The 72,089-nt window shown below is 38.9% G+C and overlaps 2 protein-coding genes across 2 annotated transcripts; one reads left to right on the forward strand and one right to left on the reverse strand.

Annotated features, from left to right (window-relative positions):
* Positions 1 to 3,361: 3,361 nt before the first annotated feature.
* On the reverse strand, positions 3,362 to 28,060 carry LOC145985389 (monocarboxylate transporter 12-like). Its single transcript, XM_083119362.1, has 7 exons — positions 27,989 to 28,060; positions 18,675 to 18,820; positions 15,717 to 15,843; positions 14,740 to 14,883; positions 11,288 to 11,998; positions 7,490 to 7,681; positions 3,362 to 3,501 (listed from the first exon to the last, which is right to left on the reverse strand). The coding sequence occupies exons 2-7, from the start codon at positions 18,780 to 18,782 to the stop codon at positions 3,362 to 3,364; spliced, it is 1,422 nt and encodes a 473-aa protein (XP_082975488.1). The 5' UTR covers positions 18,783 to 18,820; positions 27,989 to 28,060.
* Positions 28,061 to 59,108: 31,048 nt separating this feature from the next.
* Positions 59,109 to 62,938, forward strand: LOC145985661 (uncharacterized). Its single transcript, XM_083119731.1, has 2 exons — positions 59,109 to 59,646; positions 60,150 to 62,938. The coding sequence occupies exons 1-2, from the start codon at positions 59,109 to 59,111 to the stop codon at positions 62,936 to 62,938; spliced, it is 3,327 nt and encodes a 1,108-aa protein (XP_082975857.1).
* Positions 62,939 to 72,089: the final 9,151 nt, after the last annotated feature.

Here is a 72,089-nt window from a genome sequence, read left to right on the forward strand (position 1 = left end):
ATCCGCCGCTAGCTTACACTACATGTTGAAATTCCATACCTAGCTGCCCTTAATCCGCCATGGACCGTTTATGAGGGTACACTGGTCATACTGGACCTCAACTAATCCCTATCTATAACCAAAATACCCCAGGAGAATAGGAATATATATATATATATATATATATATATATATATATATGTGTGTGTGTGTGTGTGTGTGTGTGTGTGTGCCAGAGTCCTCCTTGACTGGATCACTTATACTCCAGAGAAGAATGCAAACTACACACGAAACACATACCAAAAAATAATATGTATATTATTATTGGGAAAAAAAGAAACTTGTGCTTGCTTCAGAATGACGTATAATGTACTCTAAACTATGATGTGTAGTACTCTCTCTCTCTCTGCAACTTTAATTTGGATCCTCAAAAACAAAAAAACATGTCCTGAATTATCTCTTCTAACATACCTAATATACCATCCCAGAAATTTTTTTTTGAAATTTTCTTTTATAATGAGTATTTTTAAAAAATTCGATAAAAGCAACAACGACAATGGTAGTTAATTTTTAAAATTAAGTACAAGTTTTAATTTCACGAAAAAAGTACTATTATGAAAGTCCAACTTACATGCGTAATGAGAAACTTAACGGAAGATAGATTTTTACGTTCTTACAATGAAAGCACCGTTGCAAACAAAAAGCAATAAATTATATTAAAACTAACCTAATTTTATGTTGTAACACTTACCTACTTTCATGAAAAGAAACATGCCAGTTCTCATTTCCAAGCTTATCTAAGCGTAATAGTCTTATCTGCAATATTGAATATCTCGTACAGATTTTGATTAAGCAAATAAAAATGAAAGATCGAGAGATATGGAAAGATAAGCAAGGTTTGCAACGGGTTTTTACAAATCTTGTTCATAACGATCTTGGCATATTAAAACTTCCTGTATTGCTCAGAACAGAATGATTGAAGCATAGGTATCACCAGCGAAGAGGGTCACGATCCAGGGGTGCAAGTGCCTTCTGAGATATCTGAGAAATACAATATAATTCCAATGTTGATATTTTATTATAAATGGTACTGTTTTCTGTGACTTACAGGCTGTAAGTTACAGAAAATACTGATACTGTTTCTAACAAAGTAAGGAGAGAACGTTTTTACCACAGGTATTAGAATCATCTGACTGCAGGAAGGAGAACTTTTATAATTCCTTCGTTCTGGACTGAGAAAATTCGAAATTTCCGGACCAGTTCCGGAACGGGAAACTTAAGATTTCTGAACGCGGTGAAAATATCGAATTCTACACTCAAATTCCCTCCCCCCCCTAAAGTGATTGTTTTTGCACTTCAGGAATAAAAACTGTTAATTTCAATATATTTTATACAGTTTTAGCGCCAAAAATATCAAGAATTAACCACTTTTAAAAACTACGACCCTTCGGAATTTCTTCACTGTTTCGGATCCCGAATAGTCGAAAATCATTTCCCAAAGTCGGCATCTGACCTAGATAATTCACGGGCTACAATTTTGAATTACTTTTTTCATACAGTACCCTTTGACGCGTAAAAACATGGACCTTTGGTGCAGATTAAGTGGTCTCTGTTTGATATCTATGCATCGTGAAAAACTGCAAAAAGATGATGAATTGTTCATCACCATGGTGACAGATGTTTATGGAAAGGAAGCAAGGTGAATCCAATTTCTATTCAAATAGTGGACTCAAGTCGGAATTTGTCAACAGCGCCAAGTTATTTTCACTCAATTTCAATTTTGTGATTTGTAAAATAATAATAATAATAATACAAATAAAATTAACAGTAAAAGGTAAAATACGAGTTTGTTTTTTGAGGTAGGTCTACTTTGGTGGTCTGGGAGTTAGGTTCTCTCACTCATTGTTTCTTGTTTCTCTCTCGACTCCTTCCTTAATCACTTTTTTCCTCCCTATATTTCTGTTTCATTCTTTTTTCTGTTGTATTAAATTTTTCCATCCGTCTTTGTTCCTTTACTTTCTCTCCCGATACTTATGCTTCTTTCTCTTTTTCTTATGTTTCTCTATCACTCTTGTTTTCTGTTTCTTTCTTACTGATTCTCTATATTTCTTATTTCTTTACCTCGTTCTTCATGTCTTTCTTTCTCTCTTCCAAACACTTTCCTCTTTTTCAGTTTTTCTTCCCTTCTTTATATCTCTCCTCTTATCTTATGCATCTTTCTGTTTCCCATGTGTTGCTTTATCACTCTTGTTTTCTGTTTCTTACTTACTGTTGTTTATCCACATATTTCTTTCTCGTTTTCCTTTTCTTCTCACGTTTCTATGTTTATCTTTCTCTCTCTTTCTTTCGTTGTCCATTTCTTCATATTTTTTTCTCTCTTTCTTCCTATGTTCCTACATCTCTTCCTTTCTGTTAACTGTTTTCACTTTTCTTCCTTTGTTCAATAAAAGTTAAATGCTTCTATTTGTCTATTGACAGTCACTTAAAATATATTCAAATATTTACTATGATATTGCAATAATTCCAATAGATAGGGCAAGAGTATACCGAGCAATATGTAGAGTTTTGTGTGAAATATAACAGCAGCATCTATGATATCAGTGTAGGCTTAATCAGATACATCAGAAATTTCCAGTTTGAGGGTAACCATGGTAACTACCAGCAATTGATAAATGACGTTGAAGATGCGTTTACTGTGTAACCGCGATAAATTCCATGGTTACTAATCAAAACCTGGCACATTTTGACGAATGAAACTATTATTTTAAATATGAGTTATTTATAAAAAAATATGCGTAAATTAAGTTGATATATCCTTGTAAAGCCTCAATTAAAAGAAACACTCTAGAATCGTCATTCATTTTGTGGACACTTCTGAGAGCTCCAAACCTATATCAACGAAAATTCTTGTACAGTGGGATCCACAAGTATTGCGAGATAAATTGTCCATAACTATTTTCTCTTGCATCTTATACCCAGTGGAGACACATAGTGGTTCTGAAGTCACTTTAAACTGTAGGCCCAGACTCGGTTAGCCTTACTATGCATAAAGTGGACTTAAATAAGAAAAAACTCCAACTCTTGTGTATGTAGGTACTTCCTCCAACTGTCCGCAGTAAGTGAATTGCATTTTTACCTTCCTGAAAAAGAACAGTTCTCCTTCTAACTCTCCGTCAACCTTAGCACATGAGCATCTATTTAGTACCCATTTTCGCTAAATGCGAAAGTAGCATAAAATAATTAGGACATTTCTTGTTTTTACTTTTATTCTATGGTTCTATACAAAATTTAAAACAAAATTTGATCTAAGACAAGTTATAAATTACCATAGCATGAGTACAAACAATGAAGTTTTGCAAACTTAAAAAGCAGGTCATGAGTATTATATCGGCGATTTGCTTCTTTCCTTTTTACAAGTCGTTACTATGTACTCCACCCCTCTTAAAAAGGGGGCAATAAGGGCCATTGCACATAAAGAGTAAATGCACGTTGGGTAACTTTCGCTCACGTCTCGAATCAAACCTGCGAATTAGAATATAAAACACGAATTAGTTACATAATAAATACCACGGGAGTCGTTAGTGGGGAGGACAGGGGGAACAGGTCCCTTCAATAATCCGGAAAAATGTATTGGAAGATATTGGTGTCTTATAATCATGTATCTCCTCCTCCGCAATAACTCGAAGTAATACCCATAATGCTCAACAACAGGAATGCAAAATTTTAATGCCTTTTTTATGTTTGTGGATATTTTTAGTGACGCTTGATTAAATGCTTTTGCATGATATTCAGTAAATGAGGCTTCATTTGTATAATATTAATTTATTGAGAACTTTTTATTCCCCTTAGGAGAATTAGGGCATGTACAGTCACCAGTAATAAAAATGGGACACATTCATCCTGAAAGCACGCTTCCCTGCAAGGCTGTTGTGTGTTGCCTAAATCCACGTTAATAAGTGCATTTTAGTAGCAAATTTTCAATGGCAACTTTTACCAACGCTATAGACTTAGGCAACACACATAACGTCTTGCAAGGAAGCAAATATTTTGGGATGTAGGTATCGATTTTTAATGCCGGTGACAGTATATTACAAATTATATGTTGACAGCAGCGTACAGGTATCCAGTTATACAATTTGTTACCAAATAGTTAGAAAAATATTGAGAGAATCGTGGCCTTTAAAAGTATAGTAAAAAATTACTGATGGAATATACTTTATATCAATTAAAGCATTGCAACAAGTAAATAATTTTGTAAAATCAATTTAGATACATTATACAATATTGTATCATTAGTGCACTATAGAATAAGAACATAGTGCCCAATTTATGTTTATATATACGAGGGTTATCTTTTAAGTAAGTTCCGTTTTGCAATAGAAACTAAGTAAGTAAATGTTCTTTTTAAAAAACATTTATTTTCTGAATTTACATGCATTTCTCTATTTTTCTATATACTTTCCTTGCCGTTTTAAACATTTATCTTAACGAACTACAAGTTTTTGCATACCCTCCTCATAGATTGACTGATTGATTGATTGAATTGCTTTATTTTACTTCTCTTCTTGTGCCACTTTTGGCTAATTTGTCAAGATGAGGATGAGTGATGATATGATGAAATTTATGAATGGACACTCACAAAGATCCATGCCCAGGTCTGGATTCGAACCCGGGCCCCTTGCGTCGTAGCGCGATGTGCTAACCACTCTACCACGGGGGCCGGCCCTCCTCATATAACTCTGCCGCCTGTGATGATAGCCAGTTACTCACGGAGTTAATTGTTGTTCCTTGCGGCAAAAAGTCCACTAACAAAACACCCTACCTATCCCAGAACACAGTTGGCATGATGCTGCTCAAATAATACCGGGAGCCTGCGCGCGCATTCATTGCCACGCTCACGCGCAATTTCAAACGGTATTCACAAACAGACCTTGAGCCTAGCGACTACCACCTACCTCTTCCGCCACCCGAAGACCTTCCTGGGCGGCAAGAGTTTAGACACTGATGAAGAAGTGAAAACGACGTGAGTAACTGCATATCATCACAGGCGGCAGAGTTCTATGAGGAGAGTATGCAAAAAGTCGTAGTTCGTTACTATAAATATTTAAACCAGCAAGGAAATTATGTAGAAAAATAGACAAGTGTAATGCAAATTCAGAAAATAAATGCTTTTCTGAAAAACATTTACTTACTTCGTTTTTATTGCACAGACCTTACTTAAAAAAATAACCGTCGTATTACACTGCGCAACACGAAATTTGTCCTTTAGATGAAAATTCTAATGTATTTGAGCATGACGAAAACGAATCTGCAATTTGTTTCTGTGTTTCACGTGCCATTTAGCCAAAAACACAAAGTTTGATAATTACATAAGAAACGTATGGTACAAAAAAAAACACGACAGCGTGTTTCTCCTGTCTTACAAAGAATGAATGAATGCTCTAAATTGTACATTGGTATGACAGGATAAGGTGCATGCAAAAACGTTACATGAAATACTGTTTTTCTTTGTGGGTGGGACAGAGCGCTAATTATTATGTCCGTAAGCACTGGCCGCCACGACAGGCATATATTCCTGGAACCAAGAACATGTCACGAGATCCAATTGAATAGCCCAAAAATGTGGGATGCGGCAACGAGGAAGAAGCTTCACGCGATTAAGCCCACCATAGGTGCATGGCGTTCTTCGCCCGTCTCTCTAGTGAAGAAGAAGTTATTCTTACTTGACTGTGTAGTGGACACAGTCTACACGACTGTGTCGTTGCTTGGTCACTTGCTGCAAGGATTGGATCCCCTGATGTGTCGAATTTGTAATATTGTAATATTCTACATATTATTGTTGAATGTGCCGATCTTGCTTGATTTCCTCCTGCAGACTTTTAATCTTCAAAGCTGTTTGTCAACCCTGTTGGAATATGATGACAGTGTTTTGGCAAATAAGTTTAGCTTTTGAGAAGAGCTGGTCTTGTAAAGGCTCCTCTACAACCTTGTGCTTTTTACACCCCTTATATTATAAGTAAGAATCTTAGATAATGGGATATTTCCCCGCATATATTGAAGGGTGCAAAACGGCCACACGTGCAGACGCAACCAAAAAAATTTAATTCAATCAATGGTTGGAGTGTTCTAGTTTCCTGGGCAATGTCAAAGCACACAATTATGGCAGTTCGTGACATGGTGCACTGATATTTATTTCTCATGCGGTGCCAGTTGTCCCTCAAATTACACTTTCTGGACTCACATGTGGGCTTTTCACCGTTAAACCTGGGAACAGTCAGTGATGTACATGGTGAAAGGTTCCGCCAGGACATTCCTGCGTTTGAAAAGCCTTTCAGAAGACGTTGGAACGGCAGTATGTTTGGTAACTCTTGTTGGTATATCATCAGGGAGACTGCTGCAGATATGTAGAAGCATTAATGCTACACAATGTCATTTTTGTAGGTATTATTACTGTGCCTTTTTACTGTACAGTGTATTGTAATATGCCTTTCACACATACTTGTAGCAATGCATCAGGTGGCTGTCCAATGAAAATGATGCGTGATAGAAGCATACGGTATTCACACTTCAATTCTGTATCCTTGGTTTAGTCCAAATCACATGATTTCATCTAAAGGACAGAAAATGTCTTCAAATTTGTTGTGCAGTGTTATTTGTGTCAACATACCGGCTGGTTAGAATTAAAGTTACCCAACTCAGAGCCCTCTGTAGCCTGTTTGAGGCATCGTAGAACTCTGAAATTTGGTGAATCCACTATGCACACCATGGGGAAGAGGATGGCGATAAAAATAGTTCAATTTTCCGCCACCAGGTTGAGATGTGGCGCTGTTCTTCCATGATGGGTTGTAATGATGACGTAAACTGCTCCAATTGGTTATGGATTTGCCTTTATCTTGCAATCTTGCAATAAACGAGAGATTATTTTCTCCCAACTTCAAGCCACTAACAAATGTCTTTCTAATTAATAACTCAGCTAAATAACTTAACGTGATTATTTGTACAACCCATCATGGAAGTACAGTGGCACATTTCAACCTGGTGGCGGAAAATTGAAATATTTTTTTATCGCCATCCTCTTCCCCATGGTCTGCATAGTGGATTCACCAAATTTCAGAGTTCTACGATGCTTCAAACAGGCTACAAAGGGCTCTGAGTTGGGTAACTTTAATTCTGGCCACCCCCTTTTATTTGTAATGTACAGTCACCAGCAATAAAAATGGGACACCTAGTGCTAGCTTCCCTGTTATGTGTGTTGCCTAACTCTACAACGATAAGTAGATTTTAATAGTAAATTTTGAATGGCAACTTCTAACACGTAACGCCTTGCAGTGAAGCGAGTATTTCAGGATCTAGGTGTACCATTTTCATTGGCGATGAGTGTACATTCATCAATGCTCCTTGTATAAGCCACATCACACTTGCCATTTTGATAGACACCTCACACCTGGCATTCTCCGTTCTTTGTCTTTGTTTTAGAATTCAATTGTTATCAACCCTGATTTTAACTTACCAAGAATCGGTCCCAGAGCTATGGTCACTATTCCGCTAATGACCATGTTGAGTCCTAGAGCACCGGGTAGCCTATCCAGAGGACATATTTCAGCAATCACCAGAGGAGGGTTTATGAGCACGGGACTTCTGAAGAAGCCGCAGAAGGCTGTTACCGCCAGCACCGCAGGGTAGCTTTGTACTTGCATCAGGGCTGTAAGAACAAACCATAGATTAAATACACAGGAAGAATGAAAACTATTTCGTATTAATAGGAAGACCATTGGGCCTCTACCGTTCGCATTTCTAGCTGGCGGTTGTGAACGAATCAGCGATCAGTTGAATTCTCTTCGACTGATGTCGAGCATTTTCGTGTCACGTAGCACCCGAATGTTGCGAGCGGGGGGGCTCCCTTATCGCACAACACTTGAGCAACCTTTCGTTCTGATGTCAGACGAGGAATGCCTACCTTGTTAGGTTAGGTCTGTTAGGCTTGGTTCTATTAGCATAAATACACTGATTTCTTTATTTATGCTAAGGAAACTAAAACTAGCTAGCCTAACCTAGGCATTTAGCCTAAAATTAAAAGCATTCTCCCGTGACGTCAAAACGCAAGGATGCTCAAATGTTGTGCGATAAGGGAGACTCAAATAAATGAGCGTCGGATACACAGCATGTTGCCAAACGTCCTGTAAAACGAGAAAGGGAGAGAGTTGAACAGCGCCGTTACTGGATACAAGTTGTACAATAGTAGCCTACACAAAGCACGGGACATTAGTACACGAAATACCCAAACACTGTATAAACAAGCTAATTAAAACAACGGACAGATACAGACGTACGCTTGGCAACGTTGCAACGGGAGAGCGATGTTACCCCTACAGCTTTTACTTCGCAACTGAGTTTGTTGACACTCATCGAGGCGCACACCCCCGAAGAAGATTGGCGTACACATAGAGCTATATAGAGCTAATTGTCCTGGATCCAAAAATCTATTACGTATATTATTCGTATGTGGTACAGTGGGATCCATGAGTATTACCGTGCAAATTGTCCATGACTATTTTCATTAATTTTTAACTTACATCCTGTGTGTTTTTAAGCGATGGATCTTTATGTATGCTGGTGCAGAAGTTATCAACAGCTTGTTTTGAGTTTTCTTTTAATTCTTGAAGCTCTTATTGGGTCAAATAAAGTGCACGAACATGGTGATGGACAATTTGCACGGTAATACTCATGGATCCCACTGTACATTCATATGCACTTAAATATGGACAAAATTTAAAAATTTCCCTCTGATATTTGCTTTATTGTACATCGACGGAATCTAGTTCATTGCTCTGATTTCGTTGCCATTAGGAAACGTGAGGTACTGTACGAGTATATCCGCGAGGGCCTCACGTTTTGAAAAGTGAAACATATAGACACTTTCCCTTGTAGTAGCAGTAAAACCAGCATTGTTATTGGCAGTACGTAATTATTACCTGTTGATATGTTTGAATCATTGTTTTAAGTCCACTTTCTGCACAGATTGGTTAATCGGGACTGGCCTACAGTGGAATCCGAACCATTATGTGTCTCCACGAGTATCGAACCCGGTACTCCTTGATTTCAAGGCAACGACTTTACTACTATTACCTCCGAGGTACATGTCGTCGACCTGTGCCGCGTAGCATGCCGATTCCAAACCGACTAATAGCGGTCTACTTGCAATGAAGCAGCGATGGGGAAGGGCCGAACGATGATTTTAGTTCCATAGTAAAGTTTCAAAGTCGTGGTGGTAAATTTTCTGAACCCACGTACCCATAACATCGGTGCAGTCTGCTTCCTCGATATCGTCTTCACCAGAAACCAACGGGGGTTATTGACACAGCTGCACACGTTGTCCTACACGACACCTTTCCTGGAAGCGCGTTTGCACACGTACCGTTCGTTTGTCGGGAAGGAAGGCACGAAAGCCTGATGGTTCCTGCCCTGCGTTGCCCACCTCTCGATAAGAAGAAGTAGTTTATTCTGTGAAGTTATGCTAAATACTGATACATTCTGCTAGGATCTAAATAATGATAACAATGAATTATTATTATTGATATAATTTGTAATTTTAAGTTATGCATCTATTTTTTCCGAGATGAGTTCAACATTAAACCAGAGAGAGTTTGAGATGATTCATCGACTACAAAGAGGAACATTTGTTTTATTTGTGCCCCGCAACTTTATACCGACTCTTGCCATAAAATATTAGGTAGCAAAGAAGGAAAGAAAGAAAGAAAAAAGGAAAGAAAGAAAGAAGGATCTCTCTCCTTTTTCCTACACCTCTCTCTCTTTTCTTTTTCTCTCTTTCCTTCATTCTCTCTTTCCTTCTCTCTCTCTCTCTTTCTTTCTTTTTGTTTCCTTCTTTCTTTCTTCTTTCTCTCTCTCTCTCTCTCGCTTCTTTCTTTCCTTCCTTCTTTTTCTTTCTTTCTTTCCTTATTTCTTTCTTTCATTCTTTCTCTTTTCCTTCTTTCTCTCCTTCTTTCTTCCTTTTCTTCCTGCCCCCTCTCTTTCTATCTCTCTCTCTATAGAGAGGGAGAGAGAGGGGAGAGAAAGAGAGAGAGAGAGAGAGAGAGAGAGAGAGAGAGAGAGAGAGACCTCGCAAGGTAAACGGGAGAATAAATAGAAGATGAAGAGGAGAGGGTGTGGTTGGAAAGGCATGTCCCTGGCCAGAAATAAGATCTGGATGTCGTTTTATTTTTAATTTGCAAAATATATTTTTTTGAAGCGAATTTCTCCCTCCCAGAGGAGTTTGTTTGCAAATCATGTTAGATTTTCCCATTATGTAAACACAGAGTGTTAGGTGTGAACGAAACTCATATTGTGCTAGGTTTAGCATCCTTATGCTAGGGTTGGCATCTCTGCCCTGCTTCAAAGCAACTTCCAGCTAAATTTTATGGTTTGGGTCTGTCTTATCTTTCATTATCCGAGGCGCAGGGGGCTGGTCGCGACTCGCGATGTGTCGAGGAGAGCTCCGAACGCATACCCACCATCCAAAGTTCCTTCCCGGAAAGTTGTCATGTCGGGCTACGTGTGCGCCTCTCCCATTTAGCCCCGTTGTTTCTTGGTGCACTCGATATAGAGGCAGGAAAAGCAGTCTATCTTATCGGTACGTGTGCAAACGTGCTTAGAGAAGTTGTCACTCACTACTGGCTGTGGTAAATGGATTGTATCCCCCAAAAGGTTCTACTGCACATAGTGAAGAATGAGTGATATACGAGGGTTACAGCAAAAGTCATGTCAACCATTTTTTCCCACGATAATGCAGGTCAGGCAAGAAATTTTAAAATATACTGTGGAGACCCCGTTACATTCAATGTATTGTGCCACCACTAGATGGTAGTGGCTGCCAAGACATTGAACAGACGGAAGTGGGAAGTCAGTGCTTGTTTAACAGTCGTGCAGGATGAATGTGACCCGGCATGAACAGCGTTCTTATGTGAAAGTAGCAGTTCTCCGTGGAAGGAATGCGAGAGAGTGTCATACTGAGCTTGTGGAAGCTTTAGGAAACTATGCTCTACCATACCGAACTGTTGCGAGGGGTAGCAGCATTCGGGCGTGGAAGAGAAGCAACTGCCGACATGCAACGTTCAGGACGACCTGTGACTGCGCGTATTTGTATTTTTCTCTATCCTGACACAGATCTCTATGTTGTTCAAAATTCATACATTAAACGTTATCATATATTGTGACCTTTCAATTGTATATTTTATAATTTCTTGCCTGACCCGCATTATCGTGGAAAAAATGGTTGCCATGACATTTGCTGTAACCCTCGTATGATACTTACTAATTTTGGAAATTACTCCTACCACAGTTGCAAACAGAAATACAGTCCTGTTAGTTAACTTGAATCGGTTTGTCATAATTGGGAAAACAAGCCTTGAAAACAAGTCTGCCCCCAAGTACGCTGTTAAACCCATAGCCGTCTTTGATTTGTCGAATCCTATCGAAGAGGCATGTAGAGGGTATATGGTTTGGAAGTTAACTTCGGCCATGAACGCCACTGCTAAACCAAGGACTGCACTAACGTAGTTGAAGTCTTTTAAGAAGTCCAGGTCAAACGTCTTTACAATTTTCAGCCACAAAGATTTTTTAGAAGTTATTGTAGACAGATACTTATTGTTAATCACTGTCTGTGTGATGTCTGAAGTCTGTTGTGATTGTTTCGATGTTGCGGAAATAGGCACAATTTCAATTTTCTTGTCTAGTTGAAGAACGAGTGGTTCATCTTGCTCACTAATTTTCAAAGTCTTTTTATGCCGCGTCACTGGTCGGTACAAGGAAGCTCCCACTAGAGTGTGAAGGCTGAAGGCAGCTATCAGGGCGACGGCCGGACGGAAGCCATAATGGTCGAGAAGAATCTCAGCTGCCATTGGTCCTCCTATATTCGCCAGTCCAATCCCGAACTGACATATTCCCATCACGGTGACACGTCTTCTCACGAAGTAGTTGCTTAAGGTTGTGAATCCAGAAGGAATCAGTAGACCTAATCCAGTTCCTGTAAAATAGAATTCCAGAATAAATATATTGAATTGATTGCTAAGCTGTGTTCTCTGTTTTGTTTATGGAAATCAAATGTACATTTAGGCCTCCCCGATGGCGCAGGTCGCGTCGTCGTCTTGAAATCAAGGGTTCCCGGGTTCGATACCCTGTGGAGTCACATAGTGGTTCGGATTCCACTTTCAACTGTAGGCCCAGTCCCGATTAGCCTTACTGTGCACAAAGTGGACTTAAAACACCAACTGAAACCAAACCAAACTCAAATGTACATTTAAATAAGATGACATTTAGTCGACACTATAGTTTGGGTTTTGACATACGATCATCCTACGCACATGTATGCATGGGTTTTTTAAGTATTCTAAGAAAATTGAAAATAAATATTTGCTTAAAAACGTGATAAAATTCTTAAAACATGGAATTTATTTTAATGCCTCAACATGTTTGATTCCACAGAACTAAAAATATAAGTCTCAAGTAACATGAGAAGGAATTAAAATTATTATTCTAGACTGCGATAAAAGTTCAAATCATAGAACTTTCACTTTATGGGTGTCGGGAAAAATGCGCCCGGGAAAATTGCGCTCTCGCAATAAAAGTGGGAAAAATGCGCCCTCTCAAGAGTAACCACAATGAAAAGTGGGAAAAATGCGCCCAGCACACACAACCTTCACCAATATGATAATATATTGATTAAAACAACCTTTACGCAGCTTCTCCTCACACTTAACACAGGTTTGGGACTGTCAGGAAAGATAATTTTGTTTTTAAAGTACAGTAAAAATATTCATTTTTCTGGCGTGTTTAGAAGCTGGAGATGATGTCCGTTGTCATATTTTTTTTTAATTTTACTTTTGTAATTTTGATTTAATATGTTGTAATTTTTATTTTATTTCATTAAAGTTTTTATTTACATTTGTATTTCCATTTCTTGTGGCCTCCGTTGACGATCTTTTACTCCATTTTTTGGATGTACGCCAGACTTCTCAGGCACTTGGTAAGGTCCTTGGGTGTGCTTGTTTTGTAAGTATGTAAAATTTTGCTAATCTGTTCATCCAGTTTTATGTACGTTCATTTCCTCTTCGTTCCTTCCAAACCGATGCTAGCCCTGTCATATTTGTATCCGCTGTATTCCACAGTGCCACACATCAACTGGTAGATTTGGATTTTGCAGCCATTGTTGCACAAAGTAGTCAAGAAACGCTGTCAGTTTCTTCTGCTGACTGGTCATATGTGCTGGGCGCATTTTTCCCACTTTCTAATGTGGTTACTCTTGGGAGGGCGCATTTTTCCCACTTTTATTGCGAGAGCGCATTTTTCCCGGGCGCATTTTTCCCTGATTCACTTTATGTACCTAATAGTTCCTACACTCGATATTGCATTTCATTTATTAAAGTTTAAGCATTTTATATTACTTCAATCTTACTGTTTAAATAAGGGTTAAGTACTATTACTAAAAATTGTATTGAAAATGCATCAGAATGACCAAAGTGTCCATTACGTGACCTTGGAAAATTTATAAACGCTTGTAATGTTTAAAATGAGAGATATTTTATAACAGAAATCCTAAGGCAAGTTGTATCATGTTTCCTATATTAATATAATTATGTTGAACTGAAAATTGTTTCTCCCTGAATATATATTTCCTCAAATAGCATATGTAAACTACCTGTGAATTGTGCTGTACATTGGAAAGAAAAACTTATGTTGCAAGTGTTACGATACTACTACACCTAGAGGGACGATTTGGAAATATGAAATTTACCATACAGTATGAACCATACCAATTTAACGTGCTATTAGGCATTATTACAAATCATAAATGCTATTATAAATCCTGGTCTACTTTTTATTGGTGGAATTAAGCGTGGGTTTGTTGGGGGTTCGAGTTGTCACAACGGATATATATATATATTTTTTTTGTTACGGAGAGGGCGGGGAAGGTTAATGGAAAATAAAGTATGGTTATTATTATGTGATGACATAAGTGTTTCAATTCGCCATCTAAAGTTGCACGAAAATATAATAGGCGATATGTTGGGGGCTGTGTCCACATTTCTTGGTATTACAGGCTCCCTACGTGGAGCTAAGACGTTCGAAAGTTAAATATACTAAATATATTTTATTACTGACATATTCTCTATCATTATGGCTAAAATGTTTGAATTTATCGTTGAACCAACTTTATTTTATTGTGAATGTACGGGCGTATCACAATAGAAGACTTGAAGGAATGAAATACTACATTCTACATTAATTTATTGAAAATAAACACTCCTGGGGTATTCCAACGTTACGTGTGCGACATTTTACCCACAAAATTTAAGGTTCTAGACATGATGAAAATGTTCACAATGAATTGATTTCATGAAATTATGAAGTATTTGGTGGTGTCTGCTAAAAATTGAAAAAAAAAACAACTTGTATGATGGTATAGGCTGTATTCATGAAAAGCATTAACAAAAGTGATTGATTTGGTTAAAACTCACTCGCATTAACAAAAGTGCGTTACGTGTGTGACACTTTAAAAATGTAGCAAATTTTGAATTCATTTGTCTGTGAAGCATATAGGCTGCAGAATCTAGTAACTTTTATTGGTGAAATGTGGAAATTATATGCATTCACAAACATCTAAACCTTAATGCAATTAAAAACAATAAAACTTATCTTTTATATACAAATACTGTGCATAAACGTGAGGTCATATTGTCTAAAACTGTATTGTAATTTACATCTTACCACACATGACGCCATAGGTTATGGCGATGTGGATCATGGAGTTGGCAAAGGTAGTAAGAAAGTAGCCCATGAAGTACAAGAGGCTTCCTGCTATGGCTACATGACGGCAGGAGAATCTTCTGATGAGTAGATCCAGCACTGCTCCTGAAACAAGCAACATTGGTAAACGTGAATTATGAACTGTGTATAAAGGCGTGTCTGTAACTTTGTTACTAGTAAATGCTATAGAAAATGAACAAATTGCAAAAACCTACAGAAATTACCGTAACATTTACAATATTCTACAGTAAAAATGTAACAGCCAGCCTGTTAATTTTTAAAAATAATCGTGACGCAACCTTTTTTTTTTATTTAATTTTGAATATTTTGTCTTGCATACAGGTAGATAATGGTTACAAATTATACATTTGTTCACCATAAATATATATTTATTTAAAACGGAATCATTATTATTAAAATGATTTCTTGGCAAAGCATTAAGCGTATGTCTTGAAAAAATAAAATAAAATATAATTAATCTAGGAATCTGCATATCCTAACTATCATGCAATTAAACATACATTGATACAATTGCATTAATTACGATAACTTTGTAATGACAGTTGATGCTTTAAAAACGGCCATGGTAATTTTTCCGGTACTTTGATGGCAGCGAAACTTGACGGTTTTAGTCCGTAATTTCTCCAGTCAATTTTTCAGTGTACATGAAATCGTACCATAGGGTCCTCAATTCATGCATGATATCACTACAAAAGTTCTTGCCTGGGTTAGACATTCCTTTGTTAGTATCCCTTCATCAAATTTACGAAATCAACATTTCATTCTCGTCGTTGCGATTAGCCAAAAATAGCAAAAGAATGACGTAAAGTAAGAAAAAAAATGATATTAAATGTCTTATAAGTTATGAAGCAAATGTGACTAGTGAACAATATATAATTACTTCCGAAAGACAAAATAATATTATACTGTTTACTTACCCGCAAAATAATACATAGCTAAGAAGACGTTATAAGTGAATGAAAGTCCCTTTGTTCCATATCCAAGTTTGTCGAAAAAGTCTTCAAACACAAAACCAAAGCATGATATGAATGATGTGGCTGACATCTAAACAAAAGACAGTTGTAAGAATATAATGTGTTAGTTTGTTAGACAACGAGGGTTAGTTTCTAAGGTTTATAGGGTTTAGTAGTTCATAAATTAAAGATCTCTTTAATTTAAGAAGGTAAGGTATGTGAACGTTAGTGACAATGTTTTTTCTCACTTGCATGAATCTTAGTGGCACACTCTCTATTATCTAGTCTTGCTTCTTATCTATTCTAACACTACGTTTCGGAAACACAACTTTCTCATATTCAAATGACTAACTAACTATCTAGCTTTCTTAAACCCGAAGGTTCATCGCTGCAGCAACACAGGCCTTCCATCTGTCCCTATCCTGAGCAAGATCTATATACTCTTTTCCATCCCTACCGATTTCCTTTAGGTCCATCTCAACATTATCCCTCCATCTTCTTCTTGGTCTTCCTACTGGTCTCTCACCATCAGGTTTCCCAACAAGAATCCTGTAAACTCCTCTCCTCTTCCATTCGTGCCCTGCCCACCTAAGTCTTCTTGATTTAATTATTCTATTAATATCTGGACACGAATATATATTATGTAGTTCAAAATTATGTAACCTTCTCCACTCACCTGTCTCCTCGTCCCTTTTAGGTCCAAATAATTTCCTAAGGATTTTATTTTCAAATACTGTCAATTTATGTTCCTCTTGCAATGTATGGGACCAAGTTTCACACCCATATAAAACTACAGACAAAATTACTGTTTTGTATATTTTAACTATTCTTTCTTAAATATTAAACGAGAAGACAAAAGTTTATGAAGAGAGAAGTAACATGCATTTCCTGAATTAAGTCAGCTTTTTATTTCCTCTTTAATATCATTTTCATTTGTTAATATTACTCCTAAGTACTTGAATTTGGAAACTGGTTCAAACAGGTTGTTATCAATAATTAGATTTTCATTATTACGTAACACTTAGTTTCGGCCTGGAAGCATATATTTAGTTTTCTCTTTGTTAACTTCCAAACCTATCTCTTTAGCTGCTTTGAAAAATATATTAGCATTATTCATATTCAAATGTACTATTATTATTTTTCCGATGGTGAGGATCGAAATTGTAGAAGAAACCGATAATGTGTAATTATGATTGTAATAATTTTCATAATAGCTGGGTGAAGAATATGGGTAACCTTGGATCCTCAGCTCTTTTATACCTTCGTGGTAAGGTGCAATTTGCATTCCATTATAAAATAACTCATCATCCCTATAGCACCTTGGAAAATAAAATATTATTTATAGTCTCAAAAATAAGGTTATAATACGTACATAAGGTAATGACTTATAATATCTTCATACAAAATACTCTATGATCGTGAAATGAAGAATAGTATATTGAAAATATATTTTTCAAATATGTATGCGTGTGATACATGAACATTTTGTTTTAACATCCACATAATTATTGTTCCGAAGTGACTTTGTTAGAGCCAACACTTGGCGGGGTGAATAGTAAAAACAAAATACCTATCTAATATAAAACGAAGAATTAATATTTTCTTTTATCTTTCAGATTTCCAAAATGAAGAAATAAAAGATCTAGGTACGTACAAAATCAGACTATGGCTCAGAAAGATGTAAATTTGTGTTATGTGTTAAAATATTCATTATCTTTTTACTTAGAATAATATAGACATGTGAATTATTGTAAGGTATAATTAATTCAGCATGTGAAATTATGCACTAGATCATTATCAGGAATTTAGCTCTTCTTTTCCGCAATTCCATTCTGAGAAATCATTACAGGGAACAAATGGCTTTTCAGATACACCGTAAAAATCTTGAGGCAAAGTAACGTCAAACATGGTCTTACAAATAATACTCAGACATGGGTTTGTACCGGCTGTTTCATAAACTCAAACAGTTTTTTTTTTTTTAAAAAAAAACCTAGAAATGTTCAATGTGTGCAGCACGGGTGACACAGCATGTATCGACACGATATTCTACTTCTTGCAACACTCTCATCAACATTGGCCTGTCGGTAGTGTCTATCGCTGCGATGATACGCTCCCTTAGGGCTGCGATATCACGCGGCAGCCTGTCTTTGATGAAACCTCACAAAAATAAGTCATGTGATGAGGCTGATTTGAGTGTCGCCTAGCGGCAGGGATGTGAACTCTTAGCTTAACAAAACATACATGCACAAACTGTTTGCGTTCCCCGATTGTTCTGGACTGGTTTAATTAACGTAAGTTCAAAAGTTTACTTGCAATACATTTTTGTAACCCCTCAAGTATTTATGAAACACCCAGTATATGTGAAGATCCGGTTCAGTTACAACTTTAAGCCAAGATATGTGAGATGCTTATTTACATTTATTATACTTTATAACATTTCTTTATTTTCGGCTAAATTTTTCCCAGTGGAGGCCACTGAAGATGTAGAACGCTAATTTTGGTATTAATTCGCAAATGACATTGCCTAACTCCACCTTTGGTGTATTCGTACAGCGTTGGCTCTCAAGCAAACACCAAGCATAGTGGCTATGAACAGTAGATTTGGTGTTGTGCTACACCAATTTGGTGGCAACTCGTTAGCACATTCTTTTAGAGTACACTTTCGAACAAAGTTTGGTGTAAAAAAAAGCAGCAAGTGTGTTTTATTACTGTAAGAAAAAACAGTGAACGAGTTTAACATTAATATTCATCAAGTGCAATAAGATTAATGAGGAAGGGAAAAATAATATAAGAATTATAGACCAAACTGTGAGCAATATGTAGTCTCCACAGACGACAAAGTCAAAATACCAATCAAAATTACAACAAAACCAAGCACACTTGGGTCAAGCAACAATAACAACAGCAATAAGTAATACATACAAGAGATAATGCATATCCCAAGGCTACGAACCAACCCCATCCTCCTTCTGGTGCTTCTGGAAGGGTTGATTCTTCCTTCGACTTCCTGTTCGTGTTATTGGGACCCATGATCGGTTCATTGACCTCTCTTGCGAAGAGAACAGCAGCTGTAATGAGTTGTAAATACAAGTTATTTACAGTATTATTTCTGCAAAGCAAGTTTGTTAAATGCACGGCCATGACAAATAGGCGGCTGGGCAGAATTGCGCTGGTGCCACATGTGTGAAAAGCAAAACGAGAGCGGGACAAAAGTGGCTGGTTCCCGCGCACTGTGTGACAACGTCAACCGGGCTGCCTTGTCTAGTTCGAACGTCAGACCGACCTCTCTCGGGGCATACTGTTGTCATCCCTGACCTTTCGAGCAAATACTGTCAGTTTGTATCACATGGATTACAAAGACCAACTCTACAGCGAGATCTTTCATTCTCTTAAACCTCGGAACACACCACACGGGATTGTGCTACGATGTGGCAACAGCGCGAACTTCTGCCACCCGCCTACTTTCGTGGCCGTGCGTTTGGTTATGTCGTATTGTTTCGTAAAGTGGAAGAATCTACATTCGTTGTGGTTGTAACGAACGCAAGTATTGATTCATTGGTGAACCAATCAGTTGAAACCTTTAAAAATAGACATATTTAATTTCAAATTAGAATATTAGAATAAGATAGTCTGCTGGGGGTGGGGAGGCCCAATTTTAATCTTTCTAGTTCTTAGCATTTGATAAATAGGTAACTACTCTTTGATTTCTTAACGTCGTATTTCTCTCTCTCTCTTGGATATTTGCAATGATAAGGATAGATACGAGAACAATGAAACGAATGAGAGAAAATCGCTAACACTCGTGGCATTGTTGCTACTCAAATGAAGAGTAGAACTTTGGAATAAGAGGAATTGCAAATTATTTGCAATTTCGATATTCAGTAAACAGTAACCATTGAACAATGTATCTACTGAAGAACAGTGACACCATCGGGTGCCAAACCGCCCCTCTGCCTGCCCATGGGCCTAACTTGGGGCCTATCTTTGGGATGGAATCGAGCTTGAGGCTTAACTTTGGGTAGGTGCATAATCATATTGTTGTCCACCATATAGTATTACACACTGATAAAATCCAGGATTATTTGTTAGTAACTATTACATTTTCGAAATCAAAAATATTGCTTTTATTACTTTGCTCCTCAGGTGTCAGGAATTAACAAAAGTACCCTTAACTTGTAAATTTTAATACACATGAACATTTGGGAAGAAAAGTGCGCCCCTTACCCCCACCAAGTTATGCCTATGTCCTTGTTTACCAGTCCACCCCCAGAAAAGAAGAATATGCCATTTTTGTATGTGTATATTAAATGTGATTGCTCCCCCAAAATATTTCTTCAGCCCTCTACCGCATAACTTATTTTTTCCGTGCGCCTTCACTATTGAGATAGGTATGGATATTTCAAGGTTGGATGCTAAGAACGAGCAAAGAGTTGTATGACTTTGGAATCTGTGTGAACTTTAAGATGAATAGAGATTATTGACGTGTTTTGTTCCTTCGGCACCATACATAGCGATTTCATTGAACTCAGTTACTGCAACTTGAACTACTTTCGATATTTTTCGTTTCTAAATTGTATTGTTCAAGGCCGCCCGCAGGATTTCTTCTCAGGGGGCAGCAGTGTTTAAAATGGAGGAATGGTGAGGTGATATCTCCTCCCCCCCCCCGACTGAAGAGAATTTTCATATAGCTTCTTGAGCACTAGAATAATTTGCATAAGCACTTAATCTGCTGTCTTTCACAACAGTCATCAATATTTTCACACTACAATTTCAAAATTTGAATTATATGAAGTCTTCCCTGGAATCTAAGAGGGGTAAGCGCCCCCTGGTCCTCTCTGCAGGCGCTCTTAGTATTGTTGATATTGCACAGAGTAATAAAGTCTTGAGAATTGCCGTTCTCATGTAATTAATTGACAAATGGCAAATTCATCCTCTTTGCTTGTATACCTTTTTAGTGATTATGAATACTTTTGCATGCATCTCGATAGAAAATATGTATCTTTAGGCTCTTTTGCCTTAAATATCTTTTCTTGTTCGTCTTTTTTTCAATTTATAAGAAATTGTGAAACAAAATTGCCTTGTTTGAAAATGTTACGGTTAAAAAAGCACCTTCATTTTCCCCATTTGTTTAGTATTTGATGTCATTTGTTAGATTGTCAAACTGTTGAAGTTCCAAACAACATAAGGTCTAAACTAACTAACTAACTCCCTAGCCTTCTTAAACTCGAAAGTTCATGGCTGCAGCAACACAGGCCTTCCATCTTTCCCTATCTTGAGCAAGTTCTATATACTCTTTTCCATCCCTACCGATTTCCCTTAGGTCCATCTCAACGTTGTCCCTCCATCTTCGTCTTGGCCTTCCTACAGGTCTCTTACCATCAGGTTCCCGACAAGAATCCTGTAAACTCCTCTTTCCTCTCCCATTCGTGCCACATGGCCTACCCACCTAAGTCTTCTTGATTTAATTATTTTAATAATATCTGGACATGAATACAAATTATGTAGTTCTAAATTATGTAACCTTCTCCACTCACCTGTCTCCTCATCCCTTTTAGGTCCAAAGATTTTCCTAAGGATCTTATTTTCAAATACTCTCAATTTATGTGTCTCTTTCAATGTAAGGGACCAAGTTTCACTTCCATATAATACTACAGGCAAAATTACTGTTTTGTATATTTTAACTTTTAGTTTCTTAGATACTAAACGAGAAGACAAAAGTTTATGAAGAGAGAAGTAACATGCATTTCCTGAATTAAGCAGACTTTTTATTTCCTCTTTAATATAATTTTCATTTGTTAATATTACTCCTAAGTATTTGAATTTGGAAACTGGTTCAAACGAGTTGTTATCAATAATTAGATTTTGATTATTACCTAACACTTGGTTTCGGCCTGTAAGCATATATTTAGTTTTCTCTTTGTTAACTTCCAAACCTATCTCTTTAGCAGTTTTGAAAAATATTTTAGCATTATTCTTAATTGTATTCACATCATCCCCCAGTAAGTCTACACCATCTGCATATGCTAACGAATGCTAACACCATTTAATTTTAGTCCTTCTTTAGTTTCTTTTCCCTTCCTAACAGCATATTCTAAGGCAAAATTAAAGAGCAATGGAGATAATGCATCTCCTTGTTTTAACCCATCATGAATTGTAAATTTGTCAGACATATTAATACCCACACGAATTTTACTTTCTGTTTCACTGGTGCATATTTTTATCATGTTAACAAGCTTCTTAGGTATTCCAAACTCTACTATATATATTATATAATTTATCTCTCTTGATCGAATCATATGCTTTTTTGAAATCAATAAATAGCTGATGGACATTTTGATTATATTCCCACTTTTTTTCAAGTGTCTGTCTGATGTGAAAAATTTGATCTGTAGTTGATCTGTTACGTTTCAATCCACATTGATACCTTACCATCCGGCGCTACAGCTCCTGTCGGGCCATGGCCTCCTCCACTATGTCCCTCCATTTCTGTCTGTCCTGGCATTTCTGTTTCCATCTTGTTACTCCTATCTTGTTTAGGTCCGTGCATACTTCTTCCTTCCATCTGCTTCTAGGTCTTCCTTTCCTTTTAGTTGAACATAGCTTACTCTCTATTATTCTTCTCGGCATGGCTTCTTTTGGTAGGCGGTATACATGTCCTATCCAGCTGATTCTCCTGGCTTTAATAAAGCGTACTATATTTTTATGTTTTATTAGTTCCTCTAGTTCGTGGTTGTATTTTATTCTCCATCCTATTTCTTCTCTAGTTGGTCCAAATATTTTTCTTAATATTGCTCTTTCAAATACCATTAGCCTTCTTTCTGTATCTTTGGTCAACGTCCACGTTTCGGCTCCATATGTTACTACTGGCCTGATTAATGTATTGTATATTTTCATTTTTGTTGTTCTTGTTATTATCTTACTTTTCAGCAGATTTCTATTTGCATAATATGCTCTATTTCCTGCTCTGATCCTTCCTTCCACGCATCTTCCTATGTTATTTATTTCATTTATTTTATTTCCCAGGTATTTGAATTCATGTACTACCTCGAACTTCTTATTACCTATCTCTATTTCTTTTCTTCTTTCTGGTTTTCGTGCTATTTTCATATATTTTGTTTTATTTATATTTACTTCTAGGCCCATTTCCTTAGTATAATTCTCCATGTCGTTAAATACTTGTATTAACTTATTCATAGATCTTGCAATGATTGCTATATCATCTGCATAAGCGCAGATTTGTGAGCTTTTATTAAAGATGGTACCTCTTTGGTCAATCTGTTTTATAGCATCATTCAATGCTATATTAAATAGTGTAGTCGACAATCCGTCCCCTTGTTTTACACCTTTGTCAAATATGAACTCTTCACTAAGTTGTCCTTTTACTTTTACTCTTGCTGAGGTATCCATCAGAGTCATCTGTACAAGTTGTCTTAGTTTTTTGGGTATACCAATTCTTTCCATTGCTTTAATTAGTTCTTCTCTTCGTACACTATCAAAGGCCTGTTTAAAATCTACAAACAGCACATGTAGTTCGCTCCCATGTTCATAATGTTTCTCTAATATTTGTCTAATTACAAATATTTGGTCTATGGTGCTCTTATTTTCCCGGAATCCTGCTTGATACTCTCCAAGGATGGGTTCAATTATTTCTTGTATCCTTTTATTTAATATGCTCGAGAATATTTTATATCCAACATTTAACAATGTTATTCCTCTATAGTTGCTACAGTTGTATTTGTCTCCTTTCTTATAAATGGCACATATAATCCCTTGTCTCCATTCGTCCGGTAGTTCCTCCTTTCTCCATATTTTACTAATCAGCTCGTGTATTTTCTGGTATAGTTGTGCGCCTCCATGTTTAATCATTTCGGCTACCATATTATCACTTCCTGGTGCTTTATTATTTTTTAATCTCCTGATTGCTTTTGTTACTTCATCTAACGTTGGTGGTTCTATTGTTTCTTCTTCCTCTTCTTCTGTTTCCCGTTCTGTATTTCCGGCTTCTATTCCATTTTCTCTTCTTGACAGTTTTTCTTTGAAATTTTCTGCCCACCGTTTTCTGATCTGTCTTTCTTCATACAGCATTTCTCCATTTTTATCTTTACATCCTTCAATTTCTGGTTTATATTCTTTTGTAAGACTGAACATGGCTTGATAGAATTTTCTCTCATTTTTTTATCTAATTCCTCTACTTCCACTAATCTTTGTTTTAAATGTTGTCTTTTCTTTTGGGTACATATTCTTTTAGCAGCTCTTCTTGATTCTGTGTACCTTGCACAATTGCTTCTAGTTTCTCTCTGTAACTTCTTTTTTCTTGCTTCATTCTTCTTCTGGATGGCCTCTTCGCATTCTTCATCAAACCATGGTTTTCCATATTCTCTTTTCTTTTCTCCTATTTTCTCTTCAGCTGTTTTTAATATTATTGATTTTATATTTTTCCATTCTTCATTACTATTCCTCTCTTCTATCTCTTCTGTTTGCTCAGTAACTTTTTCATTAATGGTGGCTTTAAAGGTTTCACACACCTCTATATCTTTAAATTTCTCTGTGTCCCATCTTTTTCCTAACATTCTTTGTTTTCTTCTGTCTACTTTAACAATTTTTAATCTTATTTTTGCTCGCACCATGTAGTGATCCGAATCGATGTTAGGTCCCCTCAGGCTCCTGACATCCATTATCGATGACCTATATCTTTTATTGGTGAGAACATGATCTATTTGGTTTACTTCTTGGGTTCTTGGAATCTTCCAAGTTCCTAAATGAATGTTTTTATGAGGGAAAGTGGTACTACTTATTATCAAATTGTTTCTTAAAGCAAATTGTATTAAATATGCTCCGTTTTCATTACTTATGTTGTGGAGAGTATGTTCTCCGCTAGCCTTATATATGGCTTCCTCCTTCCCAATTTTAGCATTAAAATCACCAATAATTAATATCTGGTCATTTTTAGATATTTTCTCATATGTACTTCCTAATAATTCATAAAATGTCTCTTTTTCTCTATCTTCTTTTTCTTCAGTTGGTGCATGTATTGACAGCAACGTTAGATTTCTAAACTTTCCTTTTATTCTCAATCTACAGATTCTCTCATTTATTGTTTCTATCTCCAATATTTTCTTGCTGGTTTCTTTCTGAATCATAAAACCAGTTCCAAATAATCCAGTTCTTTCTCTGGTTCCACTATATATCATGGTAAACTCTGGTCTTCTTATAATTCCACTTCCCTGCCACCTTATCTCCTGTAATGCCATTACATCTATCTTATATTTCATCATTTCTTGTGTCATTTCCATCATTTTTCCTGCTTGTAGCATAGTTTGCGTATTCCATGTTCCAATCCTTATCTCGTAGTCCTTTAGAAGTTTGCCAGGTTCGTTTCCTTTATATCTTCCTTTCCGAGGCATAGTGTTTGGTTTCTGAACCATTTTTTCTTTTATGGGGCCGGGTTGTTAGCCCTGCGCCCAACCCCCAACCTGGAGGACCAGGTAATTTTCTGTTGGGGTGTTCTTCCCCTAGCCTTTGCCAGTCCCCTGGCTCCTGCAAGGCAGCAGTGCTGATTTTGGTCCGCCCTGGCTATGCCAGTACTATATATATATATATATCTATATAGCATTCCCCTATCCGCCACCTGGGGAGGCGCCCGGTTGGAGATCAGCAACTCCTGGCCGGGAATCCACATTGATAATCACCTATAATTTCATTAGCATATGGGGTTAGTCTTGTTAAAGGAATGTTAGATAATATTTTATATGTCGTTGAGAGTAGAGAAATTCCACGGTAATTATTGCAGTTCATTTTATCACCTTTTTTAAACACAGGAACAATTATGGATTCTTTCCACTGTTGAGGGATTTCTTCTTTATTCCATATTAAACAAATTAATTTATGAATTTGACATATTAATGAATTTCCACCATATTTAATTAACTCAGCTGGTATTAAATCAATGCCAGGTGCTTTGTTATTCTTTAGCCTTTTAATAGCATCTTTAACTTCAGTCAAGTTAGGTTCTGGAACTAAAGGTTCTGCTGTGTGTACTTCATTTACTTCTGATTTATCTCCTACATGGACATTTGAAAGGTCATTAAAGTAGTTCTTCCATCTATTTAGAATATCGCTTGGGTCAGCTAGAAAATCACCGTCTTTATTTTTTATCAAGTTTACTTTAGGTTGCCACCCCTTTCTAAGCTCATTTACACCTTTATATAAATCTCTGCTGTTTGTTTCAATTTCGTTAATTTTGCTTTTCAAGTAATCTCTTTTTTTACTTCTAAACGTGCTGTTAACTTCTCGCTTTATTCTATTATAATTGTTTAGATTTGTATCATGAGAGTTATTTAACCACCTAAGTCTAGCCTGATTTCTTATTTCTATTAGATTATGACATTCATTATCAAACCATGGCTTACTTTTTCTCGGTTTATGGTATCCTATACTTTCTTTAGCTGCTATTTCTATTGCATTACGTATGTGCTCCCAATTCTTATTTACGTCTGTTTCATTTATATTTTCATCATCATTTAAATCCTGCAAAACATCAAATCTATTTGACAGTTTAATTTGGTAATCTTTCTTAATTCTTTCATCAGTAAACTTTCCTGTATCAAATTTTAGAACTTTTAGATTTTGTTGCTTATGATTTATCACTGAGAGTCTTTCTCTTAATTTAGCAATTACTAAATAATGGTCACTGGCACAGTCAGCATCTCTATGTGTACGAACATCAATTATACTAGTATGCCTTCTCTTATCAATGAGAATATGATCTATCTGGTTATGAGTTTTACCATCTGGAGAAGACCAGGTATATTTATGGATATCTTTATGTTCAAAAGTGGTACTTTTCACAATTAAATTCTTTGAGGTTGCAAAAGTAATCAATCTTATACCATTATCATTACTTAAATGATGAAGACTTTCTTTACCAATCGTGGGTTTAAATGTCTCTTCTTTGCCAATCTGTGCATTACAGTGACCTAACAGAATTTTCATATCATACTGAGAAAATTTATCAAAGACCTGTTCTAACTCTGTATAAAAATCATCTTTAGTATTATCTATCATCTTTATCTTCCGTTGGTGCATGTATGTTTATTAAAATAATTTTACACCACCTACCCTGTAAAACTGCATATGATATCCTATCATTAATAAATTCTACTGTTTTTAGAGCCGAGATAATTCTATTATTTATGAAAAAGCCTGTTCCAAAATTATGATTTTCAGTACCACCATAGAAAAAAGTATAATTTTTAGTTTTACAATTCCCTTCTCCTGGCCACCTAACTTCCTGGACAGCTACTACATCTAATTTATACTTAACTATCTCATTAACTGTACACTGAAATGCCCCAGGCCGGTAAAGGCTCAGAACATTCCAGGTGCCTAATTTAATATCCTTATTCCTACCGTAGATCTTATCCTTAGTCTAGGGACCTCCCAAAGTAGTCCCCACCCGGAGATCCGAACGGGGGACTATTTTACCTCCGGAATATTTTACCTTGGGAACATCCATGGCCTTATATTGCTGATTCTTGACATGGCTTTTTACAGTGCAGAGTTGTCAGATCTACGCCTAACCCCCAATATGAATGGAGGAAGACAAACACAAACACATTAGACAGCACAATTACTACACAAGACAAACACAAATACATAAATACATTAGACAGCACAACTACTACACAAGACACATACAAACACATCACAACTATAACACAATATAAACACAAACACAACTACTACACAATATAAACATAAACAAACTACACACCACAACTACTACACAAGACAAACAGAAACAAATTAGACAGCACAACTACTACGAAAGACAAGTCTCAAGTCTAACCCACTGATCTATGTTAACTTACTGACAACATTCCCTTAAAAACACGTAGATGTTTATGATAAAATCAACCTTCCCGTGTTCCAGCACGTTTTCTCCACAAGTCGTGAAATACGGAAAATCAAAAAATTTTCATAACTTCCTTATGAATTGGATTTGGCTTATGCCGATTTGTCAGGTGATGCAGGGCACTGGTATGATCACAACGATGTTAATAACTCAATATCGCAAAAAAAAACAAAAAAAAAAAAACGTCCTTGTCATTGGACCGATGATATATATCAACGATATTGACAATAATATTGGTTGTGTAGCCTATGCTAGTATCATCAATTTAGTTCACATAAGGTCTAAACCACATATAATTAAACGAAAATAAAGACTTTCTTACCTTCTATTTAGGTGAAATATTTTCACCTTCTCAGAGAGCTTTCCATTTCCGAACACATACTTTCATCCAATCGCGATGGTGTTATCATAACTACTTCATATGTTCCCCAGTTTTACGTTGAAACGAGAGATAGCGAAGATTAAGAACAGATAATATATATATATATATATATATATATATATATATATATATATAATTAATCATCTGCCACACTTATCGCGATAGTCACTCACTGCATAAAGAGCGACCTACTCTTTATCAACTCTGTGAAGCGAAGGAGATGAAATTCCTACAAGCACGCACCGTGGAACTCTATATTACGTAGTTTGTACTTACTATTAGATATTTCGCAGCTCTCATTGGCTCATTAAATGCTTCATTTATCTGGGTCAAAAAAGAAAGAACAATGATCTAGTTTCGAGCTCTTCATACTCACCGACAGGTCCTAATAAATGAGCTCTTGTAGTATTGTCCGTCGTCTTATAGCACAAACTATATTCTCACTTAACCAGTGGCGTACGCAAGGGGGGGGGTTAACGGGTTTAAACCCCCCCTTGAGCTTTTGAAATATTATGGAAAATGCTGTAGAAAAAATTAAAAATAGCTAATTTATCAGTCAAAGATCTGCAACAGTAATAATAATAATGATAATGATAATAATAATAATAATAATAATAATAATAATAATAATAATAATAATAATTTGAATTATTTTTCCCATGCAGCATGAAGAAAAACACAACATTCCAAACACAATCAAAGCGGCCGAAAAGTTCAATTTTGCAATTTTTTTGCAAAAAGTCGCGCGGTGACTCTTACGAGAATTGTGAAAATTCCTTGCTTCGTCGCAGTGTGCCGACCTTATTGCAAACGTTCTTCCCGGTTCTGATTTCACATCCTCTTGTGAACTCTCAAGTGATGCTGAGTCTACATCCACATCATTAAATAATGTTGAAGAAGTGCTTTGTGAATCACCTAGAAGTGATAAATGTGTTGAAATGTCTATAAACTTACTTTTCAACGAAAACATAGACTCAGTGGACTTTAGCAACATGTATTCTCGCGCTTCATCATCATCCTGGGCGAGTTCCATACATAAAGGTAATGTAAATTCCCCCGTGCATATAGCACCGTGCCATGAAGGCACACGTAGTAGTGTGGTGGGCCCCAACGATTCTCGATCTCAAACTATTTTACAGGTGATGTGATCAGCATCATTATCCGGCAGCCTTCATCCGCCAGGGTTGCTCTCAGGTACCCATTGCTATGAGGCTGGATGCGGAGACAAGGCTGGATAAATTCCAACCAATTCCGGGAATCGAACCCGGATCTCGCACGAAGTTGTCAGACTAGACCAGCGCGGCTCCTTGAATGAGTTTCATATTTCGATTATTTCAATAAATTTAATATAATTGCTTGTTTTTATGGATTTTCTTCACACTTAAAATGTCTCACTTATCATATACAAATAACAGTTGACTAGACAATTATTTTGTAACAAAGAAGCAAAAGAAAGTAATTTTGTTCTATTTCTTTCATAAATAGCAGCTGCATTAGTAGTAATTATTAGTAGTAATTAAATTAATTAATTAATTATAAGAATTATTAATTTATTATTAATTAATTAATTAAAGTATAATAAAACAATGATAATGTGAATTTGTAGAAAGTTTTCGAAATAACACCCCCCTTGATGAAATCCTGCGTACGCTACTGCACTTAACTAACTCGGATGAGAATACATTCAGTTATTATTACGTTCCAAAAATAACGCAATATGTTACCCAATTGTTATGGAACTAAAGAAGCCAATTTTCCCATTCGTACTTCCTATTTTTGAACATTGTTTCTCTTGGTATGTTTCACAAAAAAGAGGCGAAATAAACTTGACGCCAGTGATTCAGGAACGAATCCTATATTTCATCTTTGGAAACACTACAGTTGTAATAATTACATGGAATGAAATCATAATGCAACGTGAACACAATAACTTCTTTATCGGAACTACATTTTGAGATGAATTTGTAACTAGTATATAAATCAGTTGTGTGAAGTTTGATTAGTTGGTTAGTTGATTTGGTGTTTTAAGTCAACACAGTAAGGCTAATAAATATTAAAGGTTTAAAGTGGGAGCCGAACCATTTGTGCCTCCACCGGGAATCGAACCCAGGACCCATTGACTACAAGGTTACACTGCGCCATCATGGAGGGCCTATGTGAAGTTTGAAACACAACTGTCCTTAAACTCTAAGGAAATATTTAACTATACTATTACAACTCTTCGTGCAGGGTGCTAATTAAGTATCATAATTTCTGCTGGCAACTGTTGATTTAAAATCATCGAGATAAGTTAAATAGGTCGTATAATTGTTATCTTTTGAACGACTGTACCTTTAGCTCCCTTGAATGAAGCTTGCAGGATTAATTTCTGTTGTTTTACAAGGGCAAACTGAGCTTTACCTATCTTCACACGAAACATGCATGTATCTTCTATTAGAGCAGTTGTACACAAAGCACTAAAGAGACAATAAATGTTGCGTTAACAGAGCTTGAAAGTTATACACTTAGAGACAATGCGACGAAATAAGCTTGTCTGCTACATATACGATTATCTAGTGGCAAATTTCTCGTGTACATGATTATTTTTAATATTTTATTTATTAATCTCCCTATCCTCCAAGTTTATTTATTTCGAACACACAGGTACATGCCCAATTGCAGTGTTCTCAATGCATTCTGTAAACAAAAAATGAATACATAAACAATATAAAAGCATGTGAAAAATATGACATTTCGAACTTCAATGTATTTATAAACGTGAATGATTTCGTACATTGATTGAATAAATGCAGTTCAAAGTTATATTTAGGGCCTCCGTGATGGCGTATTCGTAGCGTCGACGCCTTGTAATCAAGGGGTCTCGGGTTCGGCACATAATGGTTCGGATCTTACTATAAACTGTAGGTCCAGTGCCTTACTGTGCATAAAGTTGACTTAAAACATCAAATCAATCAATAAATCAATGTTATATTTGAAAATAAATATTTCAGAGGTAATCAGCTTACACTAAATAGTTGTAAAAAGTTGGTAGAAGAAGTGAGTGATAACTGGGATCGAAAATGTGTTTTTTTAGTTGTTTTTTTTAAAATATAAAATAAAAACGTCATTTCATGTATTTTTGAAGACCAGTAGTCCTTGTGATGAAGGGATCCCTGTTAACAAGTTCGAACTCTACTTTAAACTGTAGGTCCACTCTAGATTACACTGGCATATACTATAGTTAGAACAAATTGTGACTTTGACTTTGAAAACGAGTAGACTTGATTTTTCTTGATTCTAAATATATGTATATATCAAATTAACTTTGACCATGATTAATTATTTGTAGGCTTTAACATGGTCAGAATTTGGTTTTTGAATTGCAAACATCATTTGTTGCATTTAGTTTTGCTCTATTTTTAAACGACTTAACTTGGCATATGACAGGAAAAAACTTGCATTTTAAAGTGTAAAGCACACAACGACATAACGTAGTTTTCGACAAAATGCAAGTTGGTTTATTATATTTTTGTTAGCACTTGTCGAAATGCAGCTGCCAAATTACATTGTTAAGCAAAGAAGTGACAATATTTTTTATGTATAAAAGTTTAAATGCGTTATTAGAACCTTACCTGAAACTCAACAAAGGTCTTGAACCGAACTTATCTTTGTTATTTAATTTGCAAAACACTGCAAGTCATAAAAATACCAGCATAGTAGGTGGAACCCTACGTTCTGGCTGGGCCCTTTGACCTATTATTGAAATGACTTACGACATTTTCCTATAAGGCTGTCTCCCCTTAGGATGTTTTCCTGTAAGGCGGCGATAATGTTGTTTTTCTCATGTTTCCATATTGTGACCTTTGTAAACCTAATGTGCGCACCTCTCATTTCGGAACATTAAGGTTTCTATATCGTGAGCTTTGTAAACCTAATGTTGCTTTCCTCATTGGATTGATTTGGTGTTTTAAGTCCACTTTATGCACAGTAAGGCTAATCGGGACTGGACCTACAGTTTAAAGTGGGATCCGAACCATTTGTGCCTCCACCGGGTATCGAACCCGGGACCCCTGCTTTCCTCATGTTTACATATCGTGACCTTTGTAAACCTAATGTTCGCACCTCTCATTTCGGAACATTTAAAGGTTTCCATATCGTGATCTTTGTAAACCTAACCCCCCTCCCAACCTCTCATTTCTGTATTGCGAGTTGTAAACCAAAATGTGTGCTTTTTTTGTATTCCCTGGCCCCAAACTTTTTTTTTTTTGGCCCACCACCCGTTGGCAGAGAGGCTGGACTTGAAAAATTTTCGACAGAGGGGTCAACCTATGTTTATTTTGTTAGGAGATCAAGAAGAACACTGAGCCGATGCTAAGGCAAAAAACATCATGTCTCTACGATGATCCTATCGGAAGTTACGAGTGATCAAAGTTTTAGGAGGGTGTGCAAACACCCCTTGCCCTTGAACTCAGGACCACCAAACTTTGGCATACGTACTCTACATCCCCAAAATCGACAAGAGGTGGTGTTTGGGGAGATTTTTCGATTTATATTTTCTCTATCTCTCACCGTTTTCGAGATATTTGCAATTTAATGCTGGACTTGGAAAATTTTCGACAGAAGGGTCAACCATGATAACCTATGTTCATTTTGTTAGGAGAACACCGAGCCGATGCTAACGCATGTCTCTACGATGCTCCTATCGAAAGTTACGAGCGATCAAAAAGAAAAAAGAAAAAATTGGCAATTGGTCCACCCTTGAACTTTTACACGTACTCTACATCACCAAAATCGACAAGGGGTGGTGTTTGGGGAGATTTTTCGATTTATTTTCACGCTATCTCTCACCGTTTTCCAGATATTTGCAATTTTTAACGCTGGACTTGGAAAATTTTCAGAGACGCGGACCATATCAATTTTAGTATGATGGGACAGAAACCTCTACGATTATTTCTTGGACGATGAAAATGTATTTTCGGCAATTGGCCCACCCTTGAACTTTTAGGACCACCAAACTTGGTACACGTACTCTACATCACCAAAATCGACAAGGGGTGATGTTTGCGGAGATTTTTCGATTTATTTTCGCGCTATCTCTCACTGTTTTCGAGATATTCGCAATTTTTAACGCTAGTAGATAAAAAATGTGCATCCCACAACAACTTTGATTTCTTGACCAAACGACCACAAAAAGTTGAAAAACTCACTTTCTCTCCCCGTTCCGCGCCTCATTTATTGCGCTGACGATGTTTCACGGGCGCAAAAAGGCAGTGATGAGTGAAAGATGAGCTCTCATCCTCTCATCATTCTCATCTCTCTCATTTTTTTTATTCTTCTCTCATCTTGTTATTCTCCTCTCATCTTTTTTATTCTTCTCTTATTCTCTCATCTTCCTCTCATTCTCTTATTTTTTTTATTTTCTCATCCTCTTATTTTTGAAAGATGAGTGTACCTTATCGTAATTTTCCAAGTCTGGGGCCAAATGTTTATATATTGTGATCTTCGTAAACCTCTCCTCTTATTCTCTCATTCTCTTATTCTCTTATTTTTGAAGGATGAGTGCATCTTATTGTAATTTTCCAAGTCCGGGACCAAATGTTTATATATCGTGATCTTCGTAAACCTCTTCTCTTATTTTCTCATCTTCTTATTCTCTTATTCTCTTATTCTCTTATTTTTTGAAAGATGAGTGCACCTTATTGTAATTTTCCAAGTCCGGGACCAAATGTTTATATATCGTGACCTACGTAAACCTCTCCTCTCATCTTCTTATTTTTTGAAGGATGAGTGCACCTTATCGTAATTTTCCAAGTCCGGGACCAAATGTTTATATATATCGTGACCTTCGTAAACCTCTCTCTCGGGGAGGGAACGATGTACCACACACACACACACACACACGCGCGTATGTATTGTGACGCAAACAAACAAACAAAATAATAATTGTTGTTTTTTAGGATACCTGGCCCCTATAACCTCGCCAGGGTGCGTGGTGCCCAGCCAAAAAAGTAAAGGTTTTCTAATGGCTGCGGTTATAGATTACCGCACCTCTGTAGGGTTTCACGTGTTTTTTTTTCCCCAAACTTCCATGAAACCCTACAGAGGACCTCCGTAATGCATGCAACGTGTACTAACGACTCTAGTGTTATTTGATGTTGTGATATTTTTGGATATAGAGTTTTATTGTGAGATATAGATAAAAATAATTATGTTTATTATAATATTTTTTTGATGAAGATGGAGAATATGTGTGTGTTACAAATAAAGTTGCATGCTTTTTTTTCTAGTGTGTGTATGTGTTTTTGATGTTTCGACAGCATCTGAAACGATAAAAAAGAAATTTTATTGTTAATTTTCACGTGTAAAAACAACAACAAATTTTTTGTGCAAATTTTCTGATTGTCTCGTGCTATAGTGCAAAAAAAGATATTGTAACTGATAACTAATGAAATTGACATTTGTAACTGATCTGAACTAGTGAAATTCATATTGTGCTATTGTAACTGATTGTGCTAGTACAAAAAAAATTCTTATTTGTGCAAGAAAAGATGTTAAAAACTTGTTAAAACTGCTCTGTGACCCTCTCGTTCTTCACGTCGTAGGCGAAGGACTTCTCTGCAATCAGGATGACACTGCATAGGGTATCCTCGGGCAAGGCATCGTGGAACTCGCAGACGACCTTGATGTTGGTTCGATCGTTGACCACAACCTTCTTTCTCTTAGATGTGTTGATGACGGTCATGGGTCTCCGTGCTTTGAACTCGCTGGGCGTGTAGTACATGTCCACGCTTCCCTCGGTCACGCGTTTGTAAGCCGAAAACGCTTCGTAAAGTTTGAGGTAATCGTTTTTGGTCACGTCGAGGTTGTAATTCTCGCGCGGGAACACTTCGTTGCGTCCATTCTTCAGATAAACGTTCTTGATCTTGCAGTCGTCGAACTTGCTGGAATCTTTTTCCTGATTCTTGTCCCTCCCGGTCTGAAAAAGCACTACGACGAAATCTGGCATGTCGAACTGTATGTTGTTGAACTATGTCGTCACGTCGAATTCCATGTGACTTCCCGACGCCATCTTCTGCACGCACTGGTAACCGTGAAAGTGAATCGGCACCTGTGGACTTTTCAAGATCTCCGCTTTGTACTTGAGGGCGTAATTTGTTTCGTATTCCACCAACCGGCATTCTCAATTCCATGCTCCGGATGACGCACTTGGCTGCTTCGGGTAAAGTGTTGGCTATCGGCGTGGTGCCGTCCGGACCCAAAGTAGCGTATCGCATGAGTGCATCGTTGTCGTTGGCCGCTCTTCGAAACGTGATCCTCAGTCCTCCCTTCCACATGATCTCCTTGTAGTCCGAGAAGAAACCAGGCAGCAGACGCATGGGAAAAAGCACCGTGTGACTTCTCCTCGATATTTTGGTCCCGGCTTCGAATCCCCCGGCCTGGTAGTACGCTGCGTCCGTTTTGGATAATTTCAAAGTTCCCACTGCCGTCGACGTGATGCCTGGATAATCTATTCTGTCGATGACGGTGTTGTGTTTCCTCACCTCCACCTGCGAGAACAGGTGAGGCACGAAGTTGTCCACGAGTATCAAGTTTGCTGCTGCAGGAAACGCGTCTTCGCTTTCTTTCTTCACCACGTCGAATTGAAGGTAGAGGTCCGCTCTGTGAGGATGAATGAACCCGTCGCCTACGTCCACGTCGTATTCGATCTCCCTGTTCGCTTCGTTCAGATTGGCGAACGTGCGACGGTTGGGAGGGAAAGATTGCAATTCGTGACTTTCGATTTGCTCCATTTTACATGTATGGTTATTTATTATACGTTGATCTCCACGATGGCCGTCGTAGTGGCACCTGCGAAATCCAGCACGTCTCCTTTCTCGTTCGTCACCACCAACTCTATGTCGTCTATGCGGTTGCGACATACTGGAAAATAGATCGGCGAAGAGGGCGTGTAGATGATCGGTTCCATGAACTCGGAACTTGGTTTGAAAGTGGCTATGATTCCCGTCTGCTTGTGACTTCCTAATAATCCGTCCGAGGATTTCGTGATCATACCTTCCGCCACGTTGCAGTGTACGTTCAGAGTCTCTATGGCCAAGAATTTAGGAATGTTGGTTGCTGTGTGCTTGATGCCAGCTTCGAGTTTTGTGTCATTCTCGAAACCTAAAAGTTCTCCCATGGTGCCCAGGTCCACGGTCTCCGTCGCGGATAGGATTTCCACTCTGTGCGTGACCGAATTTTGAGAAAGGTATGTGCCTTTGGGTAACTGAGCTTGCAAAGTGGAAAGATTGTATTGTCCTGGCGTGACGACGATGTGTTCGCTTCCGACGCTAATTTTGTTGTTGTGCTGCGTGACGTTAGGTATGAGGTACATGCTGTAGAATGCACGCAGAGCCACGGATTTAGGATAGACGATGTCGTCGTGCAGCGTGAGTTTCAAGATTGAAGATTCGCTCGTGAGATGGAACACGCCCATCCTAGTGATGCTGTTTGAGGTTCCACAATGCTTTCTGGAAATCCTCGATCGTAGGGTTATTTATTTTAGAGAGAAACGCGAGCACGGAGAGGCAGAGATGACCGCAGTTCACGTCTCCGAAATTTTGAATGCGTTCGTCGTTGTAGTATATAGAGGTTTTGTTCGTTTTCAGATAATAAATTAAATTTGTAGGTGGAACACCTCCGAAAGAATCGAAAACGAATGCTTTATCACCGTTTTTGTGGTAACATATCCAATGCGTGCCTGGATTTTCTTGACCGTCCAAGTTGACTACTCCGCATTCTCTTTTTTTAACGCTTGAAGGTAGCGAGTCGGACATGAAAACTCCTCTGAAGTATTTGATTTGTAACGGTTCGATCAGAGATTCAATGTCTCGGTTGGTGAGTGCTTCTGTTTCTTTTTTTTAAACTTTCTCATTACCCCTTTTCCTCCTTTCTTCTCCATGGCCAGGTTGTGACGTTTCTGTTCTTCCAACTCGGCCTTGTTCTTCTTCGAGTCGATGACGGTTTTCGCGATGGCGGCACTTCCGCCGGCTAAACTTCCAACGGCCCCCAATGCTGCCAGGATGGCCGGGATACTGAATATGAAACCTCCGATCTTTTGCTGTTTCCGCGAACGCTGTAATCTTTTCAATTGAGGTGTGCTGAGCAGCAATTTCATTCCATGTCCTTTCGACAAGCAAGAACGTTTCTTCTCGCGTTGTTTCTTGGTGAGTAACCCATCAAGAGCACCTAGATTTTTCAGATTGGAGTATGGTATCTGGTACACGACACCCTTGGGCTTCATGTTGATGCTCTATGGGTTATTTTTGCGGTATGTTATTTATATATATTTTGATATTTTTTCTTGTGTAGTTTTTTTACGGTATGTTATTTATATATAAATATTCTGAGATTTTTTTTTCACGGCCCCGCAGTCGCTACACAAATTCTATTACGTGCTTTGTTTTCTTGCCAAAAAGTTCCTTTGTCCCCTTGTACACGATTCGAGTTTTGTTCTCGATTAAAATAGATAGCTTCTCGTCCGATAACATGTTAGCGTATCGATCTGGTAAAAATAAACTGTATTGTGCGTTGAGCAACAGGCGTACCTTGGGACCATACTGGGTAGAAACGATTGAACCGGAAGTTATCGTGTAAGATTTGTCGACTTCCAATTCCCGAATTTTTACATACTCGACTGACAAATTTAGCATTTGTTTTAATGCTTGGAGCTCACTCATTTTTTCAGTTGTCATATCGAAGAAGAGAAATTTTCAGTGTGTGTGTTAGAGAAATTTAATTTTTTTTTTCACGATGTGTGTTACTTATATATACCGAAGATTATTTTTTTTCACGATGTGTGTTATTTATATATTTTTTTTCATGATTTGTATCGAAGATTTTTTTAACAGAGGAAGAAAGTTCGTGCTTCGGAGAACGCGATGATTTGCGTGATGATTTCTTCAGTTTCCTGTTTGGACTTACGCCAATCATCAGTATATCGTCTTCTTCCCTGCCTCGCCTCGTGCAGTTCGTCCAACCTTTCGTTCAATTTCTCCCCCGCGGCCGACAGAAGAGTGTCGAGATCACCGCACCTCATTCCACTGATCTCCCGAAGACGGTCCTTGAGAACTATTTCGCATCTCATGTGAAATGCCGGCGTCGTTTTAGCTACGATCACAAGTTTATTAACATCTCCGTTAACTACCTTTTTGAATATTTTAGATAGTAGTTCGTGCGGCAAATCAGTTATGCAAGCCATGTTGTTTTTTTTTACTGGATGTTATTTATATACCCCACCCCAATTTTTGTTTCGTGTTCATGGCAATGGTGGTACCCAGTGCGGCGACCCGTTCACCCAACGATGCGTCTCTGCTCACGAATCTTTCGAAAGCTGCGTGCTCTAACTTTCTGTCTGCTTCGTGACGTGCATCCAGATCCGTCTGCGTGGTGTTGTAAGCAATGTCGTGATCTTTGCATGCCGCGTCCAACAGATTCACACCCTTGTCTCCTCTCTCCAATCTTTTCTCGAGTTTGGTACCTGGTCCGCAGTACTGGTAGCCAGGTAGATGCATCTCGAAAGGTAACTTGTTGATGATGTCGTTCACAAGGCCCTTTCCTTCGGCCACGTTCCAAAATTTAGGAGGCAGCGTGTTGATGATTTTGATGAGGTAACCTATGCCCTTGTCGTCGTTCACGATGAAGTTGGAAAGTTTCGTGCTGATCATGTCCACGATGCCAACCTTCTCGTTGTAGAAATTACGGTTGCCTGCATTCTCTTCGCCGGCTATCACCAACAATCGGTCCACGAGCTTCCTCACGTCGTCCACCCAAACGAATTCTTTGGGTAACGTGTTGTAGCGTTTGACGCCGCTGCCTGTTTTGACCTGGTTCCAAATCGGTTTGATGAGATTCTTGTACTTCTCGCCGCTGCTCGATTTCACCCTATTCTGCGAGGCGTCGTTGTTCTGGTACAAGGCATCCGTCATGATCAGAATTTCCTTGTAACTTTGGTAATCTTCGTCGGTGTAATCTTTCGGCTGCTTTTTGGCAACGAGTTCCCACAGTCCCACCGTACCCGGATACCTGTTCCAACTATCCTTGTCGCCTAAATTGACTTTAATGTCGTTGCCTTCGAAGGTCACCTTCGATTTCCCAATCTTCCACACCACACCGCCGCCTTCGCTGGTTTCCATGCTGGGATACAATCCGAACACTTCATCCTTGTCGAATTTCCCCGTACTCAGGTAGTCTCGTGCCAAAGGTCCCAACTCGATTTTATCCGAAGACGTGCTGCCTATGGCTCGACGTCGTGCCGGTGCATCCTTCAGTTCGAACGGTGTCGAAGGAATGCTCGAAATAGGCGTGGGTACGGCGTAACTTTTAGCTGCGAGCGGCACTAGTTCGTTGATCAAATTTTTATTTTGTTCCGTGACACTTAATTTCTTTACCTAGACCACTGATGGCATCGATCACAGGTTGATCCTGACGTTTTTTCTCTTCGTAGAATCCACGATTCTCGGATTTCCAACCTTTGAAGCGTTTCGCGAGGTAATCGCGAAGCTTGAGATTTTCGTCTTCGATTTTTCGTTTCGTCATGACGTTATTTATACACGTTGTTTCTCACAACGTTGCAACGTTTAGAAAGTTGTTGATTTTGTTTCTGTATTTTCCGTCGTTGGGTTTCCTCGTCATGTCGATCGTAGCGAATCCGAAATCGTCACTGTTCCAGCAAGAAGAGCAGCGTTCCGAAAATTGATTGTAGTTCATGTCTCCGCCTACGTAGTCATCGTACGCGTGCTTGAGGTTGGTGTGATCTTGACGAAACAAACATATGAAATTAGCGTTGTCGCGTAGTAACTGTTTTGGAATTTTGGAAAACGTTTGAGCTAGGTAAAAGCAATCCATTTCTTTGTGACGACCTTGCGTGAAAAAGTTGCGAATTTCATTTTGATTTTCCAGGATGGCGTCGTCGAACACAACGACTGAATTTTCACGACAATCGTCGAGTGGTTTTATTTCCGAGGCGAACGTTGCAATGTCCAGACCATCGTACAGTTTCATCAGTTGCTGGTATTTGGATTGCTCTAAACTTTTCGAGAACACGTACAGGTGCCTATTCTTCCAATCTAACCAATTCGGTGCGAGGAGAAAATTGTCCACGAGCAGTGTCGTTTTTCCACACCCCGAAGGTCCTACGATCAGACAGCGGATGCTGTCGGGGAGCAATTCACCGTTTTTTTTCTTCCTTCCACTTTCCGAATTAGGTAAACGTTTCATAACATTCCACGTACTCATAGAATCACTTCGTTTGAATCGATCCAACTTGTTTCCGGAAGTCCCAGCCATTTCACCAAAAGTTTGTTGCCTCTCTTGCGCAAAACTTTTTCGATAAGGTACGTGTCGGGGTATTTAGTTTTAGAGAGTTCCTCCTCGTAGAAGCGCCCCAATAAAATTTCACCGCCACTGTCTTTTATTATATACGTGTGACGGTTCCCGGGTAGAACTCGAACCACGGTAAAAAGTTCAGTGCTCCAGTTTCGTGTGAAACCCCTGTCAAACGTTCGCTTCAATTTACTGACCCTCACCTGTTCTCCAATTTTGTATTTAGCTTTTTTTGTCGTGGGCGTGTACTTTGGACAGTAAACGCTAGAAATTAAACGTTGCTCGTCAGACTTGGTAACGTCAGCTGGCTTCATGCCTATCGTTCCGTGCCGTGTGTAATTATAGTTGTTAACAAGTTCCGGAAGAATGGTGACCCACTTGTAGCTTCCCTGAAGCGTGAAGCGTGACCACATGCGCGATTTCAGAGTGCGATTGAATCTTTCCACGATGCTGGCCTTGACGTCACTGAAGGTCGAGTAATGTTGAACGTTGTGTTTCCGAATAAACTTTTGGAATACGGCATTGTAAAATTCCTTCCCTTTGTCCGTGTGCAGAAACCGAGGTCGTCTGCCGCCGCTTTCGCGAAAAATTGTCTTGAATGCTTCCGTGACACACGTTCCCGTTTTCGCCTTCAAAGGTAGAGCCCATGCGAATTTCGAAAATGTGTCTATGACGGTGAGGAGGTACTTGTTGCCCTTGTTCAATTTATGTAGGTTTTTTAACTTGCCGCTACTCATTTCGACGAGGTCGCTTTCCCAGAGGTCGTCGATTCCCTTGGTTACCACAGCCAAACGTTTGTAGTTGCGGCGTGCAGGTTTATGCAATTCTTGGACGATGGCTTGCCTTGACATTTTTTTAGAGATTACGTTTGAAGAGAAGCACCAGCGTGATGGGATTCAAAGAGGGTGGCACCTCGCTCGTGTTTTGAACGATTAGCTTATCACCGGCACTCACGTCGAAAACAGTAAGGTCTTCGTCTTCCTGTATTTCATATATGTTGCGCGTTTCGTTCCAACGCGCCAGAGGAATGTTTCCTGCTTTCTGGACACCACGATTTGATATCAAAGTCATGGTGGGAACACTAGCTTTTCTGCCGTGAGACCAGTACGAAAATTCGTTTACCTGAATCGTGCCATCGAGGAGAAACTTGTAGTACGGATGATAAGGATGCAGCATGTACAGTTTGTTACCTTCGACAAAGGTGGAGATTCTCTGTTGATTGGGTACGCTGTTAATTTCGATGGCTTGCAGAAAATGGAGTTTAGCGAATTTAGTATCGATGCTAACGAGGTTGCTGTGAAGCTGACCCAGTGTGTTTTGTACGGGCACCAAATGCTCGACTATGGTATCTGTTACGGTAGAAAATGACGGTTTGATTTTTACTTCCACGTTCAACTGCTTGTAGCTTTCGTTGAGTTCTTGCAACTTGGCACCGAAAGAGGCCAGCGTCGATTCCTGCGTTGATTCCAGCACTCCAACTTGATCTCTGATGTTGACCACAATGTTCTGAAGGTTCTCGATTTGATTCAATTTCAAGCTCTTCTCGGTAAGATCATTCACAATGATTCGCATCTCTGTAAACTGCGTGTGAAGGTCGGCGACGCTCTGCGAAGTGGGCAGCGTCGACACCAGCGAAGCAAGTTCGTCTCGAATCTGTTCCACGTTCGCCGTTTCCGTTTCCAGTCGTTTCAGCATACGTGATATGTTCCTTTTCAAAGCGTGTAATTCTTTGGAGGTGGGGAGATTGGCCACCCTACTCTCGAGATCGCTCAACGAACTTTTGATGTCACTCGAATCGGATAGTGCCGTCACCGCCGTTTTGAATTTTTCCAAATCTTCGCTCGAAGGCACGCTCGTTCGTAACGATTCCAAGTCACCCTGTATGTTGTCCAGTACGTGATGAAAATGAGTAAGATTGGATTCGACGTTCAAATTTTCCAAATATTGGATCTTCTGCTGAACCGTGCTTAACGTGTCCTGAATACTCGTCAACACACTTGCTTCAGCGTGAATATTTTTAATTTCTTCGTTGATCAACTCCAGAGACGCCTGAAGCGTAGCGATGGTGGTTTGAATGTGTTCAAAATCTTGATAAGCCTCCAGTTGAATTTTTATGTTCGCGACGCTTTTACCGATGACCTGCAGTTCGTCCGACGATGGTAGGTTCGTCATTGTATCTTCCAAAGTCTGCAACTTGGATTTGATTTCTTCCAACGTGCCGGTGAATTCTTCTTGTAATTTGGAAACAACAACCTGCAAGCGTTCTACATCAATATCATTCACGACGGTTTGAAGTTCAGAGAAATTCTTTTCTATTGCGGAAGTTCGCTCTTCGATTTCGAGTTTCAATTTTTCCAAATCTTCATTTTTCGATTGAAATTGCTGTAATTTGGCCAAATCATTTTGAAGCGAATCCATGCTCAACTGTATATTTTGAATGTTGTCGTAAGAAGGTACGTCGACATAATTTTTTATCAGTGTTTTCAGTTCGGAATCGATTTTCAGAATGGGATCGAGACATTGCGTTTGCAGCGTAGCGATCTCAGACTCTAAACTTTTGTTTAAGGTCTCCTGCAAAGCGATCAAATCGGTCCTCAACTTCTTAACTCGAACGTCCAGCATGAGAATCTCTTCTGCATGGTCTACACGCTTGGTGTTGCCGAAAATGTCGTTAGGCATTTTTGGTTAATGGTTATTTATAATAGAATAGACGATTCGTAATTCTACGAAGAGAGGAACGAGTTTGTCGTAATCTCCTAGGAGTTCCACGTAAAGATAATCTCCTGCAGACACATCGTACGACATGTTAGAAAGTACCTTGTCGTGCTTCATTCGAAAAATGTTTTTGCCGGTAGAAATTTTGATTTCGCCTGTGTTCTCCGGATTCACGGTGATTTGAAGTTTCCTATCGATCGGAATTTCATAGAAATGTAAATTGTTATTAAAAACATAAAACATCTTGCCCACATCGTCATTTATTTTTGTCCATATACTATTAAGATGTACAATTAGTAGACCATTGAGTTTAGATAACACGGAAGGTAAGAGGTTATTGGAATTTGGTGATACAGTGTCCATGTTGTTTTGTTTGCGGAAACCAAAGAGATTCATTGTCCTTGTTAGTTATTTAACACGTTGTGCCTTTGCCATTCTTCAAAACAGACGGAGGAAAAGAGGGGCCCTCGGGCGATGAAAAATAAGAGTTGAATTTAATGAGCCTCGGTTTGGAGCGGGCTTAACAACATAATAACATAATAACAGCTTGCAACTTTTCATCGCCCGAGGGCCCCTCTTTTCCTCCGTCTGTTTTTTTGAAGAATAGCAAAAGACACAGCGGACTTCATTGCTATGGGGTTACGGTTAACACACGTCACATTTATCGCTTTTATTGTAGTGGCCCCACTCTCTCGTGTGGATTTGACAATCGAGAACACGTAACTTGTTGTCTCTGCCATCCAATGCAACCTTGGTTACGCGCGTCGTGTACAAATCATGCAATTTACTTGCAATGCGATGATCTGTGCTGAGTTGTCTTTTACCTTGAAACAGGCATTCCTTGTAGTCTTGCATGCTAAATTTGCTGGTACTTATTTTTCCCACCCCCTTCGCTTTCTTGATCTCTTTTTCTTCTGCAATCTTTACACAGTACATTTTGGCACGAAGCCCCGCAAATTCCCTGCTGTACTCCCCGCCAACTTCATCTTTGAACTTTCCTATGATCATTTTATTTTCTGTTGAATGCAAGTGATGGTCTGATGGTAAGTTGCTAAAATCAAACAGATGCTTCATCTTAGTCAGATCATGTTCGAGGCTTGGTGTTTGGATTAGAAAAATGAAGCTATCCGTATCAATGTAACATATTTGGATGTTATCTCGATAAAAGGGTTGAAACTGATCGTAGTACGATTATTACATGTGCAATTTTGATAGTTCAAGGACGGTGGCACCTATGGCAATCGGCTTGTTGAGCATCACTTGCTTCTTGTTCCTCTCGACGAATACTAGATTCTCGTCGAAAATGGTGAAGTTTTTGAAGTAGGGGGACGCGACGATCTTTTCAAATTTCTTTTCGTCCGTGACCAACGTTGCGTCGATGTAATTACGCACGTTCTCCATCGTCTTGCCGTAGATGGCGTTATTGAACAGTTTGTACAGATCCTTGTCTGCAGGCGATGTCGATTGCGCTCTGCGTCGCGTGTTCTCGGTTATGTAGGGTTCCAGCCACCTGCTCTGTCGGAACTTCAATCCTCTATGAACTTTCTTCAACTGCAAGCCGTGACTTATGTAAAATTGGAGGAGTCGGTAGTGCAGAACGTAATTCCGCTTGTTCTCCATGCTTAGTATGAGTTTTGGCTCCGATCCTCCAGGTGGCTTCTTTTTGGTGGGGGCCAGGGCCAATCCGTGATGTTTCTCGTGAAGCGTTTCGGGATAATCGAGATCCACTTCCAAGAAACAGCCCCATTCATTATCTTCGCTCCAGTTGAGAAAATCTTCGCAGGAGAGTTCCTCTTCGGTCATCCACGCGTAGTCGCTGATGGGAAGACACTGGGACATGGAGTGGCCGTACAGGTTGTTGACATCCCAGTAGACAATATAGGTGTTGGGCTTCGATGCATCGTAACCAGGCGTATGAGGATTGTTTGCCTGAGCATGGCGTCGGGGACATTGGACGATGCCACCGCGTATCGCACTCTCCATGAAAGCATACTGTTCCTTCTCTGCGATGAGGCCCAGTTCCACGTTGGTGTATTTCATCATCGATTCCCAAGTCAATCCCGGCGTGGTGAAGAAATACGCAGGATCCAACTTGTATATCGCGATGCATCTCTTACGAAACGATTCGAAAATGTCCATGAGGAGAGTCACGTCCAATTTGAGATAGAGATCGTGATAATCACGAAAAGTTTGGCAATTGAATGCCGTCCACACACTACGAGCGTGTTCGTAGTCCTCTTCGGAACAGACGTCCTCCGTGAGATGAGAATAAAATACCTCCCGGGGTGGAAGTTCCGTCTCGTCAAATTTCTCGAAATCGTTGACGTACTCGTAGGGGTAGACGCCCTTGCGACGCAACAGATTCAAATTCTCATCTCTCTCCGAAAAACACATTTGCTTGGTGGCCACAAGATCTTCGTCGCCAAGTTGAGATGCAAGGCTTGCGAGGCTGGAGGACAGGAAATTGTAAGAGTCCAGGATTCGCACTTCCACACTTCCTCCTTCTTGGAGAGGGATCCAAATTCTTACCGCAATATACTTCTCACTCGTTCTCGGAATGATCCTGATTCGAGAAGTTATGTTGTAGAGCTCTTTGACGAAGAGATGCGTGTCGTACTTCTCCGTGTAGTGCAGAAACACGGCAACGAAATGCGACTCCTTAATTTTAAGATTGCACGAATTACAGATGGTGCTCAGAAATAATCCATTCTGGTGGTCATGGTGGACGACCTTGTAATTTTCGGGGGTAAAAAGCTGGTTACACTCCTCGCATCTTGTCGCCGCGTCATGTCTCTGTTGTTGTTCCGTCGTGAGAGCAGGTGGAGAAACGTAAGAGCCTTTCAGGCTGGGTGCAAGTTCTCTCGCACATTCCGCTATCTTCGTAACAAAATGTTTTGCCGCATGAAGTCCGCAATACAAGATGACATCATTTAATTTTTCTCCGTAGATGGAGAAACTGCAAGGCTCGTGGTGAAAAATTTGGATCGTGCTTGAGGTAGAGGGATCAGGGTCGCAAGACGTCATGGGAACTTGGAAGCTTTCAAAGTCGGCATAAAGGACGACGGGATGGTGGAGAAGAGCCTGGTGTTTCTGAAATTTCATCTTGGTTCCGGGTTCCGGCATGACATCTTCGGGTTCTGCATTCACAGAGCCAAAACACTTGTGCTGTTCTCTCATCTTCTTACCCCCGCGAAAAATTCTCAAACACCGATCGCAAATTTCGATCTTATCGTGATTCTTGCTGATCTGTCTTCCTACTAATCCTGAGAAATTCCGTATCAAACTGTAACGGCCATCTACAAGCAAGAGTCGAATTACATTATTCTGGCTTCTAGCAGGTCTTAAGACACGAATATTGGCGGAATCGTCAACCCCAAAGACAGAAATATCGATATCTTCTCCTTTTTCCTCTCTATAGTTTTTTAAAATTTGATTGATCTTATTCAGGGGCACAGGATAGGAAATTCCTCTCATCATATTCTCGTATCTTCCCTCGTATCCTCTGTAATTGGACAGGCGTTGGGGGTTAACATTATTAGCTGGGTGTAATGCGGCGATGACAGACCATAGGAAACTCTTCTGATCATTACTTTGTATGTTCAACACTGCATTTTGCTTTTTTTTTGTTTTTTGTTTTTTTTTGAGCGCTGCGTAATGGTTTGAAATTGCAGACTCTAAGTTCTAACATGTGGCTGCGACCGCAAAGACTCCATCCACTTCCTCTACCTTCAAACTCTTCTTGTTTTTGTGTCAGGTGATCAAATAGCCGTGTCACTATCTCGTCAAGATCCTCGTTATTGTCATCGTGTAAGGCTTCACACCCTACGTAAAAACTAAAAGTGCTTGACTCGGACGAGACAACTTTCTCATACAGCAGGGTCAAGACGAGATGAATTTTAATTGCAACATTGACGAGGCAATCACGTAATTTATCGACTACCAGAGATTTCACATTGTTGAGGAAGATGCTCGAGTCACACTTTTCATCGCTTCCAGATTTATACGTCATGATGCGTGCACTTTTATTCAAAGCACCCTCTTCATGCGCATCATTCATGCGAGATTTTTTTGCCGGCGGGGCTACGACATCATGATCCGGTAGACGACATTTTTTCAAATGCCTAGCAATATTAGGTTTAGAAATCAAATTCCCACAGTTGCGACATGCCACTTTCCCGCAAAAACCGGAGGGACCTGGTTGCAGTTCCATTTTTTCTCTCTGTTATTTATATATTTATATACAGAGAATTTTTTTGGGGGGGGGTTGTGGTGGTGGTAGTGGAAAGCGCACTGAAACAGAAGGAAAAAAAATTGAAAAAAATGCTAGACATTTTTTCCTTCCACATATATATATTAGACGCGAACAGTATGTATGTATGTATGTGTGTGTGCGTGCACTGTTGTAGGAGGTTAAAAATATACGACATGTAAGTGTGTGTCAATTTTTTATGACTCCTCTGAATATGTGTGTGTCAGACGCAAAACAAAAAATATTAATATATCATGAAAAAATAAAAACTTACCTTTCAAGAGAGATAGAGAGAAACTTCAAAATAAAAACTTGTAGCTCACTAAAACTTCCACGATGATATATATGTATACTGCCAGACAAACAATTAAGAATACTGAACTGTCACGATTGACGTTCACCTTTCAAGAGAGATAGAAAAACTTCAAAATAAAAACTTGTAGCTCACTAAAACTTCCACGATGATATATATGTATACTGCCAGATAAACAAATTAAAAAATACTGAACTGCCACGATTGACGTTCACTATGATAATGATGTACAAAAAAAACTGGTAGGTTATATAGGAACTCCTCTCCTTTTTCTCCTTCTCTCCTTCCTACTCCACGCGACTCTCTTTGGTGAAAACACAATGAGGGCTATGGTCAATGTCCTAGCAAATAAAACCCTTGTCGACTGATTCATTCATGCTATATTTTTTTCAACAAAAAACTTTTGTGATACGCACAATATCCTGTGGGGGACAAATAACAATAAACAGGACGTTGACAGTTCCACCCATGCATGTATTGTCGATCATTTCCCCCTCGGCCTCTATTCCACGCCCCGTCAGGGTGTGGTGTGTGTTTGCTTCCGCCGCATCCGCTTCTGATTCTATTGTTATCGGGGATGTGATGGATTTTTTATTCAGGACCGTGGGAAAGCTAAAAAAAAAAAATAGAATCTCTTCGGGCGGAAGAGGATGCAAGGTAAATGGGTTCGGGGCGGGGTTGCTGTGGATAGTTTGGTCCGTGATGAAAATGTTACATTGAGCGACGAAACACAATTTCTCCACAGGGACAGGAAAAATTCTACCGAGCGTCGCTATCCACGCGAACATTAGAAATTGCCTGAATGCCTTGGGGGCTTGGCATAGGATTATCGATTTTCGTTTTTAGAGAATAATCTATGTAAGATTCTAGCATCGAGAATAAACAACATTGATTAAATTTTTGACAACATTCGCAGTACAAATCTAAACTCGTGATGATTTCGCCGCCACCACGCACCCCTGGCGAGGTTATAGGGGCCAGGTATCCTAAAAAACAACAATTATTATTTGTTTGCTTGCGTCACAATACGGAAAATAATGAGAGGCATACGCGCGCGCGCGCGCGCGCGCGCGCGTGTGTGTGTGTGTGTGTGTGTGTGGTACATCGTTCCCTCCCCGAGAGAGAGGTTTACGAAGGTCACGATATATATAAACATTTGGTCCCGGACTTGGAAAATTACGATAAGGTGCACTCATCCTTCAAAAAATAAGAAGATGAGAGGAGAGGTTTACGTAGGTCACGATATATAAACATTTGGTCCCGGACTTGGAAAATTACAATAAGGTGCACTCATCTTTCAAAAAATAAGAGAATAAGAGAATAAGAGAATAAGAGAATAAGAGAATAAGAAGATGAGAAAATAAGAGAAGGGGTTTACGAAGATCACGATATATAAACATTTGGTCCCGGACTTGGAAAATTACAATAAGATGCACTCATCCTTCAAAAATAAGAGAATAAGAGAATGAGAGAATAAGAGGAGAGGTTTACGAAGATCACAATATATAAACATTTGGCCCCAGACTTGGAAAATTACGATAAGGTACACTCATCTTTCAAAAATAAGAGGATGAGAAAATAAAAAAAATAAGAGAATGAGAGGAAGATGAGAGAATAAGAGAAGAATAAAAAAAGATGAGAGGAGAATAACAAGATGAGAGAAGAATAAAAAAAATGAGAGAGATGAGAAGGATGAGAGGATGAGAGCTCATCTTTCACTCATCACTGCCTTTTTGCGCCCGTGAAACATCGTCAGCGCAATAAATGAGGCGCGGAACGGGGAGAGAAAGTGAGTTTTTCAACTTTTTGTGGTCGTTTGGTCAAGAAATCAAAGTTGTTGTGGGATGCACATTTTTTATCTACTAACGCTGGACTTGTAAAATGTTCAGAGGTTGTGCGTGTGTTATGGTACCCCCACCCCTTTTGAACCCAAACGTAAGACCTCCTCTTTAACAACGCTTGTCACTACACCCGATGAGGTGAAGAATCTATTGTCGTCTCTTTCAGCTCACCGTGCCCTAGGACCGGACGATTTCAACACCATGTTCCCCCAGGAAAACTGTGCAATCCCTGTGCTATCCCCTCTCCATTCTCTTGAACAGATGTTTTTCGGAAGGCATCTTTCCTCAAGCTTGGAAACAAGCTAACATCACACCGATTCACAAAGGTGGTAACAAAAATGTTGTTTCATCTTACAAACCAATCTCCTTACACTCCCCTCTCTCCATCATCTGTGAAAAAGTAATCAAAGACAGACTGTACAAATTTGTTTCTCCGTACTTAAGCTCTAAGCAACATGGTTTTCTTCCTGATAGCTCCTGTCTTACAAACCTGTCTGTTTTACTCTCACAGACATGCATTTCAAATAATTCACAATTAGATGTAATATATTTTGATCTGGCCAAAGCCTTTGATACTGTTAGTCATCGTCTTCTGATTCACAAATTATGCAATAGATTCATGCCAAATTTGTAACCCTTCTCGCAGATTAGTATTACGTCGCTTTGGATAACCGTATTTAAATGAAATTGGTAGCATTTGAAAGAAAAACTCAAATATTTTATTTTACAACTCGTAGACATTGAATGTGGCCCCCCCACGAGTGGCCCTGCAGACATCAAGGCGATATTCCCATTCATGCCACACACGCATTAACATGGACTGGATTGCAGAAGTGATGCGAAATTGCAGTTCTTGCAGGTTTTGAGGCAATGGGGGTACATAGACACAACCTTTTATGTAACCCCATAAAAAAAAGTCACAGACCCACACGTCAGGTGACCTCGGCGACCAATTGTAGAAGACATTATCATCATTTCCGGCACGTCCAATCCATCTTCTCATTCAGATGTTTCCGAACATGTAAATGCCAGTGAGGAGGTGCTCCATCTTGTTGAAAAATAAATTTATTGCCTTCATTTTCTTCCAATTGTGGAAATAACCATTCAGTGAGGGTGTCAAGATAAGCTGGACCTTTCACAGTGGCCTCTCGAAAGAAAAATGACTTGACGTTTCGATACGGCACAAAAGACATTCACTCTTTCAACTTCCAAAAATTGCATGTGGATTCTCACTCCCCCAAATCCTTACATTATGTCTGTTCACTTTTCCACCAACGTGGAATGTTGCCTCATCACTGAAAATTATTCTTCCTGACAGATTTACGTTATCCTCTATTAGAAAAATCTAACCATTTTACAGGGTCATCAGGTTTCAACTTGTGCACTAATTGCAGTTTGTAGGGGTGAAACTTAAGTCGCGTAGGCAGGATCTTAGATACGGTGGATTTAGGGATGTTCAACTGCTGACTAGCTCTACGTACATACTTCTTAGGACTACGAACAAATGCCTCTCGCACTTGTTCCACAATTCCCGCAATTGACAGATGGTCTCCTTGAATGGCATTTCCTTTGATGACATATGAAGCCACGATCCACAAAATCCCGGTACCACTTCAAAATTGACGTGTGTGAAGGAGCCTGATTTTGAAAACTTCGCCTATAAGCACGCTGAACCTTCACCAAACTCTGCGTGGAATGATATTGTAAAACACACCAACTACGTTCTTGTGGGGTCGCCATAACCATTTTCAATTCGCACGCTGAACCTTCACCAAACTCTGCGTGGAATGATAAAACACACCAACACGTTCACCAAAACTCTGCGTGTAATGATATTCTAAAACACACCAATTACGTACATAAATCTTCTGTAATAACAACACAATTTTAAAGGAAACAATTCACATGTAACCTGCCTGCCTGTTAAATATCCAACAATGAACCCGCATCGTCCATTGTTGTCAGGAGAGTTCAGTTTTTTATGTTTGATCTCGTTCATTGCTGATATTGGTGTCCATTGTTGACATGCACAAAAATATTTGAGTTTTTCTTTCAAATGTCACCAATTTCATTTAAATACGATTATCCTAAGCGACGTAATACCACTTTAAAGTATGACAGTATATTTATGGGCACGGTGTACTATTTTCCTCCGAGTTTGCTTTTCGGTCTTCCATCAGAAGAAATGCTTGTAATTAATATCACATAGTGCCATCTTTTACTTTTTTTTTGTCAATTTGATATTTACTTTTATGTTGTTTTTGTTACTTTTTAATTTATTTTATTTTTTTGCTTATTATTATTATTATTATTGCTTTCTCGTTGTTGACAATTTCAGTGTAAAATGACCACCTGTGCTGTATCTGGAATTTTCTCAATAAATAAATAAATATGTCAAGTTCATAAATTGATTTGTTTAATATGGAATAAAGAAGAAAACCTTCAACAGTGGAAAGAATCCATAATTGTTCCCGTGTTTAAGAAAATGTGATAAAATGAACTGCAATAATTACCGTCGAATTTTCTCTACTCTCAACAAAATATAAAAATTTTATCTCATATTCTTTTAGCAAGACTAACCCCATATGCTAATGAAAATATATGTGATTTCACATCAGACAGACACTTGAGAAAAGTGGGAATATAATCAAAATGTCCATCCATTTAAAAAAAAATACATATGATTCCGTCAAAAGAGATAACATATATTATCGATTTAGAATCTTGTTAATATGACTGACAAATGTACAATTCATGATAGGTTATAAAAAAAAGATGCAACATATCCATTGCTCTTTAATTTTACTTTAGAATATGCTATTATGAAGGTAAAAGAAACTAACGAAGTACTAAAATTAAACGATGTGACTCAACTGTTAGCATATGCAGATGATGTAAATACAATTAAGAATAATGCTAAAATATTTTTCAAATCAGCTAAGGAAGTTAGCAAAGAGAAAATTACAGGCCGAAAGCAGGTGATAATTACTCGTTTGAACCAGTTTCCAATGTAAAGTACTTTGGAGTAATACTAACAAATGAAAATTATATTAAAGAGGAAATGAAAAGAAGGCTTAATTCGGAAAATGCATGTTATTTTTTCTCTGTCTCCTCGTTTAATATCTAAGAAACTAAAATTTAAAATATAGAAAACAGTAATTTTGACTATGGATGCAAAAACTTGATCCCTTGAAGATAAATTGAGAGTATTTGAAAATAAGATCCTTAGGAAAATATTTCAGCCTAAAAGGGATGAAGAAACAAGTGAATGGAGAAGGTTACATAATTTAGAAGTACATAATTTATATTTATTTCCAAATATTATTAGATTGATGATTAAATCACGAAGACTTAGGTGGGCACGAATGAGAAAGGAAAAAAGAGAAGAGTTTACATGATTCTTGTTGGGAAACCTGATGGTAAGAGACCAAAACGAAGATGGACCTAAAAGAAATCGGTAAAGATGGAATAGAATGTATACAAATCTTGCTCAGGATGATTACAAATGGAAAACCCATATTGCTGCAGCCATGAACTTTCGGATTCAAGAAGGCTAGAGAGTTTGTTAGTTAATTAGTATACAATGTAATATAATTTCACATATTTCAGAAAACAAAAGGCAGCAACATGGTATTCATATTGACAAGGGAATTCCTACCAAACTAATTTTCCTCGTACGTTTACCAATAGCACTTACATCCTGTTTTACTTCAAATATTCAATTATGCGATGCAAAGAAGATAAGAATTTCCGTGACTTTATAACATAAATTTGTGCGTTGAAAGAAAAATGGAAATGAACAGCTGTGCTCAAAAAACCAAAGAAACACGCTTTTGACTGACGAGCGGGAAACATATTAGAAATCAAGGACGAAAATTATGAACAGCGAATGCATGCTTCAGAGGAGAGGGGATATTCAAAAGGAGGTGGAACACAGTAAAGCTCTTCCATGATAATTTTTGCTTTCTGATCATAAACGCTGTGGTAATTATTATTATCATCAATGAATGGTTAATTAGGTGCTCGGTTTACGCTGTCCCTCCGAATGAAAGATGGAATATGTACAAGCCTGCGCCTCCTAAATTCATCGTGGATATGAGGATGAAGACGAAATGAGACGAACCGGAAACTTCCAATATATATATATTTTTTTTAGAATATGCTTCGTTAAGGAGGTCAAATGACAAGTTCCGTAATTGGATTGCTATTCTCTTTATAACTTGTTAATTTTATTACGAACGAAGAAGGAATGCATGGCACTTAATGCTGTAATATTATTGATCAGATCATCGTTTATCTTGTCCGCATCGATCAATCTCCTTATGTTCTTCTTCTTCGTCTTCTCGTTTTCGTCCAGAGTCGCGCTTACTGGAACGTTGAAACGTTTACCGGAACGTTGCCTTCAAACATCAACAGTGTTGCCACTGTACCTCATATTTTTTTTAAAACACCCATTTGGACCGGTACGCCTTTACGAGGCATTTCAGGATTGGCTATACGCGAAAACGATCGGTTTTCTTCTCTGAACTATAGATGGCGAAATAGTCCACCTACCCAAGGTGGAAATTGACGTCCAAATTTCCGTACGAATGTTTGACATGCTATTTTCCATGCTTTGTGAAAAAATAAATTTACACTTTCACTTACATTTGGCAACACTGCACAAACAACAGTGCACCCCGTTTGTTGTTTCTATGTTTAAAAATATCTACTTGGACAGGGCTAACATTTGGTGTATGACTTATGTATGTACAGGTTTCGGTTACAAAGTAACGCCACTCTTAATTCCCAGTTGCGCCGTTCGTGGGACACCTTGTAGAAAAAAACAGAGGAGGAGGAGGAGAAGGGGGGACATTAACACTGCACCACCACCACTATTGCCAGTTAGCATGTGTTAGATCATAGTAATTTGTCACCAACTCTCCATCTTACTGCATACTTATCATCTTAGAAGGCTACAAAATATTACAGCATAGATCGTAGTCAGCGCTGTCAACTCCTATTTGTAGGTTAGCCTCGCCTGTGAAATATCATATGGCAAAATTTTTAAAAAAACAAAAGGTTTGTGAAGAAACTAGTCAGTGTTGCCAACTCCTATTTGTAGGTTAGCGTCGCCTGTAAAATATCATATGGTGAAATTTTCTTGGGGTGCGTTGGCAACACTGCGAGTCCACTGAGCCTAAAAAGATGTTGGTCAAGCGGCCAAACTATACTACTAGCTTTTATTTTTATCGAAGAAGGAAAAGAAAGCTGCGTGAAAAACAAAGCAGACTTCTCTCAATTCGCTTACTTTGTTAGTGTTCCTTTCAGAACAATCTATCTGACTGACAAAATATTATTGCAAGATAAGATATCTTGAAGTTCGTTAGGTCGAGCCTGAGTATTTGAAATGGCAAATGTAAACTTCGCACCTTAAATGAAATATTTTAAAAACATATGCAGTTTATTCGAATTGATTAGAATATTTGGATACACACAGACACTTTATATTGTTAATATTTTTGTGTGGGTGAGAGGCGGTGATATGTTAGGTCAGTGGCGGCCATTGGGTTCCGAAACTAGGGGGAAGTACGGCTTACTTTACCTTGTTAGATAAGGTGTGAGGGCAGAGGTGGCAGAAAGTGGGGGGACAATTGCACCCGCTCTCCTAATCGCCGCCATTGCGTAAGGTTGAAATAGTAAATACATCTGCTTGTACTCTTGGATTTTTTAAAAATTCAGCTTGAAAACGGAATTATATTTGAATTTCATCATGGTCCTAGAGTGGTACACCCTGGCAAAGTTGCTTTAGACCACCCTATTCGTTTATGCTTGCTTTAAAAATGAATGAATCGTGCTTGCAAGAAAGCAGTGGGCACCTGCTTCTTCGTCTGTGGTCTTAATTGCAGCAACCGCCTCGAGGTGGAGGCTTCCGTCCCAAAGCACCCATTTTCAGGAGCATCTCCCACAGGAACGATTACCGAAGACGCCTTCGGCTTCCAGTAATTGCTTTGCGGAGGTGCTTAGACGCTGGCGACCACGCATTAATTCAAGTAATTTGCTTCACAGCGGGTGGGGAGGCCGAAGTGGGCCATTCGCTGAACTTGAGAGAACTCAGAACATCATTGAGATTGTTTGCCTATTTATTATCATTTGAGAACCTCGCAAGATGAAGAGCGGAATCTGGCTGCCGAAAGAGCTATGTTACAGCAACGTTCTCCTTGTACCGTTCGTTGAATGAACCTAAAACTTTTGTCCATTTTCAAGGTTTCTTTACATCAAGGTGAATTGGAGCAGGTATTGCTCTCTCTCCACGAAAATAGACCAGTCAAGGTCGGACCTTCATCTTGCCTCCTCCACACTCCTGGCCCTCAAGGCACTTCTGGTTGCTCAGTCGACACTTCGCTCGTTGTACGTTTGCGGTTGAAATTGTTACTTGTTGGCAACACTGTAGGTGAGCGGCGTGACCTTGACTGGACTGTTTTCATGCCTTTAGCTTGAATCGCATGCTAGTGGAAAGTTTTCAAGGCCCTTTGTGGCATGCAACTGGTCATGATAAACCAGTTCCGCGCCAAAGAAACAGCTGCCTTGTTTCGGTTCGTGTGCTGTGTGGTATGTAGTGAATTAAACTTAATGCACTGTGGAAAATGGACACCTCGGTGGCTGAGTACGTCGAGTGTTCGACTCATTATCTTGTCGCCGAATGGTCCTGGCCTGGGCAGGGCTGTTTCTTGCTGAATTGATATGTTCAAGAATATTTATTTCAAGTATTATTTATCTATTAAACGTATTATTATATTTATTAATAATGACTTAATAATACTCGGTTGTGAACGATGAGACTCGGTGAAGTATACAGACTCCTCTCAGGTACAGGGATAGTGTAGGCAAAGACAATATTCACAGCTCAGAAATAAAACCACATTGCTGCAGTAGATAAACTAAAAAGTTTTATTCTTTATTTATGACAATCATAATGCGAATACACTTCAGACGAAGGCGAGGATTTCGCTTGGTCGATGAATTGACTCAACTAAAACGCATAAACTCAATGCCTGGCTATCGGCAAGCCTATGATCACATAGACCAAGCTTGCGCCCCGAACTACCACACCAAGAGATATGCAATAATAACCGAGCCAGTGTTTGCTTTTTAGCCATTTAGTCCAAGTTAATCATTAGGCTAGCTTTATTTCTTAACGAATAATGGTTGCAGTATTGTGCATAGCATCAATGCATGGCCATCGGCATACCTATGATCGCATAGGCTAAGCTTGCGCCCTGAACTACCATACCAAGATGTATGCACAACACCGAGGAGTTCTTTTTTAGGTTTAAGAGCTTCGTCGATCCGTGGCGAATGTGTGATATTTGTTGCGCGACGTCCTCGCTTTTATACTATCCCGACAACACAGATTCAAGTAAAGATGATTCACTCACCATTTACAAAAATATGCTACCAACAAAACTGATATCTATATATATTTAGAAATACAAATTCGTATAGTGCACTCTCGCAAACATGAAGATACATTAAACTACTCATAATGGAGCATAAAATACAATAAACATTAAACAAAAGATATGCATTACAAACAAGGTGCAATATTACATATAATAACAAAGAAATTACGCTTTCTTTCACAAAAATAAATATATTAGTGACATATTTTCTACTGGTGACGTCACATAAAAATATGGATCATATCAGAGTTTCATCTAATCATTATTCATGCAAATCGTCACGATTGTTCAAAGGAGATGCACAATAAAACAACACAAGTACGAAGTGCAATATGGAAAAATGTCATTGGTGTAGAAGAAATCGCTTATCAAAAGCACACTACAAAATTGGCTTACCACAGTTACGAATAGATGATGCATCGATTGATTTGGTGTTTTAAGTCCATTTTATGCACAATACGGTTAATCGGGACTGGACGTACAGTCTAATGTGAGATCCGAACCACTTATGTGCCTCCACTGGGAATCCAACCCGGGACCCCTTGATTACAAGTCGACGACGCTACCACTGCCCCATCGGGGAGGCCCAAATATAGCTGACACAGTTCCATTAAATATTTCACAATATTTTTCTATTTCGGTTAATTTATGTCTCTTTCGGAGTCTGTACTAACCAATGAGGACAAAGGATGAAATTATGAAAATGGATGAAGGGACAAACACAAAGAACATCCATTCCCAGGAAGGAAATTTGAACCAGAGAACCTCCGGGGAGAGATCGAATGTCGACCACTTATCAAACTTAGCCACCGAAACGGAGCTTCAGTATTGCTTGTTTTGCCACAACCACATTTTCTGTGATTTGAAACGTGCAAGGCTTCTTATGTGCCGCAGGCTCTTCAGATTTCATGGGGAGAGTTTAAGTAAATAACAGTGATTCCAAAGTTCAGCCGCGTTGGCTCTGTCGTAAGGGGTTCTGACTACCATGCAAGAGACCCGTGTTCCATCCCGGCGGGGGAAAACCGGAATTTTTTCCACCTATTCAAGAGGCTCCGGTCCCCACACAGCGTCGTATAAAGTAGGTACCTAAAGCAAACTCTGGGGGGTAAAGGTGGCCAGGTTCGTGGTGTTGATCCTATCACCCACATCTTAGGCCGTGATCAAGAAAGTGTGGGGTCCTAACTCCACACTCGCTATAGGCCTTTATGGCGTTTCTAAAAGCACAGGGAAGCACTTTACTTTACCTTTACAGGTATCAATATTTTTTGCTCGTGGCTTCTCTCGGCTGCCAAATTCTGCCTTCCCTAAACAAAAGTAGATAAATTCATGTGACCATGTGTGACTGTCTTCTACAATCACAAATAACTACCTAGGTAGTATTTACTTTATTTCTGTTGTACACAAGTTTATAAAATTAACAGGGAACCTGTTCAGGTTTTAATCATTAATCAGTGTATTTTAGTGGGACTTGCAGCACGCCAATGAAGCTGCGTGTACAGTTGGCAACACTGCCTCAAGACAGTCTCAGTCGGCAGCAGTGGAACATTCTACGAAGACGTGCGTGTGTGTTGCGGGAACACAATCTAGTTGTACTTGTTAGTTTGTGTATGTAATCATGTGTATTCTTCAAATATAGCATTTACAAGAAATAACGTCTACTGCATTCGTATAAAAAATCAGTCTGGTGAAGCAGTTACGGCAATCGCAAACATTTATGGTCCTCCGTGCGGACGAATGCCATTGTGGACGTTATCAAGTGCATAGTTTGTGATGTGAAAAACAGTCATTGCAGTACAGTTATGTGCGTGTCGCTTCAAGAACACACTCGGTACATTCGGTTAGTGTATTACTTACAGTGAACAGCAGCATTATTGTGTATTACATACATTGAACATAGCAGCATACGTATATTTCTCAGTACGGAAACTGAGAGTGTTACATGAACATTTCGGGCGTGGTACATTTCGCGCGCAGTTCATTTCGTCGCGGCCAGCAATTCTTCTCGTGTTGCAGCCACTATCAACAACGGAGCTCCGAGCAGCCTTGTTGACGTCTGGAGTCAGGAGCAGCAATCAGCTGTACAAAGGTCAGTCATTTCTGCTAACACAGCACCCACACAAGCTCAATTCCTTCCCTCTTGTTTCTTTCCCTTCCTTTTACAATGAATCAAGAAGCACGGAAGAAATTAACACGACAGCGCGGAGTTGTAAAGGGGCAACTTACACGTTTGTTAGAATTCATTCAGAACTTTGAGGAAACTCAAAATATTGAGGAGGTGAAATGCCGTGCTCCGTATTTATCAGATGTTTGGGCAAAATTCAATGAAGTGCAAACACAGCTGGAACTCGAAGACGACGAGTCAGAAGAACATGAAACTTACCGCATTGAAGTTGAAGAGTTGTACTTTCAAATAAAGGTTCAAATGCAAAACATAATTTCTAAACATGCTGCAATCAATAATCAGGGTCAAGAATCAGTTGATCAGAAATTTACAAATAAAGACAACCAGCTCAAGCTACCTTCGATTTCTCTTCCTACTTTTGATGGTAGTTACGACAAATGGTTAGGGTTTTCGGATACATTTGTAGCCTTGGTGCACAATAATGACACCTTATCTGCAATTCAGAAATTCCATTATTTGAAATCAGCTGTTAAGGGTCAGGCACTACGCTTAATCCAGAATTTGCCAATCACTGAAGGTAATTACACAATAGCTTGGGAACAGCTAGTTCAGCGCTATGAACACAAGAAGCTCATAGCGGCAACACACATAAAGGAACTCTTGCACATTCACTCAGTTAGTAGGGAAAATGCGTCAGATTTGCGTCACTTCGCAAATAACATTACTAGCAATCTTTCGGCATTAAAGGCATTACAGTTGTCGCAACCTTTAGAGGATGTAATATTATTGCAGCACTTCCTATCTCAATTAGACATGCAAACAAGACGTGATTGGGAATTAACTCACACTGAGCAAGACTTCCCACCACTATCAGAATTCTTTACGTTTCTCGAGCATAAATGTCAAGCACTAGAAACTATCAAACCGCAAGTAAGCCAGACACCTAGGGATAATAAATTCAGTGACGCAAGGACTAAACAAAATAAAACTACACAGCAGTCACATTCATATTTGGCTTCTTCATCAAATGCATGTTTGTATTGTAAACAACAGCCTTCTCTTTTCTGTATGCATGCCCAGGTTTTCTCAGTACAAATGTACATCAAAGGAGACAGTGTGTGCGTGAAAACAAGTTGTGTTGGAACTGTTTGAAGCCACATCGAAGCAAGGACTGTAAATCAGGCAATTGCAGAGCATGTTCACAGAAGCACAACACTTTGCTGCACGATGATCAACAGAAGCTCGGTCCCGTTCGAAGGGAAACACAGAACAGACACACCGACACCCAAGGCTCAGTGGCGGAGAGTGACACTCGCAATCGGGAGAATACGCAAGCATCATACTGCAGTTTCAAGACCAGACACACATCGCATGTTATACTTTCAACTGCTTTGGTACAAGTGAAGGATAAGGACGGAAGATTGGTCACATGCCGTGCCTTACTAGATAATGGAAGTCAATCAAACATCGTAACGGAGGAAACCGTACAAAGACTGCGTCTCAAGAAACAAAGGGCGTACATTCCAATTCATGGGATAAATAACTCAACGTCGGAAACTCGCTTCAGTGTGAATGTGAACATTTCATCACTCGCGAATGACTTCTCAACTACAATATCTTGTTCAGTTCTGCCAAAAATCACTGGAGATATGCCTGCAGAGCACATAAATTACGATACATGGAATATTCCAACGGACATCGCACTGGCAGACCCCACATTCGACAAACCTGGCAAGATAGACATTCTTTTGGGCGCAGGGCTTTTCTACTCCATACTGAAGCCAGAACGTCTAAGTAGAGAAGGCAATTACCCTGTTCTGCAAGATTCGCAACTTGGATGGATACTGGGTGGATCCATGCCTCAAGAATGCAACTCATCAATCACGGCATGTTTTGCAAGAACAGATGACAGTTTGGAAAAACAACTTGCACGCTTCTGGGAGTTGGAAGGAATAGAGTCACCACACAGATCTAAGGAAGAAGAACTATGTGAAGAGCACTTTAAATTAAATACAACGCGATCCGAATCAGGTAGTTTCATAGTACGTCTACCTAAACGCCCAAATCATCCACAATTAGGAGATTCAACTCAGCAAGCCATGAGTAGACTGGAACAACTGGAGAGAAGATTGAAGAGGCAGCCAGCTCTGAAAGAAGATTACAATAACTTCATGAAGGAATACGAGAATTTAGGACACATGAGAAAGTTAGAATCAGACACAGTCAAGGATGACGCACAAGTATTCTACATGCCTCATCATCCAGTATTCAAGCCAGACAGCAGCACAACGAAGACCAGAGTTGTCTATGATGCCAGCGCCAAAACTACATCTGGAAACTCACTTAACGACATTTTACTAGCAGGTCCAATTCTGCAACAAGATCTGTACTCCGTCATTCTACGATTTCGCACACACAGCATAGCATTCACGGCAGACACGGAGAAAATGTTCCGTCAAATTATGGTGCATGAAGACGACTTACCATTGCAGAGAATATTCTGGAGATACTCATCAGACAGCCCAGTAGACACTTATGAACTTTTAACGATGACTTATGGCACAAAACCAGCTTCATTCCTCGCAACAGCGTGTACACAAATGCTAGCCGAACAGCAGCAACACGTGTATCCGAATGGAGCAAGAGCTGTAAGGGAAGATATGTACATGGATGATTGTTTATCAGGCAGCGACAGTGTAGAGGATGCACTGAAATTACAACAAGAATTAATCCATCTTCTACGAAGTGGCGGTTTCAATCTTCGAAAATGGTGTTCTAACCATCCCGCACCTTTAGAGGCAGTACCTCATAGCCACAGAGAAGTGCAGTTACCACTTCAGTTAGATAAGGATAAAGGTGTCAAAACTCTTGGTCTACTCTGGGATCCAGGCACAAACAAATTCTTAATCGCCAACAAGGCAGCATCAACATCTGCCCACGCAGCAGAAATAAGCAAAAGAAGAGTAACGTCAATAATCGCTTCAATATTCGATCCTCTTGGATTGGTCAGTCCTGTAGTCATCAGTTTCAAGGCATTTCTTCAACAGTTGTGGTTTCAACGCATCGATTGGGACGAGAGCTTACCACCGACGTTATTACAGCAATGGTTGCAGTTGTATAGAAACCTACCACGCATCAATGATATACGAGTCAGTAGATTCATCTTGATTGAAGAAAAAATCAATGACATACAGCTTCATGGGTTCTGCGATGCCAGTACAAAGGCTTACGGTGCAGCAATCTACGTTAGGCCAACAAACAAAAGTGGTGATGTTGCAGTTAAACTTCTTTGCGCCAAATCAAGAGTGGCTCCAGTAAAACAGGTTACACTTCCACGTCTGGAACTATGTGGAGCAGTTTTACTTGCCAAATTAATGAAGAAAGTATTAGCGGTACTCAATCTTGCAATCAGTCAAGTATATTTTTGGACAGATTCGAAGATAGTCCTAGCATGGCTGTCATCGCCGCAAAACAAGTGGAAAACTTTTATCGCCAACAGGGTGGCACAAGTTCAAGATTCAACAAGTCCTTCACAATGGAGACACGTGTCATCACATGACAATCCTGCGGATCTTGTATCTCGAGGTGTAGAACCGGCCACATTGCAAGACAATACACTGTGGTGGAATGGACCCACATTCTTGAGTCAAGAATCTTCATCATGGCCAAATTCTTCGTCACACGCAGAGCAAGACGAAGTTACAAAAGAAAGAAAGGGGGTCACATCACTAGTCATTCAAGTTCCATCGACGACCTTCATCCACAAATTTTCGTCATCTGATAAACTTGTGAGAGTAGTGAACGTTCGCACTACTCAGGGTACATTCACAACACAAAGAATCGTGAGAACAAGAAAACAGAGCAGCTAACAGAAAACGATTTGAGACTCAGCCTGGCAGCAATAATCAAGGCAACACAACAAGATGTTTTCAGAGAAGCATTCCAGGATCTTCAACGCAATGGACAAGTTTCAAGGGATTGTCCATTAAGAAGTCTCTATCCATTCATAGACGAAAACAACATGCTTAGAGTAGGTGGGAGACTTCAAAATGCTCAAATACCCTATGAGAGCAAACACCAACTTATATTGCCGTCAGAGCATAATTTAACAAGACTCATTATACTAGCAGAGCATCAGAGATTACTTCACGCGGGCTCTCAGCTACTGTTGGGCTCACTTCACCAAAAATATTGGATTCCGAAAGCAAGACAAGTCATCAGGAAGGTTATACATAATTGTTTACCTTGCTTCAAGCTAAAATCATCTGTGTCAGAGCAACTAATGGGTCAACTACCATCAACAAGACTTCAACCAGGTAGAGCATTCCTCAATGCAGGAGTGGATTATGCTGGTCCATTTAATGTGAAATCAGGAAATGCAAGCAGCAAGATTTCGAGAAAATGTTTTGTAGCAGTCTTCGTCTGTCTCACTACAAAGGCTATACATCTAGAATTAGTCTCAGATCTAACATCATCTGCCTTTATCGCAGCTTTAAGGAGATTTACTTCAAGAAGGGGAAAATGTAGAAATTTATACAGCGATAATGGAACAAACTTCGTTGGAGCTTACAGAGAACTACAACAATTGCGTCAGCTGTTTGAGTCTCAAGAATTCAAGACTGAAATACACAAGTATGCAGCATCAGAAGAATTCATATGGCATTTCATACCTCCACATGCGCCCCATTTCAATGGCCTGCAGGAAGCAGCGGTAAAATCAATGAAATACCACTTAAGGAGATCAGCTGGAAATCAGCACTTCACATTTGAAGAACTTTCAACTTTGCTTTGTCAAATCGAAGCCTGTTTAAATTCACGTCCTATCACTGCTATGTCCAATGACCCTACTGCCAATAGTTATCTCACCCCAGGTCATTTCCTAATAGGGAGTCCTCGAACATCCTTTCCCGAGCTTGATGCGACACATATAGCAGAAAATCGTCTGTATCGGTGGCAACGGATTCAACGGATCTATCAACACATCTGGCAGCGGTGATCAAGGGACTATCTCAACAACCTGCAGCAGAGAACCAAATGGACAACAACCAAACCCAATCTCCGACCAGGAATGCTGGTGCTAATGAAGGAAGACCATGTTCCGTCCCTCACATGGAGGACTGGAGTCATCGAAGAGGTCTACACAGGATCTGATAAACTTGTGAGAGTAGTGAACGTTCGCACTACTCAGGGTATATTTAAAAGACCAATTCATAAACTCATCCCTTTTCCAACAGAGAAATAATTTGTTGTAGTGTTTTATGTTGATTTAGTAAATCAAGGAGGGGGGAGAATGTTCAGGTTTTAATCATTAATCAGTGTATTTTAGTGGGACTTGCAGCACGCCAATGAAGCTGCGTGTACAGTTGGCAACACTGCCTCAAGACAGTCTCAGTCGGCAGCAGTGGAACATTCTACGAAGACGTGCGTGTGCGTTGCGGGAACACAATCTAGTTGTACTTGTTAGTTTGTGTATGTAATCATGTGTATTCTTCAAATATAGCATTTACAAGAAATAACGTCTACTGCATTCGTATAAAAAATCAGTCTGGTGAAGCAGTTACGGCAATCGCAAACAGAACCATTGGAATTAAGAACCCTGCATCAATGTCAATGTTTGTTTGAAGTTGTTGAATTCGATTCGTTTTTGTTATATGTAAGAGACTTGTTTCTTTAAAAATGTCTTGTCAAAAGTTGCAAAATAAGATTGTATCGAATGATTTAAAATAAAATAATATTTAGGAAGTTTAGTACTGTTGTTTAATTTCTTGCAACGTAAGTATAACAACATTATGAAAATCAGTTGAGCGCAAAGGACTTGCAATTTAATTTTAAAATTGTGTTAAAGTCTGCTCATCCATCGCGTACAATATATGTTCAGTGTGAAGTATAGTTGCAAATGGAAGACAATAACAAAATTTCTTCATGTGTTTAATTACTGTTGGTACATCAAGTAATTAAAATATAATGTGTGATTAATACACATTTTAGAAATATTTATGAACTGGTGTCATTTCTCTCTCTCTCTCTCTCTCTCTCTCTCTCTCTCTCTCTTTCTTGTCTGTGTGTGGGTCTGGCCCACTCTATTAGTCTCTGACTCTCTCGTCCACTGCATCTCCCCTCCATTTCCACTGGGTCACTCCACGGTTACCTGACGTCAAGCAGAAAATGAAAGCTAACGATGCTCACCGCGAAGCTAGCTAATCATTTACATCGCGATGCCGCGAGGGTACAGGCAAAGCCCTCGCGCGCGTTTTGCATTGCAGACGTCAGCGCTCGAGTGGGCGAAAAAAAAAATGTTTTTCAGCCTCTTCCAGGTAAGGGGACATTTTCTATGTTTAGCGTAGGATTCCTCAAGAAAAGGTAACGTGTGACTCACAGACCTTGAAATGGGAATGACATGTTCCACGCATGTAATTTTGTGATGAAGTTTTTCATATTTGATTTTTCTCTGCTAACAGTATCATCAAACGAGCATTTAGTTTCGGTACATACGTACAGTACATTACATACTTAGAGACTGATGTGTTTCTAAGAAACACAGTATCTACCCACCACTTCAAAACCCTCCAAATACTGATTCTAACGCTCGAAACGTTCTACTTTATTTGTGAACAAATCAATCAAACTACTGTTTTGGGAACCATGATTCGATAAGTATTTTAATCTTTAACCTTTACGTTTAACCATGGACCTTGATATTAATAGACCCAAGTCCAACCTAGGGCGTCAAAACCTATCGCAATTGCAATGCAACATGCAACGTGCAAGGCAAAGCAATGCGATGCAATTTGACTACGGTCGGAACCCTCGCCACTCCGTCCGCTGCCCTCCCCCCGCCCGTGATAGAACTGAGACTGCATGGCACCTTCAAGTCTCCTCAACATGGAATCTCGACAGTTCATGCACCGCACCCACCGTTTAACCTCGCCCTCCCGCCCACACCTTGCTCAGTATGTCTGTCATGGTATCGTGGGTCTAGTGTTATAGTTTGAACCGTTCTTACGTTGAAGTTGAAAATTATCCTAGGTTTGTAGGTTACTGGATTTAAGCAACTACATTAACCGATGTAGAGAAAAGTGAATATTTAAATTTGGCTAAATTGTTATCCCACATCGTTCATTTAACCCCCCCAAACCCTCCAAACTTAAATTTGTTTACCACATTTAATCTTTCAAATGTCTAAGGTTACAGAAATAAATGATTGACTGATTGACTAAGTTGGTGTTTTAAGTCCACATTATGGACAGTTACGCTAATCGGGATAGGACCTACAGTTTAAAATGAGATCCGAACCACTATGTGCCTCCAGCGGAGTATCGAACCCGGGACCCTTTGATTACAAGACGAAGACGCTACCACTGCGCCATCGAGGAGGCCCAGTTACAGAAATGAAAATTCAAACGGGCAAGAAATGAATCTGTCATGTACTTGATTATATTGATTGTAATTGTTTACGTAACGTAGTTTATAAATATAGAAAATTGTGTATCCAAATTTTGATAATCAAATCTATTGTCAATATAACAAAAGAGGAATATTCGTTTTCGTAAAGAAAACCATTGGCTAGAATTAATTTTGTATCCACCAGCACACATCGTACATGTAGCCCTATGTACGTGCTCTCACTCACGCACTCGCACCATAATTTTATGTCATACAAATAAGCATTTCCCCTTAAGATGACTTATTCACGATCGTGAATAATGAATATAAAACAGGAAATGAAGTTGAAACATTGGCCAGTTGTGATATGCATCTGAAACTTTTTATGTTAGAAATTTTTTTCTCGTGTTTTCTTCCTCATACATGCACAAACATTCCTGTTAAGCTCGAATGCTACATGTTTATTTCAACGTCATCACAATTTTACCTTTGCAAATACAGTATGTTAATAATTTCAAATGGTTATGAAGGTATTCAGAGCCACGAGGGGACGGACATTCATATGCAACATGTGTCTAATATGTCAGTCCGGCCCGTCTGTAATGAAAATACTTGGATCATCAATTCCTAATTTGTTTGGTAACATTGAAAGATATTTAGTGATCCACTCAATTACAATTATGGATAAAGGGACACTACTTAATATTTAAAATGTTTTTGATCATCCCATATGAATACTCACAACCTCCTTGGGCGATTGGAAATTTTCTATGACTCCACAACGTGTTCTCAGAGTTTAATATGAAGGTTGTACTGTACCAATGTCTAGAGAAAACTGTGGGATCCGAACCTCTGCCTCCACCGGATATCGAACCTGATACCCCTTTATTATAAGGCGACGACAATACCACTACCCCACACACAGCACTGAATTTTTTCTTTGAACTTTCCACAAATTCCCAATAATGTTTTTCAAATGAAATTGAGTATTTTAACTGTATTAAAAGCAACACTGAGAATTTCATTTTGAAAATTTAAGAAAATGTACTCGTACAATTTCAGTGCGTCCTTGTCTTTGCGTAGAACTAATCCTTTGGGGTTGGATCATATATCTAACACTAATCATACTTTGGGCCTCTTATATAATAAAATTCTGTTACACGACCTTTAAACCTAGCATTGTTGGCAGAATGTGTATACTATGGTTTCTTGGTGATATTAAACAATGTTTACAAATTAGAATACGCAGTCACGAGACTACCCACAACAAAATTATTCCTCGGAGCATGTTTAATTTTCAGAGTAACAGTTCCGTATACCGGAAACACATTTCTTCATTTTTACAGGAGAAACTACTTATGGAAATGAGTTTCTGCAGGTTTTCCAACGTTCGTCGAGGTATTTTCTTTCAACGTGGAATATATCATGTATTTTTCAAGAGAAATATCTCACCTACGCACAATTGCCATTGCTTTCGCTACGTGAACTCCATGCTGCGTACGTTTGATGACGTAAGGCCCTGTCAGTGTTTCGAACCCCTTTTTTTCTCTCTATGCTTGCCTAACCTAACATTATCGGAAATGGTTCGTGGGGCTATTCGTCAGCTACCTTGCATAATGGTTCGTGGGGCTATCCGTGAATGGTAGGCTTTTATTCTTCGAGGAATATACACGCATTACAGTGCGGCAAAATAATAGTCACGTGGTCCCTTGACATCCCAGAGACAACCAAAATACAGTCGGTACACAATCTTTACACAATCTGTGATGTTTTTACGATGTAATTGTGAAGTGCCTTAGTCAAGAATGTGTTAGGATGATGTACACAGCTAAGGGGTTCTATCAGTCGACACAGTTTATCACAGCACAGTCCCCTGAATCACTGCATAATCAAACTTTGTAAGCTACATGCTTATTTATTACGATATATTTATTTATTGATAGAGCTCAACAGGCAGAGCCCAATTATAGTGCTCTAATTGCATAATATTACTACAATTGATTCAGTGTTTCGGTAATAGTATTTTTAAAATTGTATAAATTCATTGCAAAAATATCAATTGTGTTATTTACACATGATCGTAGCAAACAGCGTTACAATAAATCTCACATACCAACACATAAGAGACGAATGAAGGTATACATGATGATTTTGCACACAAAAAAGTTTGCAGTGTTGCTAGATTACAAGAAAAGTGGAATGCAGCGGTGTATAAATTACTCATTTTATATCATGACGTCACGTGTATCTCGAAAATGGCACGTGATGGAGAAAAATGAGTGGGAAGTGCATGCCTGTTTCATATTCGCTTGAAACTAAAAATTTTCAAGAGCAATAACAAGAAAAGAATATTCAATAACTTGCTTTACTGTAGCCTACAAAGTACTACACCCTGTCTCGGTTATCTCTGGAGCAAGCGAACGAAAACCAGCCTTTGCGCAAGTAGTGACGCGAGATGCTTCACCAATGAGGAGGAACGGGATTGCGTGGAGGGGGCAAAGCGACTGCAGTTACCAGCCTTCGTAGCAACATGTACTGCCTCGCTCTGTACACTCGATTTCCTTCTCAAGAGATAGATGAGCCAGGTTATATATGCGTATATACTGTGTATTATAATGAGTGTAAATTGAACGCAGTAAGTATTATGTGTTGAGTGTTATATCGTGTTGAATCAAACCTATCAGTGAAATAATTACGTCCACTAGTCAAAACTACACACGTTGGTCTTACAGAACCAATATTCCTGCATGTGTTTATGTGCGTACATATATCGGCTAGTTGAAGTCTAGGCGTCTTCCTAAGTCTTTCGTTCTCTATTCCATAGCATGACAATAGATTTTTCAGAAGAAGAAATGGTAACATTATCGTATGAGAGAAACGGATTCCTTCAAATTTCCTTCAAATTTCCTTCAAATTTACAGGAGAAAGTACTTACGGACATTTTTTTCTTTAGCGTTGTGGAAGTTCCTGAATGTAGATTTGATCCATTTTAATGTGAATGCGTGTTGTTTTCTGCGAAAATCTCTGTCCGACACGCTGTTTCTGCTACCGCCATTTGCTTTCTGCACGAGAGTGCAATGTTCGGTGTGTTAAGATGATGCAACCCCGTAGCCAGTGTTTCAGCCTCGGCGTGTTTTCACTTGAACATGACGTTCATTGTCGTTAATTTTTTTTTAACTATGATTGCCCAACCTAACTTAACCTAACCTAACCTTACGGAAAATGGTTTTTGGGGCTAACGTGAATGGTTTTTGGTGCTAACGTGAATGGTTTTTGGGGCTAACGTGACTGGTTTGTGAGGCTAACGTCAATGGTTTGCGACGTATTAGCATAATTTCAAATCCGGGCACGATAGTAGATATTTTCAGGTGAACGAGGTTGCAACACTGCATAAATCGACAAAACCCTCTCAGAACGCACCCTAAACCAGTACGCTATCACGGCCATAATGTGTTACAGATTCGAAACAACAAGTAACAGTAAGTACTCGTAAATCTAAGAAATAGACGTTGATATGCATTATTTCACTTTAGGAAATGTTCCACATTCGAAAATAACACGTTAGCAATGTAAAGAAGTCCGAAATATATGATTCGTAGGTGTTTCGCTCATACGATAATAGTACCGAAGAAATTTCCCTTTGCTAACACGAAAGTTCATTGACAATAGATATTTGAAAAAAGGACGCTACGAAAATTAATAATAAGGCACAAAGCCGTGCTAAGGAAAGAAGAGAGAATCCTGGAAAAAGGAAAAATAAAACTTTCTAATCAACTTTATGTACAGTTCAAATTTTCTCTCCGCCTTGATTGAAAAGGGTTAAGGGGTCCACAGGGAAGCCTTTGAAGACTTATCTTAATGGTTTTATATGATTCGAATTATTGCGACTGGGTCGTGTTGATGACCATGGTTGTAAACACTGATCTTTTAAAGTGGGCATTGACGTGCTCAGTGGAAGGGGAATTGAAAATTGGTGGATGTTCGCTAGTATACTCTGTCCTAGCTAACTGTGGAGCAGGCAAATGAAAACAAGTCTCTGCGCAAGTAGTGACGCGAGACGGCTACATGTCTGCGAAATGTTATAATATAATAAAGCGATTTGTGGCAGTCAACATTAAAGGCGAAATATATTTTATTGTGTCAGAAGTATGGAAGTGTTTGTTCATCTGCAGCTAAAAGTATTCGCCGACATCGGGCTACGACGTCAGGGGTCCCGGGTTCGAATCTAAACCTTGGGTTGGATGTTCTTTGTGAGCGTCCCTTCATCAGTTTCATATCATCACTCATCCTCATTGTCGCTATTAGCGAAGAGTGGAAGAAAAATAACGTTAAACAATAACAAAATTAACTAAAGTAGTATTGTTTTACACATCCTTCGTAATCGCAACAATTTCTTTCAAACGGTCAATTTTAAAAAAGATATAGCACCCTTTGCAAACACCGAAATCAAGCGTGAAAAACTGATTTACACTTCGTTTTACAATCTATGGAGTTACCAAGAAAAACTCATGGAGGCAATAGAAACAAAAAAAAGGATATATTAGAGAAAGGAGAACTAGAATGTAAGTGGGAAATATTGAAAACAGTAATAGGTAATGTAGCAAAGAATACATTGGGAAAGAAACAAAACAAGAATAGAGAACAGTGGTTTGATGAAGAATGCTCAATACTAATACAGGAGAGAAACGATGCCAGAAAAAGGATGCTTCATCGGAGAACAAGACAAGTAGTGGAAGAATATAGAGAAAAGGGGAGAGAAGCAGATAAGACATGTAGAGCCAAGACAATACAGTTTGAGAGAAAGAAAATAGAAGAGTTAGATGAAATGAAAGATAGAAATGAGATACGAAAGTTTTATGAGAGAACAAGAGATCTGAAGAAAGGATACCAACCCAGAGCAGTTTTCTGCAAGGATAAAGAAGGAAACCTCATTGGAGACAAATGAAAGATGATGGAAAGATGGCAGGAGTAATTCTGTGAATTATTTAACGGAACCAATGAGGATGATAAAGAAGAGGGAAAAGTGATGAAGAAGAGGAAGAAATAAGTGAGGAAGAGGAGGAAGAATACCAACTTTAGAGGATGTAAAAGATGCAATAAAGTCTCTAAAGAATAATAACGCGCCAGGAGAAGATGGCATAGAATCGGAGCTGTTGTAATATGGTGGAGAGGAAGTGAAGAAGGCCATATATGAAGTAATAGAAGAAGTTTGGATAAAAGAAGAAATGCCCAGAGACAGGACAATAGGAATAATATGCCCGATACATAAGAAAGGGGATAAAGATAAGTGTGAAAACTACCGCGGAATAACACTACTGGATGGAACTTATAAAGTATTTGGTAAAATTTTAACAACACGATTGGAAGATTGGATGGAGAGAATCATGGGAGATTACCAAGCAGGATTTAGAAAAAATCGCTCCACGATGGAACAGATATTTTTACTGCGCCAAGTGCTAAAGAAGTTCTATAAGTATAACAAAGAACTTCACCAACTATATGTCGATTTAAGCATACGATAGCCTGGAAAGAAATATGATCTACAGTATAATGGAAGAGTTTGGAATCCCAAGGAAATTGATAAGACTGACAAAAATGACAATGAAAACAATGGAATGTAAAGTCAGAGTTGAACAT

This window comes from Lepisma saccharinum, chromosome 3, assembly GCF_977018435.1.
Source record: "Lepisma saccharinum chromosome 3, izLepSacc3.1, whole genome shotgun sequence".
Lineage (NCBI taxonomy): Eukaryota > Metazoa > Arthropoda > Insecta > Zygentoma > Lepismatidae > Lepisma > Lepisma saccharinum.

Excerpts from the sequence above, each read along its gene's own strand:
- LOC145985389 (XM_083119362.1), bottom strand. The coding sequence starts at position 18,782 with ATGGGTCCCAATAACACGAACAGGAAGTCGAAGGAAGAATCAACCCTT. Across the intron at positions 15,844-18,674 it reads TGGGATATGCATTATCTCTT|ATGTCAGCCACATCATTCAT; the intron begins GTATGTATTACT and ends TCTTTTGTTTAG. Across the intron at positions 14,884-15,716 it reads AGCTATGTATTATTTTGCGG|GAGCAGTGCTGGATCTACTC; the intron begins GTAAGTAAACAG and ends TGCTTGTTTCAG.
- LOC145985661 (XM_083119731.1), top strand. The coding sequence starts at position 59,109 with ATGAATCAAGAAGCACGGAAGAAATTAACACGACAGCGCGGAGTTGTA. Across the intron at positions 59,647-60,149 it reads GAATTTGCCAATCACTGAAG|GTTTTCTCAGTACAAATGTA; the intron begins GTAATTACACAA and ends ATGCATGCCCAG.